At 35.4% G+C, this 72,089-nt stretch overlaps 4 protein-coding genes, 2 long non-coding RNA genes and 1 pseudogene across 9 annotated transcripts in view; 4 read left to right on the forward strand and 3 right to left on the reverse strand.

The window, feature by feature from the left end:
• Window positions 1–3,083: 3,083 nt before the first annotated feature.
• LOC147515403 (protein AUXIN SIGNALING F-BOX 2-like) lies at window positions 3,084–6,574 on the reverse strand. The gene is made up of 3 exons (XM_086587395.1): window positions 5,792–6,574; window positions 4,163–4,658; window positions 3,084–4,061 (listed from the first exon to the last, which is right to left on the reverse strand). Exons 1-3 carry the CDS (start codon window positions 6,241–6,243, stop codon window positions 3,294–3,296), a joined length of 1,716 nt encoding a protein of 571 aa, XP_086443521.1. The 5' UTR covers window positions 6,244–6,574; the 3' UTR covers window positions 3,084–3,293.
• A 2,093-nt stretch (window positions 6,575–8,667) lies between these two features.
• Window positions 8,668–9,804, forward strand: LOC147515404 (L-type lectin-domain containing receptor kinase SIT1 pseudogene; annotated as a pseudogene). The gene has a single exon (XR_015213428.1). The product of XR_015213428.1 is annotated as an L-type lectin-domain containing receptor kinase SIT1 pseudogene (transcript).
• A 2,797-nt stretch (window positions 9,805–12,601) lies between these two features.
• Window positions 12,602–13,456, forward strand: LOC147515405 (protein MAINTENANCE OF MERISTEMS-like). Its single transcript, XM_086592896.1, has 4 exons — window positions 12,602–12,903; window positions 12,989–13,103; window positions 13,188–13,355; window positions 13,439–13,456. Exons 1-4 carry the CDS (start codon window positions 12,602–12,604, stop codon window positions 13,454–13,456), a joined length of 603 nt encoding a protein of 200 aa, XP_086449022.1.
• Window positions 13,457–17,575: 4,119 nt separating this feature from the next.
• On the forward strand, window positions 17,576–21,338 carry LOC147515406 (uncharacterized). Its single transcript, XR_015213429.1, has 3 exons — window positions 17,576–17,839; window positions 19,595–19,665; window positions 21,267–21,338. It is a non-coding gene; the product is annotated as an uncharacterized LOC147515406 (long non-coding RNA).
• Window positions 21,339–22,492: 1,154 nt separating this feature from the next.
• LOC147515407 (uncharacterized) lies at window positions 22,493–23,826 on the forward strand. The gene is made up of 3 exons (XR_015213430.1): window positions 22,493–22,548; window positions 22,782–22,836; window positions 23,781–23,826. It is a non-coding gene; the product is annotated as an uncharacterized LOC147515407 (long non-coding RNA).
• A 28,465-nt stretch (window positions 23,827–52,291) lies between these two features.
• LOC147515408 (uncharacterized) lies at window positions 52,292–57,183 on the reverse strand. Of its 3 annotated transcripts, none has more exons than XM_086587405.1 (3): window positions 57,029–57,183; window positions 54,011–56,541; window positions 52,292–52,648 (listed from the first exon to the last, which is right to left on the reverse strand). In XM_086587405.1, exon 2 carries the CDS (start codon window positions 56,315–56,317, stop codon window positions 54,041–54,043), a length of 2,277 nt encoding a protein of 758 aa, XP_086443531.1. In that variant the 5' UTR covers window positions 56,318–56,541; window positions 57,029–57,183; the 3' UTR covers window positions 52,292–52,648; window positions 54,011–54,040. The 3 variants fall into 3 exon arrangements, with proteins under 3 accessions (XP_086443531.1, XP_086443548.1, XP_086443540.1); XM_086587422.1 differs by having other exon boundaries at window positions 54,011–56,421; window positions 57,029–57,178; XM_086587414.1 differs by having other exon boundaries at window positions 54,011–56,443; window positions 57,029–57,161.
• Window positions 57,184–66,254: 9,071 nt separating this feature from the next.
• LOC147515409 (uncharacterized) overlaps window positions 66,255–72,089 on the reverse strand; it is a 20,776-nt gene continuing 14,941 nt past the window's right edge. The window contains exons 2-4 of the mRNA XM_086592898.1: window positions 67,629–67,745; window positions 66,941–67,536; window positions 66,255–66,774 (exon numbers count right to left, since the gene is read on the reverse strand). Of these exons, the coding sequence (XP_086449024.1) occupies window positions 66,255–66,774; window positions 66,941–67,536; window positions 67,629–67,745 (1,233 nt within the window). The remainder of the gene's footprint in view (window positions 66,775–66,940; window positions 67,537–67,628; window positions 67,746–72,089) is intronic.

The raw sequence follows: 72,089 nt of genomic DNA on the forward strand, positions 1-72,089 counted from the left end.
TGGCCTCAATACGTTCTGAGGCCTGTGGAGATAGATATGGCACCCTGAAGTTGGGTTGACAGAAAAATAGTGCGTCAGAAATCAGTTTTTGCACACTGTGTTCGAGCAAAGTTTTCGCCTATTTAGAATGAGATCGAGTTTTTTTGTAAAACATAAAGAAGTAAGTTCTATGTGTTAGAAGTTTAACGCAAAAAGCCTCGATGCTTTTGGATATCTATGGAAAGAGTTGTGTTATCCCAATGATAGCCCGTCAGAATTTTCGATTGCTAAAAATTTGGATTGTTACCAAGTTCGCGCTATAATTACTTCTAGTTAGGCTGAGATTGGGACATCGGGTTGTACATGAAAAAGTAACTGTATATATCCTAGTTTTCAAATAATCAAGTGAGGTGTCATTTGGATGACTGTAGGAAAAGTTATTTTATTGGTAACTCAGCTAGAAAACCTACCGTGTTCTATTTTTATGTGCATGAACCTAATTTGAGAGATATTTTTAGAAATGAACTAAGAGCTTCTTTAATCATTCCTGAACATTTTGTACGTTGTTTGTAACCTACTTTTAGATAGTGGTTTTCATTTGGAACAACATGGTTCAAAAGATAGTTTTTGGTGACCCAAAAATAGAGTAGAATTCGTTTTTGAGCAATTTTTAACTAATAGGTTCATTGTGCATCATTAGGGTTGGAACTTCATTTATTTTATAGGGGCATTATTTGGAGCTTATCTTTATTCGTTTTGAGATGATCTAAGTTGTTGGTTTCTTTAAGTGTAAATGTTATTTAACTATTTTGGCATTCGTCGAGACAGTTATGTACTTGATCCATGTATTTTTAAATAGGAATTATCAAATTTAATTATTTTTTTGATGTATATATTAAATTATTCTCGTTTGTGTTAAACGAGAGTAGAAATGTCAAAGGGATTTGATATCGGGTAGGACCACGCTATTCGTATCTCTGGAAATAAAAATGGGACACAGTGCAAATACTGTGATAAGATTTTAGCTGGAGGTGGCATTACAAGGCTTAAAGTAAGAGCAAAAATGTTGAGAAATGCTCGAAATGTGAAAGGAAATTCGAGACATGTTTCGACAAATGGTTGAGTTTGGGATTGAGAAAAAAAAAAAAAAAAAAAAAAAAAAAAAAAAAAAAAAAAAAAAAAAAAAAAAAAAACAACAACAACAACAACAACAAATAAAACTCAAGAACATTATAGTGTTGCCATGTATGCACACCCTCCTAAAGAAGACTCAGACGAGGATGACTACGAGTTCGAGATGACTCGACAACTATCTAGAGATAAGTACCAAAGGTTCTACGAGAAGGGCTCGTGGGATATTTTATTGTATCTCATGTACTGTAATTTCATTTTGTGTAAAATCAAATATTTTATTTCATATATATAGTGTAACTTTATTTTATTTTATTTCATGTATTTTGTTGTGGAAGTAGATATATAATGTTATTTATGTGTTTGTTGAATATCTTAGAAGTGGATATGTAAGTTGTATATATGTAATATTTATTTTGTTGTTAAAGTGGAGTAGTGGAGTATATATATACATATCTTGGAAAGGTTGATCAATGAAAATTGTATTGTTTTGATTTTCGTGTTTTAAATATCGAAAATACAAAAGAGACTCTTCTGAATTTTATATAAAAAAATTATGATTTATCATTGATTTTATTTAATTAAAATTGAATGTAGTCCTATTAACATTATTCATATTTTACAATGACTGATCAAATTCAACCTTTACAATAACCACATTCAAATAAAATATAGTTGATTTGTAGATATTTATCGATATTTGTAAATATATATCGATATTTGTCGATATATCGCGATATATCTATGATATTTGCAGTCAGAAATATCCACACATAGTCTGTAGATATTTATCGATATATCTTGATATATTCACGATATTTGCAGATGCCCCAATGTAATATATCTCTACAGAGAGAGATATATCCACTATACATATCCATAAATATATTTTTTCATATCCTGATATTTTGTACTATGCTTGAACAATATTGATGATAATAACGATTTTCATTCCTCTGCCATTTCCCACGGCAGCGGCTGGTAAAAAGACAAACTCGGCACTATTATCCTGAACCTAAGATCGGGACATTGGGACTAATTGTGCGCAGAGAAATCGCAATTCAATTAGAAACCAGAAGAGCTAGATTTGTCCTCCATAAATAAATACTATGCTTCATCTTAAACCTATATAGTAAAAAGTAGATAATATACTTTCTCTGCAATCCAATCTCAAAAACTAGAATGCCCTCCCTCATTGCCCATCTCTCAACCAAACTAGACTACCCCAACACAACTCACTTTCTAGAAATTATTTTCCCCTCGTCTCTCTATTCCCTGTCACTTAATTTTCTCGAGAACATTCCCAAGGCCATTTCCATCAACAGTTTGGTGTCCTAGTTTGGTGTGGGAGTCATTTTCGCGACATTAACACACAAACCTAGAATGGGAAAATATCCTCCAACTTAGCTACTGAAAATAATTGGTAAACCTTGACTTGAAACAACATTGACGATAACGGCTTTCATACCTTCACCACTTCAAAGAACACGACCCCATTGCTCGCACTATTATCCTGAACCTATTTCAGTATTGGGACTCAACGTGCCCTCAGCATCTCACCAAACAAGAAAATCCCAAATCAATCAGGAACCAGAACATCTAGACTTATCCTCCATATATATTACTGTGTTTTTTATCTTATGTAATCAAAACATAATTTCAATAGTCTCAAAATTAAATCCACTGACAACAAAAAAGTAAAAGACATGACAGGAAACTGAGAAAATTTCCATTAGAAAGGAGTGGACTGCAACCCAACACCAAAAGATGAAAGAAATGGTGGTCCAAGAAGTTCTATTATCCACAGAGGGTCTGCAATCCAATCTCACTCCACTCATCTCTTAAAAAAAATTATATTTCCCTCTGTCCTATAACTCACTTTCTACCAGCTCTGTTTCTCTCACCTTTCTAACCCCTTTTGCTTATCTTCTCAAGACAAATGATTAATTAATCATATTAGGAAACAAAACATGTAATATCAAATGCAGATTTTCAAACATTTCCAGGTATAGAATTGCTACAATTAGAAAATACATGTGACAAATTGATTACACTCAACATTATGGTTCTCTGGAGCAAAACATAATAAATTATCTCTAGGGAAAGTATTCACAAGATACATCTGAATCTAATAAATAAAAACCTAAACGATTCAAATAACCCATACCTAAAGTCTAGTACATTCATAAATTCCATACAAAGTTCGGTGCATCTCCTCGTGGGCCATCAAGAGTTCGATACACATACATCTTCTCAGCTTTCTGACTTTCATCGAGATTTTCCACCATCTGATTTTTTTCGTTTATGATCTCCACATTAAGCCTTGGCATTCTTTCCGCAAGTTCTTTGCATCCTCCAAGAGTAACATTACAGGACGACATCCAAAGGGATCGCATTGTTTCATACTTCCCCACATCATCCAATAAAGCAAGATCACCAAAGGGACTATCCCTGATCTCCAGCTTCCGAAGGTTCTTGCACCCATTTAGCACATACAGCATTCCTTTATCACTATCTCCTGCAAACGCAACTGAAAGCATCTCCAGCAGCTCAGCATACATTCCAATGTATAGGAAAACTTGGTCAGTCAAAAGCCCAGAGAGAGACAATCGCCTGAGGCCTTTACATGACTGAACAATTGCCCCGAACCCTTCATCTAATGGTTGTAATGTAATAGGGTCAGGTTTCATAGGATCAAGGATGCACAACCTGAAACGAGTGAACTTAGGGCAGTTCTTTGCCACAGTTATGAGTGCAGCGTTAGTCATCTGGTGGCAAAAGTATAGCAACGAATGAAGCTTTGGGCAACCTATAGATACAGCCACAAGGCCTTCTTCAGTTACAGCTGTATGCTCACCCCCAGCTAGAGATGGAAACACCCTCAATTCCAGCAATTCTTTACATGTAGAAGCCACAACTCCGAGCCCTTTATCTCCAATACAATCCAAAACCTGCAAATAACAAGGCAACTTTAAATTATCGTTGTTAAGCAAAGATCGAAAATGGAGGGAATATAAGAAAATCTGATAGACGGCACATAACAGTAACATACCCATAGGCGTTGAAGTTTGGGGCAATTGCGAATAAGACCAATTAGAGCTGAACCCGGAATTCCTGGCGCATAACTTAAGTTTAAGGTAGCAAGGTTCAAGCATATTGGGTAGACAGCCTGCAGACAACGAAGAGTGATCCCCAAAAATCCTGACAAGCTCCTGATTGATTTACAATTTAGAATGGCATTCTTAAAATTACAGTACGACTCCGAATTTGGCACAAAGATGTATGAACCAATGCCTAAGTCCTCCAACTGCGGTGCTCGTGTAAGGATCTTTTGCAAAGTTCCAAGGGGCACTGTTCGGTTTAGCTTCAGACTCTTGAGGTTTTGACATCTACCCACAAGCTTTTCGAGAGAAGCCAAATTTACTTCACCCTTCAGGCACGCGAAATTTAGGGAAACAAGAGATGTGTAAGTCTCTGGAAAACAACTAATCCAATGGCCTCTTAGGTCATCAATATCATTTTCTTGCAAATCCAGCTCCCTCAGAACCCTAGAAGGTTTAGAAATAGAGAGACCAACAACTTTAGTACGTATTACCTATTTTTAATAATGTACCTTTTAAATACAAGGATCATATCTTTTTATGCTATTCACCAAACAATTCTAAGTTTAAAGTCCAAGCTTTGTTTTAAACAAGCATTATCTTTATAGCCAAAACAAATAATATCATGCAAAAAAAAAACACACAAAGTGATCCGAACAGAGAGTTTACATGATTATACTTCCATTAATTAAAAATGTATCTTACGAAAGCAAGGATCATCTCTATGTATCTTAACCTTCATAAATAGCAAGGAGAGTTTTTCTTCCAACAGGCATGTCATATACCGAGCAGGAAGCAACAGATAGAGAATCTTAAGTACAAATGGAGTGTTGACGTGATTAGGGTTTCACTATTTAACTACTTGAAGACCAATGTCAATTAGCTCAATATCACCTACTTATACAAACTAATATACTGACAACATTTCACTACTTTTAGCTTGGCAGTTGAAGTGCTGAACTATTTATATCTCAAACCTTTATTACAAAATGCAATGCAAGCCAGTAACTGATCCTTCACATAGAAATTACATCCAAATATATATATCGGAACGGGAATATGTCATATAATGAAAATTAAGTAACAAATAGAGAAATTAAGTACAAACCGAGAGTTTAGATGATTAATGTTTCAGTAGTTAAATTTTTAAAAACCAATGCTAATTAGTTTGATATCATCAACTCATCTAAAAGAATGACCTGTTAAAGTTCAATGAGATAAAGGGAATTTTTCTTTTATCAAATCAGAGAATGGACACGTCTCATATATAAACCCTAGCCTTTTTTTCCTCACAATGTAGTCCAACACATCATATAGTAAACACTAAGCATCAAATATAGAAAATTAAGTACGGACAGAGAGTTCACATGATTATGATTATATTCATTTACTGAATACTGATACAAACCAATAAACTGTAAAATTTCATCTACTTTAAGCATGGCAACTTACTATTCATATCCCCATCCATTATAACAAAATGCATTATAATCCACTAACTGATTCACATACTAATTACATATGGCAATACTTATCGAAAGGACAACTAAAAAACAGAAAAGATTTAATAAATCACTGACCTGCAATTAGCAGCAATAGCAGCTAAGCCATCAGTACTAAATCCCTCACAAGTAACTAAAACCAAAGACTGAAAATCAGGAAAAGAACAAGAAATCAACTCGAGACTCTCATCAGAAACAATCATTCTTTTCAATCGTAATTCTTCAAGTCCCGGATAACTTTTCGACATAGCTTGAATCCAAGGTAAAACAAAACCACCCCAATCATGAGGAACCAGATTAAAATCAGCAAAATGTGGTTTTCCTTTCAAAATAACAGATTTCACATTAGGAAACCTTGCTATTACTCTTTCTGGAGTTATAGCATAACAATTTCCTATGAAAATTTTCTTCCTACTCCATTTATCTACCATATACCATGTTTTGCTTACTAAAGATATAGCATTCCTATCTTGGTTTACTGTTACGAAATCAAATATATGTTCCAACACGTCATCTGGAAAATAAGTCATACTTAATGTTCAAGTCTCATGCGATCACTAACTAGCAAATGAAACAAGATCTTTTAGATCATAGAATCTATATAGAGACAGTGGACTCTAAAAAACAAGAAAAAAACATATATATCAAGAAAAAAAACTAGGATAAAACAGGTTAAGCCTCATGGAACTTAATATCCAAAAACAAATGTGACTAAAATTTTGTAGTAGTAAGAAAACAGAAAGGGAAAGGATCTGTGATAAATCCATTCCCTCTCTCTCTCTCTCTCTGTCTCTCTCTTTTTGGTTGGTTAAAGCTGCTGACTTTACTGAAAAGAAACAAGAGGTTGAGTTAACTAAGGTTAAGAGTGTTTAACTCTTGGGTTTAAGTTTGGTTAAAGTTTATTATTTCTTATGGAGTGAGTAATACTCGTCACACCCCCACCCCGTGCAGGTACTCTCTCTCCACACACCGTTTTCAAAGAGTTACACACCTCTAATAAATGTTCACAAAAGAGCATAAAACCACAAAAAGAAAAGAGCTACAAACATAGTGACAAAATTCTCCGAAGTTACGGCAAATTAGGAGTATGCCGAATTTACTCGGCGAATTAACTTCACTAACAATATAACCAACATTTACTAAGTTTATAACACATTCTGTGATGTTTAATACAAGGATTAAAATATCGAATTCGATCAATATATCGTGTATTCTAAAAATTGAAATATATTAGATATATCGATATATTGGTGGATATATATTATTTTGTTGATCGGTTAAAATTTTGTTTTGTATGTTGATATATCGAAACTATTGTCGATTATATTAATAAAAATTGGTCAAAAATTGGTCAAAGTCAACAATTTATATTAGATATATAGTAGATATCGATCGACATATATCAATATATCATAAATTGCAATATATATTGGCAAAAAAAATATTCAATATTTGGTGGAGATATATCAAATATTTTCATCTCGTATACCCAAAAAAACGATATATATCAGTGATATTTCGGAAATCTCGGTGATATTTTAGGCCTTGGTTTAATACACACTTTTTATAACTCATTTTTTATTTTAAACAAAATTCTCCGAATTTACTTATGTATTGGTCCAAATTGAGACCTTGCCGAATTAATACTAAATCTGAACTTTGTTATTATATATGACTCCAAAAAGAGTAGAAACTCTCGACTGAAAAATGGAGTAGAAATTCATCATCACTAATTTGGTGTTTTTTGTTTAAGATTTGGCGTTTAAGAAACTCCAAAGAGAGTTAATCGATTAATTTGGTATTTTTTGTTTAAGATTTGGTTGATTACTCTTAATTTGATATTGTTGGGGTAGAGACAAAGATATACAACTATAAATGACATTGTGGAAGTATGACATTCATTGTGACATATGCAATGAGATGTATGTCAACTCTGGAGTTTTTACTCTGTCAAAATATGTCACTTAAAATGACATATCGACTTGTGAGTTTTGTAAACTAATATAGAAGAAATTATCAAAAGAGAGAGAGAGAGAGAAACTTGTTTGCTTAGTTTTTGGAGAGATGGAGGGAGAAAATAAGTGGAAGTTGGTGAAATTACAAGTATGGTGCATTGAAGACGTAATCGTAAAGTATGAAGAGTACGTAAAAGTGTTCTAGAAGTTGAAATATAATAAGTGTGCGAAGAGACATTTTTAAAGATAGGATAGTTATATTAATAAATAATGGGGTGTGTAGAGAGTACTAACTTTGTTTAGAAAAAAATTGTCGTGTGGAGAGAGTAATGGTGTATGACAAGACTCTTCTTATGGATCAAGGGTTTGTGTGGCGTTTTGTGGTGTTGTCTTAGATTTAATAGCCTTGATATTTATGTGTGGAATATTTACTTTATAGAAAAATGTGGAGGTCGAGTAATAGTGATTTTGGTGTACGTCTCAAGGGCAAAATTGTAATTTCACTTTTTTAAATATTTTTTGTTTTTTAGAAGGGTAAAATGGTAATTTTAGTCTTTTAAATTTGTTTTTAAAGTAGATTTTCAAAACTGGTGGACCATTGTGTGTAGAAAGTTGGACAAACATAGCTATAATAGTAAATTCACTCTTAAATTAGTATTTTTAGTCAATTTGTAGGACCTTCCGTGTTGAGAAAATACAACACAACATGTGTTTTTACACATGCACGAGGAGTCCATTTTTGCTGCAATTTCGGTGAGGCTTAGTTTGCTTCCAGCCCAATGGAAACATAACACGTGTCCATCTAACTAAACAAAAAATACTTTAAAAATTGGAACCGTTCCTAGTTGTTTTTCTTCCTATTATGCCCTTGATCTCTCCGATAGAGTTCACGTAGAAACTTCGGTTTTTCTGGAAGATTCATAAATTACATATAATGGCTCCATCCTCTTCATTGGTGGTCATTGTCACCATAACAACGCACTGTAAAGTAACAGACTACATATTGGAATTTATTATCTTTTTCAATACAGAGGAAGGAAAGTAACAATTTTATTTGTGATTTTTCATTTTGCAGAAAGAAATAAAAATGGATGTGAGCGAAAAAAAAAACTGATTTGGAGAGAATGGAATAAATCTTGGAATTGATTAGATTTTTATTAACTATAGTTAATCAATAATTGAAGAGTACTCATAGGTGGAGATGTGATAGAGAGAGTACTCTGATGGAGATGTGCTGGAGACTTTTCGCTCATCGTCGTCGAGTGAAATTTTTCTCGTAAAAGGGGCTCACAATGCTGTAAGAGGACTTGACATTCAAACATGTTTCCTAGGTTCGTTTGGTTGTTTTTCTTAGCCGGTAGCGTTGCAACTGCCTTAGAAGAACATGGTTTTATTTACAACGGCTTCAAAAATGCTAATTTGAGCCTTGACGGCCAAGCGGGGATCACAGGGAGCGGCCTCTTGAGGTTAACCAACATCACCCAACTGACAGTGACAAGTCATGCCTTCCATCCGAAACCATTTCAGTTCAAGAACCTGTCATCAAATGGTAGCACTCTTTCCTTCTCTACTACTTTTGTGTTTGCAATTGTCCCCAAATATAGTGATTTAAGTGGTCCCGGTATTTGCTTTGTTATTGCACCATCAAGAAGCCTACCAGGAGCTCTACCAACCCAATATCTCGGCCTTTTCAATTACACCAGTAATGGGGATCCATCCAATCATGTTGTTGCTGTGGAGCTTGATACTATCGTTAACAAAGAGTTTGGTGACATAAATGATAACCATGTTGGTATTGATCTAAATAACTTAAGGTCAGCCATATCTGCTCCTGCAAAGTACTATCTCGATCGTACTGGTGGCAATTACAAGAATCTAAGCCTAATTAGTGGACAACAGATGCAAGTCTGGATTGAGTATGCCCTTTAATTCCACCCATTGATGCGCCCAAAGAAAGAGGTGGGTCTATGGACTATTGAATTGCAGAGGCAAAAGGGAAGGAGAGGGCATAATAGGAAGAAAAACAACTAGGAACGGTTCCAATTTTTAAAGTATTTTTTGTTTAGTTAGATGGACACGTGTTATGTTTCCATTGGGCTGGAAGCAAACTAAGCCTCACCGAAATTGCAGCAAAAATGGACTCCATGCACGAGGCTAGTCTAATGTAATGCATGTCATTTTCAATGTTGATGTCAGAGAAAAAGTGAACATGGGTAATTGACACTTTGGTTGGTACTAAATTACAGAGTATACCTTACTCAAAGATAAGAATTGTGCTGTCAGATTTTTTTATTTTTTCTTAGATAGCATAATGATTACATTTTAATTGGGCCACACAAATTGGATTGGGCAGCCTCCAGCCCAAGCCCAAGCAGCGAAGTCCAAAAGAAAGTCCAGTACACTCCATCTAGATCGCGAAACTGGAAAAACCTTTTCAATCGGTATCATCTCTCTCGCGGGCACTCACTCACAAAAAAAAATGGCAAAAAAACCAAACCAAATCACAAAAAAATAAAAAGCTACAGCTACATTTTCTTCCTACAAAAATCACAGCAACCCGTCATTACAGCATCAAACCCAACTGAAGCATTTTCTCACAACAACAACAATCATCCTTCAATCATGTCTCTTTTGGTAAACTTCACTAGACTACTACTCTTTTATGTTTTTCAGTCTTTTTAGAACTATATATGAAATGGGCTTTCGTTATTTTAGTGAAATATTTAGTAAAGTCTGTTTTTTAATGGTTTTATGGTATGTTTGAGCTGATGTATGATACTTTGGGTTGGAATTCAGAGAAGGGTATTGTTGATAAGTTGTTTTAAAATCTGCAAAAAGTTTTTATTTATTAAAGGAATTTATATTTGATTTATAGCAATTGTAAGAGAAAGCATTGTGTTGATCTGGAAACATTCATCCGTGTGATTTTAGTGTGTTTTGTTGTGGATATTCAATCGAGTATGCATTCTTAATATCTCGTGTATAATTACTTAGTATTAGGATTAGTGTTTAAGAAAACACATCAAAGCCTCAAGGCTCTCTGCCTATGTGAGGCTTGAGGTGAGCTCAGAGTCGCTTGAAAAGAGAATGAAGAAAAATTGGGTTTGATGACGGAAGTTTGTGAATTTTAACATAACCTACTATGGATATCGTGGGTGGTGATGACCGGACTAAAGAGAAATTGACAGCAAGGTTTAAATCTAAACTTTTACCACAGAGATTTAGACAAGTTCGTGCTTGGGAGGAATTGAATAAGATTTGGAGAATGAATAGAAAAGTGAAAGGATTTATTATTAAAAAAGTTAGAGCTGGTTATTTAGTAGCTATTGTTGGGTATATTACTTTTCTTCCGTTTCGTCGGGTTAATGCTCCAAGGCTAGCTAGTGATCGGTTCACTATTGAGAGTATTGGTTAGTATGGTGGTGTTCTAACAACATATTTCATCAAACTCTAGATAAGTACAAGTAGTTTGTGTCTCAGAATGAATCTTGTTCAGTATGAACTTTGTTTGCATTTGTTGGCACTCTGAAAGCACCCCCTAAATGCTATCCATTTGATTGGTGGCAGTTTTTGACATTCTGTGATTTGATTTACTATTTAATTGGGTTTATTTGGTTATGATTTTTCCCATTGTTGCATCCAACTCTTTCTGCTTTTTATGTAACTTATTAATCGTTGCAAATTGTCTCTAAAAGACTCGTTGAGCACTTGTTGGTTCTAAAGTACCTGGTTTCAGTTGGTAGTTGTATTTCATTGTTTTTGTTTGGATATTTGTTGGATGTTGATGGTAGAGGGGACTGAATTGGGGTGGTTGAAGTTATGTTATGTTATGTTTAGCATTTGGGTAACTTGGTTACTTGTGTGAGTGACCAAGTTTCTAGCATAGGTGTAAATTTTATTAAACTTATTATAGTTACTAATACTTGTTTTATTTTTCTTTGTGGCAATGGGTCCTCAATCAAAGAATGTCAAGAATGTAGTGAAAACTATATTCAAGGGTGTAAAGAAGTTGTTTGGTGACGACGGTTCCTCTTCGGGTTGCGGTGACGCGCCTAAGCCTGAGAAGAAGAGAGATAGGGGGTCGAAAACAACGACTTCAATCCGTAGAGGTGATAGAAAAGCAAATGATGATCCTACTAATGTAGGTGATGTAGAAGGAGAGAAGAAGAGAAAAAGGAGTGCGGGCACCTCAGCCTCAGTGCGTAGAGGGGACCACAATGAGGTTGTTCCGAGTAATGTAGATACTGAGAGTGAGAGTGATAGTAAAACTGAGAGTGACGGTGATATTAATGTAGATAAAGATTTAGATGTAGAAGTAAATATAGCAATAGATTATAGGAAAAGTATAGTTGATGATGATGGGGATGATGACGGTGAGGATGGAGATGATGGGGAAGAGTCTGATGATTAAGAGGATGACAATGATGAGTAGGATGATAATTTGGAAGAATTGATGGAAGTTGAAGCACCGGTTGAAGTCGAAGCACCTCCAGTGGTAGACTATGTGAGAAAATCCAAGGATGATTTGGAGTACACACGAAGTGTATATGGTGGTGGCCCTACTGAGTCAGAGCTTCTATATGACTATTCGGTGCATGTGGCTCGTGATGTTTGAGAAAATAAGGTATTATCATAGACTTAGTATCTTGATTTTCCTTTGTCTTTACAAAACCTTTTGCTTCTCCTCATTGAGTCTTTGTTGTCTTAGGCGGAGCGCGGAGTGTTGAACTGTGTTCTGCATCTATCCAAGTTAAGTCAATGGGATCTCAAGAATGAGTTCAAAAGATCTCCTAGATTTGAAAATGAGGTTAAGAGGACTGGGTTTTATGATCTGGTATTTGGGTGCTACAAACATCAAGATCCGGCGTTGGTCTCTGCGTTTGTGGAGAGGTGGCATCTAGAGACCAACACCTTCCATATGCCATTTGGGGAGATGACTGTGACTTTGGATGATGTCTCCCAAATCCTAGGTGTCGCAATTAGAGGCAGAGCAGTGAGAGGGAACACGGAGTTGACTCGTGAACAATCGAAGAGTCTCCTACACCTCGTTCTAGGTGTCTTGTTGCCTGTGATTAAAGCGGAGATGGACATGAGCCGGTTCATTTCAAGGGTAAGGCTAGAATTCTTGCGGAGCCAGTTTGCTGGGAAGGTCCACGATAAGGATAAAGATGGGAATGTAAAGGGGAAGGTGTTGACGTTGGTGGAGGTACATCGGGCTGTAAAAGCTTACCTACTGTGTTTTCTTTGGATGTACCATCTTCATCGACAAGTCTGGGACTGGAGTGCCTATTTATTATTTGAGACTGTTGCTGAAATTCAGTGAGATCAGCAAGTATGCGTGGGGTGCAACAATTTTGGCCTTTATGTATAAAGGACTTGGGACTGCCACGTGTGCGAAGGTGAAAGGTGTTTCGGGCTTCCTGACTCTTCTACAGGTAAAACTTAATTATTTTACAGATTCTTTTTACTGTTAATTATATTATTCTATTAGTATGTTAATTGTGTGTGTATATATCTAGGCGTGGATCTATGAGTACTTCCTGTTATTCAGGCCAATCCCAAACTTGGAGTATAAGTTGGCTGGGTCATGTGTTCTTAAACATGCAGTTAGCGTTGTACACTATAAGAACCCATGTCATGCATTGCAGTATTACCGAGCGATAATTGATGATATGACGGTGTTTAATGTAAGTATTTTAGTTTGTTTTAATTTTTTTTAGTAATTGATTATTTTAGTATGTGATTAATGACACATTTTATTTTGTTTAAGGTTGATTGGTGTCCATAAGATAATGTCAGAGCTATACGCCCAGTCGATGACATTGCCTTTTTTGAGGGAGTGGTCTACTTTTTTGACGTTGTGGAGATTTACTGCATTGCAAGGGTCATGCGTCAGTTGGGTCATGTGTAGTTTATACCTGCAGCTCCTCCAACACCAAATTACACGACCAGGACTGTAGCCAGACGTGAGTATGAAGTGAAATAGACATTGACAACTGTTGGGCCTGTATATTGGGAGTCATGGCAGAATCACGTGATCCAACCCAACAATTGAGGACCCATTTGTACTTATCCATGGGACTGTCATTCAAACTACATGGAGTGGTATGTGAAACATTCTCACATTCGATTGGTAAATCCCGAACGGCTTCCTATCCATTTCTCCCTGGAGACACTTCCATCTTATGCACCGATTGTGAGTATTGTGATTTTATAATTGTGTTTTGGTTACGGTCTTTTAAAATGGTAATTAATAATTGTTTTGCATTTTTATTTCGATAGAACAATGTCATCGATGAAACGACTAGAGAGAGATTTGCAATTGGGTGGGAATAATATTCCCGAAGAAGCAAGGTCCTCATTCGAGGAGGTGTACAACTTGACTAGGTGCAAGTATAGTGGTCGGCGGTACAGTTATCATAATTGATTTTTCAGTGCGGCTTCCGATTTTGATGTAATTTATGTATTTTTGAATTTGATATAGTTTGAAGTGGAAATTGGTGTATTCAATTTGAATTTGATGTGGAAATGAATTTGATGTGTTGGAATCCAATTTGATGGTTTGAAATGGAATTTGATGTATATGAATTTGATGGTTTGAAGTGGAATTTGATGTTTTGAAATGAATTTGAAAGTGTATATGAATTTGATGTTTGGTATATGAATTTGATGTTTTGAAAGTGGAATTTGTTTGTAAAAAAAAAATGAAATTCTAATTTTTTTTTTGTCCAAACGACCCAGCCATGTCGTTTGGTATAAAGGTCAAACGACCCAGCCACATCGTTTGGTATAAGGGCCAAACGACCAACTCAAACCGTTTCATGAAAAAACAGAGAGCTCTATCTCAAACGACCAGCTCAGACCGTTTGGCTTAAAGGTCAAATGACCAGTTCCGATCATTTGGTATAAAGCTCAAACGACCAGCTCAGACTGTTTCATGAAAAACCAGAGAGCTCTATCTCAATCGACCAGCTCAGACCATTTGGTTTAAAGGTCAAACGACCAGCCCACATCGTTTGGTTCAAAGGTAAAACGACTTGACCATGTCGTTTGGGGTAAAATCAAGTAAAATCAAATCAAATCAAATTACACTTATTCCAAATTACATCAAAATATCATATTGACAACATTATTTCCAAATCACTCGATTGTCGTCCGAATCAACTTAGTTGATCATTCGATTTCCAAATCAAATCAAATAAAAGCCCTAACATTATTTCCAAATAACATAAAAATAAATTCATATTACACTTGTTCCAAATTACACCAAAATAATATGTCAAAATGAATTTACAAATTACATCAAAATATCATATCGACAACATACGAACAACTTAGTCGATAACATGTACTGTTAGGTCTTCAACAGGCTCGTTTTCCAATATTAGATTAGGAATGTTCAATACCATAAATTGCAATTGCCTTGCTGTGAATGCCAAATTTCAACTTTCAACAATATCATATCGAGCTCTAAGCCATTGGCGCATTACTGGAGGAACCGGACAATCTTCAACAAGTTCAACATTGATAAAATGATTTTCCACTAACATGTTCGCTACCCAATACTTTTTTCACTCTCTCAGGATTTGCTTGGGTTATCAGCGGCATGATAAGGAAGCACTAACGCGCTCCTAAATGTTGGAGGACAACATTAAATCTTGAAGCAAATAGGTATCTAGCAAAGAGCATGCTCATCCACTTATTTAAGGGTGCGTAATCTTTTTCATGTAGGATTTTATTCATCGTATAAACAACCTCATTTTGAGTGTACAAAGTACAATAAAGGGGGAGGTTGTCAATAAGCTCTTGGTACAAGTCCTTTCTCATCTGCGACCAATCTTCTTGACTTCTTTCTAATGCAATGCATAAAGCTCTATAACCACAGTTGCCATCACAAACAGGGTCATCAACTCTAACAATGTATTTGTGCATTTCTTCAGGAATATCCAACCCGTAATCCTTAGGACCCCTTGTCTTTCTAAAGTCTAACCCATCTTTCACATTTCGTGGTGTGGCTATTTTTGGAGAAGCCTTATTTCTTGGTGTGGTTGTTTTTGGTGTTTTTGTAGAAGCCTTATTTCTTGGTGTGGTGTGGGTGTTTTGGGTTGGTATTTTTGGAGAAGGCTTCTTTCTTGGTATGGTGTGGGTGTTTTGGGTGGGCGTAGTGTTTGGTTGTGATGAGACCCACTCCTCATGGTTACTTTAAGAATGTTCAAAATGAGATGGATCTCGCTTTGAAGAGTTCTCATCTCCAGTTAGAAGCTTTCTCCTGCAGTTACCTTTAGGTCGACTTTTGGTTTTTGCTTCCTCACGAGGCAGTACTAGCCATGTACTTTATGGTACGACAATCTCCATAAGCTTCCTAATTATAACCCTCTGCTCTTCTTCAGAAACCATTGCAAACCTTTTCCTGAACAAGTCGATCGAAGGTGTAACATCGGGACCAACACCCACTTACACATTGGGAGAAGTAGACAATGTTTTCCAAAAGGGGTCGATAGCAGTCAAAGGGATGGAGTGCTCTTGCTCTTCAAACTCAATTAATTCATGAGCACATGGAAGTCCATGGCTCGTGCAAAAATAGCACCAACACCTTATCTCTCCATCTTTAACACGCTTTATGCAGGTATCTATTTCTTCAAATAGCAAGTCCAAACACTTGCGTGAGACAAGGCCTCTGAGTTCACGAAACAAAAGAATCTGGTGGTGGTGCTGAGTTACAATCATACTCCTCTCGAAGGTAGCTCTAATCTCGGACATCTGAATATCTAGAATCGGGTGGATTAAGCTAAACATACTAAAAAAATTATGACAGTTTGCATTTCCTAGTACAAGCTTCACCTGAGCATGAGACCCTTCAACTCTATTGGTCGTTGTACTCCCAAAGTGAATGTGTTGATCAGTCCAACAACATACGAATTGATCCCTGTGAGGAAACCAAGTCTCTCGCAAATAACTAACAAAATTGGAGTACTCAACTCCAATGCATCCCATCTACGCTGGAAAATAACCTCTGTCTTCGATTTGACTACAGTGTTCCACGAGAACTAGGCCTTCTCTACAAATTCTATAGTTGGAAAAATATTGTAACATTTTGAAAGGGCGCACGTAGTGATATGCCATCTACATAGATGCTTGTGTGCGTTAGGGAAAACTTTGTCAGCGGCACTCATCAGGGCCAATTCCCTGTCAGACACAATCACGGATGGGCTTATGTCACCAAGCAAGCCATTAAATTGACACAAGGCCCACTCATAGTCAACTGTTGATAAAACATAAAAAAAAATAATTTACCTACAAAATAAACGATAAAACTCAAAACGTAAGTAAACTAAAACTTAATTACGTGTCTAAATTTATCAAAGATTTCTACTCTCAATCCTATTGAGATATAGTGGAGTAGATGATTCGTTCCACTCCTAGTCCTTTCGCATGGTAATGTTCTCTACGTATAAGTAATCTTCTTAAAGTCTAATGAGAGAATTACGAAGTGATAACTAGACTACGATGCAACTACCCACAAGATGCAACTAGTCGACTATTTGAACAACTATGGGAATGCTACATCGATTCTATGATAAGGAGTTAGAGGGGGATTGATTCCACCTTAACTCGACTTAATCCTACTAACAAAGAATCGTCGTAATCTGAATTGAACTGCTTCGCAGAACAATCTGGTTACTCCTAATCCCTAATTACACATGACATTTCTACCAATTCATAACTAGCATGTGAACGATTACCACTACACCAAAATTTCAGAATTAGGACACACCCTTGGGACAATATATCCCGTCTCTCATTAGGAACGAGATTTACCGTCTTAAACAGTTTGAACCCCGTCGTAATTGTTTTTTAGGTTGACTACAGTTGACTATATGACATAAGTTTTTGTTCCAAATTAGAGACGAGACAGTTTGTGCTCTTCCAATTTCGGTGGCCGTCGTAGATGATTTTTCAGAGAGAAGGTGTTGCCCTTATTTTCTTCGCGCTCAATAATTCATTACCCCGCCCAATATTTCACTACCCCGCAACCTAAAATTTCTTTCTTTCACTAACCCTAGTATAAGAAGAAAGTGAGGCTTTCGTGGGAGGGCGGTAGTGGTTTGACATTAAGAGCTTGGAATCTCTCTCAAAATCAGCAAGAACTGCATCTCTCTCTTAAGTTTTGGTAACCCTCTCTCCCTCATCAAATTTTGTTTGTGTTTGTACCTCAATTTATGAACCCAATTTCCAGTCCAATTTCTTGTAATTGGCTCAATTCTTTAAATTTTTGGGTTTATTGTGTTTTTAAGTTTCTCAATTCCTTAAAAGCTTGTGTCTTTGTTGTTTATTTTGATGTGATTGTATTGTTAACATGGTTTTACTATCCTACCTAATTAAATTGTCTGGGTTTTGTAAGCATAATAATTTAATGTTAGCCAACCTTTTCTTTTCTTAGATATTGAAACTGATGATACAAGCTTGAGAGCTGATTGTTTTTTTCGGTTTCATAAATATAAAGTTTGAAACTTTGTTGAAGCCACTAGAATTAGTTCTGACTGCATTTGGGTTTGGAGTTCTCTGGTCTCAAAATATACAGCTTCTTGCTGGCATTTTGTTGATGTGATTGGCTAATTATTTCAATAGTGTTCTAGCGTTTAGAAGATGGTTTGAATCTGAGTGGTAGGATATGACATTTAGTTTAAAGGTCTTATCTTTAGTAGGATATGGGATGGTTTCATTCAGAGTCCTTTGTTTGTTTCATGATTATTATTTGGATAAATTGTTTAAACCTATAAATGTCATTTCTGGTCACCATAAGTTATATTTACTTGCGACAAATATTCCTACACCGTAGAGTAAAAAACCAAAAACATAAGTGCATTTGCTCTTGTTACTCCTCCGAGCCAAAATAGAGAGTGAGGGTCATTCATTGTTGTTTTCATCTCTTAGTTCAGGTAATTCTTCATATTTCAACACTTCTATTTATTTTTCCCATCAGTTATTCTATTAGTGAAAAATTAAATTTGTTGTTGTTATATTAACCAATTTTTTTTTTTTCTTCAAAAGGTTGAATTTTTCCTAAAAGATTACGAATTTAATGTTTAATTTGTTGCTCAAACAAAAATTTCAGCTGTAGTAACGCATACAACTAGTCACCTTTGTTCCTTCTAGGTATTAACCTTTCAACGTCCTCTTTAAGTTAATTTTTAGGGAGTTAGATACTTGGATGTAGAGACTTGAGCTATTTGGAGCGAGACTTGAGTTGTTCCTAATCATAATCAATAATCAATAATGGATGGTAATAATTGGAGACTTGCTCCTCAACTTGAACCAACTATGGTTGAAACTCCTGATTGGCGTACTACATTACAAATTCTCGTCATCATATTGTTAACAAGATGTATGCTTCTCTATTGTTTTTAACTGTTTGCTATTCCGATCGTTTTGTTTTGTGAAATGTGAATGGTAGAAATGAGAAACAATGAGTAAAGTTTTGAACTTGTAGAAGAATAAGTGTTGTATGAAGTTAGTTGAAGTATATAAGAAATGGGATTTAGTTAGAATTGAGTTTTATTGCTTGATCGTTATAGCTTAAATGATTGTGGGTGGTTTTTTTTTAGCTTATATATAATGATCATATTTAGTTTATAGGAAGGTTATTTACATTCCGAATTGCGATCGGAGTTTAATTAAGTAGTAATCGGAGTTAAGCTTATTCGTGTGAGTTTTGTAGCATATATGGTTTGTGAGAGTATTGTATGAATCCTTGAGGATAAACATATTGTTGAGGATAGTTTGTGCTTTAATACGTTTATGTACTTGGAGCTTGCACAAGCTCACTCGCACACAATATTGGGTCTTCTGGTAAGTTCATCATTATCATGTATTTTCTCTTTAGAATTTTAACTTCTCTGAAAATACGTGTAATAATTTGATGCAGGTGAACCTTTTAAAGTTTGAGGGATTCATCTCTTTTAAAGTTACTCGGTCGCAATCAACAACTTGGTTCAGGTATTTGTTTACTCTCTTGCGTCAATTCTTTTGGGTATCAATTCTACAGTTTTCAATTCTTCTTTTTATTCTTCATATCAGTTCTTTGGATTTCTACGTTTAGCTCGGTCATCCAATTAACATGTACTTTACATACGACGTATTTTGATATTAATTCTTTGATTAGTTAGCAAAGCTATTAGATGCACAAGGAATTCTGAGTGAAACCAATATATTGACTTAACCTCAAATGACTACAATGGTTTCTCTATATGCTAGAGAGTAGAGACTTGATGCGTTAATTACACTGTTACTAGACTTGATGCGTTAATTTCATTGTTACTTAGTTTGTTAGAATCATTAACTGAAAGCAGTTAGTATGTTAGAACATTTTAGCTGTAATAACTGATTTCTACTGATACAAAGTTAGAAATGAAGAAGTCCTCTTTGGAAGCCCATGTATACTTCAAAGTACGACTCTGTTTGTTGTTTGTGACTCGGGGAGTCGGTGATACATTTTGATTATGTACTTGTATAGTAACTGACTCATATTTATATCTTAAAATTGTATAGTTTAGGCTTTAGGACTTGGATATTTAGCTAGACTTGTGTGTCAGAAGTTAATACACGTGTCGCCATAAGTTAGTTTAGTGTTAAGCTTTTTATTTTTATTGTAATTTTACGCCTGCATGTGATTCCAGTTAATGTAGTTGTTGGTTTCTTGTTGATGATAATGCGTACTAATTTATTTAATAATTCATTTTTATGTATCAAGGCAAGTTTGCCTAGGATAACATATTACTTGTTGGTTCCTTAACTATAATACCTAGTAATTAGTATATAGATTAAAACCAATTAGAGGGTGTTACTGAAAAATCCTTATAGAGGAGGGATAATAGAACGATGATGACGATATCGTTTTTGAAGTATTGATTGGGTAGGAATTTCAGGAGCACACTTGGAGAATCTGCCATCAAATTCTTACTAGGTAATAGTTATCTTTACTTTAGTTCTTCTTTTGTAGAGTAACACCCACTCTATACTTGGTTTCTTATATTGTTTCAACCCAATTTTGGGTTTGATGACTTGAGACGTTGAAGTCTCCATTGAATAGTTGGAGGCTGGAACTATGGAGGCTGGAACTGGCCTGGGGAATGGCCTGCAGCAGCCCAGCAGATGGCATGTAGCAGCCTAGGACTTAGTTTATTGTTAAATATGAAGGTTGGGTATATTTTGTACCATTCTAGAATTATCAATTGGAACCATACAAACTTTTGTAGCATGTGCCATTATCAGTAGGACCTAGGACTTAGGTTATATTTATCCAGAAGTAGCTTAAGTTCAGGTGGAACCCTGTATTATCATATCTAAAGTTGCAAAGCTACACTTCCATTGGGTTCAGTTCTTGCATTGCTTGCTTGTTTCAGTTCATAAGGTGAATGCAACTCATTGCTTTTTCGATTGGAATTGGTATCTGTCGTGAGTGGTTAAAATTAGTAATTTCCAATTCATTTCAGTTGTTAAGTTCTTTGTTCGAATACACACGCACACTCCAATTCATCCTTCTTCTTGTAGTGGAAATTTGTAATTGTCTTATTCTAGATTGGACATCATTGATGTAGATTTTTTCAACTGGGGGCCAAGCTCCGTTACTGCGATGGTGCATCTTTTACAGGAGACAGTGAAGATAAGGTTTGATTGTTAATTCCAATCAACTGTGCAGTTCTTTGTTTGTTTCATGATTTTTATTTTGATCACAATAAGTTATATTTACTCGCGATAAATATTGTTACACCATCGAAAGTAAAAACCAAAACATAAGTGCATTTGCTCTTGGTGGTACTCCTCGAGCCAATTTTTTCTTGTAATGCATGCCCTTGCACTTCTCATGCATGCTTTTAGCATATTTTGGCGTGTCTTAGATGTGTTTGGTCAAGACTCAAGAATCTACCTATAACCATTTTTGAGCGTCAAATTTTATTATACATAGAAGTGCCTGGCGGTTAATGCGTGAGTGTGACCCTTGTGTGTAAAAGATTGTTTTGTAATTGATTTATTTCTTCATATTTGGTTATAAAATTGTTTCTTTTTTCGTATGATTAGGTATCCCGAAGTGGTGTTTGTTTAGTTTCGTGCTATGGATGGATTTGGTTTTGGATTTTCTTGGATTCATGGTAGGGGCAACTTTGTTTCTCTATGGGTAGCGAATAAGTCTCGAGTTCTTAAGTTTTTCAAATAATTTGTCGTAAAGATGAGATATTTTTGATTGATTCTGTTGAAATGTAGCTTTGTTCGTTAACTATCTTGTTTGTTTGTGTTGAAGTGAAACTACCTTTTGAAATTGGTTTTGGCGGATGGCCGGTGTCTTGATTTGTGTAAAAACAACATAGCACTTGTGTAAAAAAAATATGTTTTGGCATTGGAGTTGATAGTATTATTCATCGACTTAATAGTATTCATCCGACTTAATGGTATTCATCCGCGGTGTTCTTATCAAGGGGATGCGTCAAGTAGTTAGCGGTCAATGAGCTTAGATTACATGGAAAACTTTCTAAGTGACTACTATACTATTTACTTAAAGGTCATATACTTGTTATAATTATGAATTTATGATATATAATTTAGTTTATCTTGTATTTACTAAGCGCAGTTAAAAGCTATTGAATTGGTTTTCAAAAGTTATTTCACACATAATGGTTGTTAAGATCTGGAGGTTGTGCACTGAACGACATATGGTTGATAAGTTAGACTTCTAGCTTCTATGCGAACTGTTCACTCGAAAGAAACCAACATTTTTTTAGTTCTATGTGAAACTTTCAGGTTATTTTCACTTCTTGTCTAGAATCTTAAACAGTAAGGAAGAGTTGTGCAAGACACACACTGGTATATGACTTCTTTAAACAGGTATGCCTTCAAACCTTTCTGTTTGCTTCTAGTAGATCATTTATGTTGTGTGAAGCGGTTTGGAATTTGTTCTTGTGTTGCTATGCTGCTGATTACGAAAGGGAAAGATTTGACTGTCTTATTTGAGTTCTTTTGGATCCTACATACAAGACACAATAGTTTATTTTAGTATGATGGAGTAGTATGCTGATTTTCTAAAAGTTGGACCTCTTCTCTTATTGTCTGCAAAATAGGTTTGCCACTTCATTGACATGATGGAGATGCTGAATCATTATCCCATGCCTCCAAGTAAGACTTTTAACTTTTTTGTATGTATACTATTTGTCAAGCGTCAATTCCTTTGCATGTCGTACTTCTAAAACAATACAAAGTTGGGAGGTAAATATTGCTCTCCACCATTAACCTAGGTAATCGAGTTGTTCCAAGTTTCAAGTAGTTGACTGTATCTTTCTTTGCTCATAATGTGGTTTCTTGGAGCCGCTCTTTATTGATTTGTCTATTATTTAAGAATGTGGTTTTATAGTTTTCTCTGATGTAGTACTTTGGGACCCTTGGATTGGTTTGTGTTTGTTAACAACCGCTTGAAACCATTCTGTAATTTTGGATTCAGATTTCATATTCATCTCTTGGGCTATGGGTCTATAATGCTAGTTTCAATTTAAGTCAATTACTCCACACTTGTTTCAATTTATGTTCACTGGGTGATGAACGTCTTTTGCAGAGTAGAAAGCTAGTATATAAGTATATCATCTTAGTGTAATGATATATCTGTAATGGTGAACTGTGCAAGCTATATCACTACACCAGAATTTGAGAAAAAGGACGCACTCTTAGGACTATTTTCTCCGTCTCCAATAAAGTACGAGCAATACCGTCTTAAATCGTTTTGTGCCCGTCATATTGGTTCATTATGTTGGCAAAAGGACTTTGCTTTCTGTCCCATATTAAGGACGAGACAAGGTGACCTGAATCTTTTAGTCTGCTAGTATTAATGTGGAAATGAGATGAAAATAAGTCAGACTCTAAGCTATTAAACTTCTGGCGAGGTCGTTCATGGATCCGGATGAAAATCCTACTCAATTAAGGACATCTAGATATGTTGCGAGAGGTCCAACCTGCGAGAGATATCTTTGGGAATTAAGTTTTTCTTGTTTTCGCTTGATATGTTGTAGTTAGGATTTCATTAATGTTATCTTTTGCAAGAGAAACTTATTTGCTTGTATATTTCCCAGGTTGTTTGGCAAGACAACATTGACCTAGACAATATGACTTATGAGGTATACTCACTTTGTCTCCTTTTGTTGTGAGCCAATGTTTATCTACTCTTACATAATCTAATAAGCTAATGCTAGTTATTAATGAACTATTTCCGATTACTCTTGTAATGGAGAGTAGGTCTTCCTTATTTCTGTAATTTCGTTTGTGTTGGTGTCTTAGTCTATAGAGAGAAACTCTCTTCCAAAAGATTAGGATCTAGTTCATAACCTACAAAGTAGAATGTGGATAACTGATCTTGTTGCCATCATATTGCATTGGAGTTTAACATCCAAAAGTTATTGGGGTTAGAGTTGGTCCTTTTTTTCACAATCTGAATTAATGTCCTCACAGCTCTTGTTGAAATATCTTGTAACATTGTTTTCATCTACTGGGGAGTTACTTGATTTAGGTGAGGCAGGTTGGGTCTCATAGCGAGGCCTTTCTAAAGAACTTATTGAATTGCTTCCAGTGCCCAAGTACAAGAGTGGCTCCTTTTTCTCAAGAAAAAGTTTCTGAAATGAAAGGTAAGATTCAAATTAACATGTTACTCCTTATTTAAAAATACTAGTTTGTTTCTTTCAGTTCTGGTTGGAGCATGTTATTAATGTAATGAACATCTTGTTTTCTTTGAACTCGTTTGACTAGTATATGTGACAATTTTCAATTCACCTGACGTAGACAGAAAGAGTTGGGTTTTTCTTTGGGACTTGATGTTCTATGTTGATATGATGGTAAAAAAAATGTTAGACAAATAAAGTGGTTCACATACAAACCTGTAAGCTGAATGGAACAAGTTACCTTGTCCTTATTTCATGTGATGCATATATTTGTTTTGTCGTTAGGAGTAGATTATCAGTTGATGGTTCTTTTCTCTTTTTCATTGTTTGGATAAAGGAAGCCATGCATTTTTTTTTTAGTGTCAAGAATAAAGACAAGTTTTTGATAGAATATGCTAGCTGCAGTGAACCTGTGATGTAGAGCTGGTGCTTGGGTTATTCAAAGTTCATTGTATTGCATCATGTTTGTTGGTTAGATCTAAACATGTATAGACAAGATTAATTTTCAGAAGTAGATGAACGACAACTTGTGCTTGTAATTTCTATTACATACAATGAAGAACTTACAATGTGGAATTCATGAACTGAAACTAAAAAGACAAAGAGTATCTTTTCCCTATTTAATGTCGTGGTTTAATGAAAGATTTGGTGATCTATGAGGCAACTTGGACATTCCTAACACAGATATTTCCCTTCTGTTTTTTCTTTTTGTGATTCTTTAGAGTATGCGTGCTTACTGTATAGTTGTTGTTAACTGTTAAGTGTAGTTTTTATTTGCTGTTTATGTATGTTGCATTTCCCAGGAAACTGGAAATGTTATTTGCCTTGACCTAACGCTCTTCTGTTCCACTAAGAAAATAAATGTTTATGCAATTCACAACAAGACTTCTAATATTGTTGCTATCGGTGTGTGATTTGCCAAATGAAATATAAAAGGCGGGAGCCGCAGATTACTCTACCCCGCAAACATGTCTACCACACAGATTGTGGAACAAAATGGCTTAGTATCAACAAGGTTAGCTAATCGAGCCTTCTGTTTCTTTGAATATCTCATACTAAATTACCATGTTGCTTTTTGTTCACCACTAAACATGTATTGTCCTTCTCGGCCCTGCCCAATTTGCTATACTGAGGTGTTTGGCGATAGTTCTACAAAGTAAAACCCAGTGAACAACAAATGGAAGGTCATCTTCAAGTTATTTCAGATGCAGCGGTGATGCTTACTCTCCTTGAGGGTTTTTCTCTTCCTATAGAGAGCTAGATAGACTAAAGCTTTATTAGGAGAATCTTTTCTTTGTAGATGTGGAATAGTCATCATAGGCTAGTGATAAGCGAATGTAATGGATTACAAGGACAACAATGTAATGGATTGCTGGGACAAGATCTCTCTGCTCCACAGATGTGTAGAAAAGTTGCAGTTACATTTTTGTGATATTTCAATCTCATTGTTATACAGCTTTACTAGAATAGCTTTAAACAAATAGCTTCTACCAAAAAAATTAATTATTTAAAAAAAATTACTTTAAACAAATACGACGGGGAATACTATCGTTACTTGCCTTCCCTAAGACAATATGCCACGAAAATGCGTGTACTAAATGTAAGACGAAAATTTACGACGGTTCAGTACGTTCCAGATTTGAAAATAGGCAGTTCCAGCAAAAAGGAAATTTGCGACAGTTTTGAATGTCCTATAATTAACGACGGCCTTAAGTGTCGCATGCCCGTCGCATTTCTAATTCGCTTTACCACGCATTTTCCCGTCATTAATATTAACGACAGGGCTATTCGCGACGAACTTTAGAACACCATTTCCCGTCGTAAATCTCGATTTAGGACGGCAATTTCCGTCGTTTATGGCCTTTTCTGGTGTAGTGTACACCCATTCTCATGGTGAACTAATCATTTCTAGAATGGAAAGGAAATTACGACGACTCTACGATAATCGGAATCAAGCTTTCATCAAGGCGTCTCAACCACCTCTAATGGAGGTTTAGCCGAGAATCATCACGCTATCATTCCCAATCAAATTCGAACAAGACATGATATAAATATTTGAACTTTACTTGTTTAAACTCAATTCAAAACTACTCATGCAATAATTGAATTAAACTAATAATGACAAATAATTGAATCTAAGAATTGAACTAAATACGTAAATGGAAAATGAAACTAGATTACCAAGAACACTATTTTATTAATCTAATGAATAATAAAACAATGATTCAAATACTAAATTAATAATCTACTTTATTCTAAAGTAATTAATTAAACATGAAACTAGATCTAAAACAAGATATGAAAAACTAATTAATTAACTAATTGAAATTCTAAAACTAATTAATGGAGGCTAACTAATCTAGGTCTAACTATCTACCATTAACAAAGAGTCAAGCTCTTGTTTTTATACTTTCAGATCCAAAAATCGTGCATGAGCTTGGAGCCATGTTTTGGGCAAGAGAATCAGGCCCAAAACCGAATTCTTTCAGTCCAAAAAGGCCTCTTCAGCTGTAGTTGGCTTCAATAGACTTTTTGTCCACTTCTGCTCCTCTGATTAGGTCAAGGCTTAGACCATTGGAAATCTCATTCCGAGACGGTCGTTTTGACATAAGGTAGGCCCAATTCCGAGGTCTGAGTCCAAAGATACGGCTTTCGGAAGTTCTGCTGACTTTGAGTGCTGTTTCTGCCCGCGTCGACTTTTCAGCTTTTGACCGGGCTTTAGAAAGGCTTTGTCTTCTTGAATCCTTGCCTTTAATCACAGAACTCTTTAGCAACCGACCTTTGCTCCTTTATCTTGCTAAAGTGGCAAATTTCTGCACATAATGGACTTTGAAGCCTGAAATGCATAAAAACATGTAATCAGTATTAACTCTTAATTATTACTCACATAATTGGTCTAAAAGTATGACTGTTACAAGAATAAAACTATAGTTTTGGGCTCTTATCAAACCACCCCCAAACAACATTTTGCTTGTCCTCAAGCAAAGATGAGAAATTAGAATAAGTGACCAAAAATGGAGTTCTATCTACTCTCATTTCGCTGAGTGCGATTGTATTGACCATATGCAACAAGGCCTGAAACCACTAGGAATTCCCTAGTGGACGAGTTATAGCCTCGTGAGAGTTTTCCAGTGAAGGTACTCACAAACTTCATCTATACTACAACGACAAAGAAATAAAACTATTGTTTCCTTATTCATGCTCTAAATTAACTATACCTCTCACTAGCAATGCATATAGAGTAATCAAGTCAAAACCTAAGCTAATATATGCATAATAATCAATCATCTACAATAAACATATATACAATGAGTAATACTATGAAATGCCTAGCGCAGGTTCATTTTTGAAACTTCGAATAAGCGTCCTTAAGTAGGTTCTCATAATAATAGTCAAGATCAACACTCGATTTTTCCACTCAAGTTTCATTTACTCCAATTAATGCGGTGGGCACACTTTACCTTACAATCTCAATGACAACAAGGAAGCCGAGTCGATCAAACACATCTGCCACTTACTATCACACTAACCTATTCCTAATTGAGCTAGAGGTCTTTATTAGGTGTTGTGGGGATTAGGAGATGGTTTAAGAAGGAAGGAAATGGATATTCAAAAAGGACAAGTCTGAGATAATAGAGTCTTCAAATTATGTAACTAGAGAAAACCTTGTTATTTACTTTTGCTTCTACACTTTGTTTCCATCTTTAGCCATATATTTTTTTTCTTTTTCTTTGGCTTTTGACTCCTTTTATTCTATTTTTTTGGAGTTTTTATTTTATTTCTATTTTTATTTTTCTTTTCTTTGGATAGAAAGTTATTTTCTTTATTTTCTGAAGCAATTAACGAACTTTTGTTTACACAGGTTTTTCTCTTCTTCTTTATTCCTCATTCTATTCTCAGACTTATCTAAATTTGGTAGGTTGAATTTTTTTTATTTTGTTTTGTTTTATAACAGGGTAAAGGATTTGTGGTTTATGAAAGGCTAAAGAAAGGCTCAGAGGGGCGACTAGCGAAAAATAATTCATAGATTTGAATTTCTGGCTATATCGATCCAAAGAGGGCCTAAATTCTCGCTTAGGATATGGCATAGTGATCAAATAAGTGGACGTGTGATTTCTCTATCCGGATTTTACTTCTCCCTTGTGTCATTTCTCAAATGTTTGCTTTTCGAGATAAGGCTTTAGGCTATATTCTCACAGATTTGTAGAATAAGTACTCTAGCCTAGATTTGAGAACTTATCGCTAACAATCATAGATACTCATGTAATATATTTATAGATAGATGCAAAGATTATTACCTACATATTAACCTAAGTTTCTAAAAATTATTCTAATGCAAAAGCTACGTGAGACTTCTAGATTATTAAAAGCATAGAGAAAAAAAAACAATACCAATATTCCTAAGTGTATAGCATAACTTATTTATTTATATTTTTGAATTTTTGAAATATTAACTAGAAAACAAATGCATATTATACATATTTATATCCTAACAGATGCCTTAATTACACGTGTTTCTATGCCCCCCCCCCCCCCTAAACAAGAAGCATGCTCTGTCCTCAAAGCATTTAAAAGATACTAGGGTAAAAATAAAAAACATTCCCCGTGTAAAAATTTAAACTAAAACAATCTTAAATTTTAGTTTACCTACGAAATAAATGATAAAACTCAAAACGTAAGTAAACTAAAACTTAATTATGTGTCTAAATTTATCAAAGATTTCTACTCTCAATCCTATTGAGATATAGTGGAGTAGATGATTCGTTCCACTCCTAGTCCTTCCGCATGGTAATGTTCTCTACGTATAAGTAATCTTCTTAAAGTCTAATGAGAGAATTACGAAGTGATAACTAGACTACGATGCAACTACCCACAAGATGCAACTAGTCGACTATTTGAACAATTATGGGAATGCTACGTCGATTCTATGATAAGGAGTTAGAGGGGGATTGATTCCACATTAACTCGACTTAATCCTACTAACAAAGAATCGTCGTAATCCGAATTGAACTGCTTCGCAGAACAATCTGGTTACTCCTAATCCTTAATTACACATGGTATTTCTACCAATTCATAACTAGCATTTGAACGATTACACCCATTCTCATGGTGAACTAATCATTTTTAGAGTGGAAAGGAAATTATGACGACTCTACGATAATCGGAATCAAGCTTTCATCAAGGCGTCTCAACCCCCTCTAATGGAGGTTTAGCCGAGAATCATCACGCTACCATTCCCAATCAAATTCGAACAAGACATGATATAAAGATTTAAACTTTACTTGTTTAAACTCAATTCAAAACTACTCATGCAATAATTGAATTAAACTAATAATGACAAATAATTAAATCTAAGAATTGAACTAAATGCGTAAATGGAAAATGAAACTAGATTACCAAGAACACTATTTTATTAATCTAATGAATAATAAAACAATGATTCAAATACTAAATTAATAATCTACTTTGTTCTAAAGTAATTAATTAAACATGAAACTAGATCTAAAACAAGATATGAAAAACTAATTAATTAACTAATTGAAATTCTAAAACTAATTAATGGAGGCTAACTAATCTAGGTCTAACTATCTACCATTAACAAAGAGTCAAGCTCTTGTTTTTATACTTTCAGATCCAAAAATCGTGCATGGGCTTGGAGCCATGTTTTGGGCCAGAGAATCAGGCCCAAAACCCAATTCTTTCAGTCCAAAAAGGCCTCTTCAGCTGCAGTTGGGTTCAATAGACTTTTCGTCCACTTCTGCTCCTCCGATTGGGTCAAGGCTTAGACCATTGGAAAGCTCTTTCCGATCTGGTCGTTTTGACATAAGGTAGGCCCAATTCCGAGGTTTGAGTCCAAAGATACGGCCTTTGGAAGTTCTGCTGACTTTGAGTGCTGTTTCTGCCCGCGTCGACTTTTCAGCTTTTGACCGGGCTTTAGAAAGGCTTTGTCTTCTTGAATCTTGGCCTTTAATCACAGAACTCCTTAGCAACCGACCTTTGCTCCTTTATCTCGCTAAAGTGGCACATTTCTGCACATAATGGACTTTGAAGCCTGAAATGCATAAAACACGAATCGATTATTAACTCTTAATTATTACTCACATAATTGGTCTAAAAAAGTATGGATCATTCTGAGGGTTAAAACTACATTTTGGGCTCTTATCAACTGTTGTTTCAGTTTCAAGCAAAGACACGACACCAAGAAACGACTTCCACGTTGAACTCACCCCAACAAGCTGTACGAAAGGCCACCGATACCTGTTAGTTTTGTAGGTAGAGTCTAACATGAAAACTGTTAGAAAAGTTCAAGCCAACTTAACACTTTCTGGATGAGCCCATAACAACACCGTTATCTCCTCAGTATTCTCATCCTGTCTCAACTCCTCAAAATAATGTTCTTTTGCTAACAACTCACGCAATCTTTGCAATTGTGTAAGACCGTTCATATCCAATTTCCTCACCTTCTGCCTTACAGTGTAGACTTGGGATATACTCGATATGTTTTTATGATACCTATTCTTGATGGAATTCAAAATTTGTTTAGGCTTTATTCCACACTAACTCATCTCTGACAAGTACTCGAACTCTGGAACGATCAGACGAGTAGCAAATGCATGTCCTTCAAGGGTCTTCGCCAATACATGGTTGTGAATACCATTTCTAACTTCTATTTTCCAACTATCAACAGTGCTGTGTTGGAAAACACCTTTTAACTTAAATGGACATCCTGATGTTTTGGTTCCTGACCTTCTCTTATTAGCCCTCCCTTCGCCTTCCTTCTTGTGTGACCGATGCACACCTGAGCACTTGCAAGCCAAATTCAATCTTGCTACTTGGTTTCCCTTGGCACACTCCGACTTTTCAATGACCACAACAACATTAACTTGTTTTCCTCTAGCAGTTGCCCAACTGATTGTCTCGCTACGTATATGAAAGACCTAAACACATAAAAACAACAACTATTATTAATACACTAATAAAATTACATTTAGACAATTTTACAAAAAAATGAAATCAATGCCTACTCCATCATACCTCTTTCGTAGTAAAACTTTATGTTGTATCACTTAAAATCAGTTGACAATCCACGTCATTCAAGTTTGTAGATGATCGGTTCTCGATAGCGGCAAAGAATCTTACATATAGAATAAAACAAGAGACTCAAACAATTTGCATTTAAGTAATGAGGGATTTCAAAGTCACAAAAAAAATGAACTTTTCACTAAATTTAGTCCAAACAACCCAGTCATGTAGTTCCATAGAGGGTCCAAACGACCCAGCCATGTAGTTCCATAGAGGGTTCAAACAGCCCAACCATGTAGCTCCATAGTGTCCCAAAAAAACCCAGCCATGTAGTTCCATAGTGTCCCCAAACGACCCAGCCATGTCATTTGGGCTCGGGTTTTGCATTCATTCAAGTGTTTTGCATTCATTCATTCATTCAATCAATCAAGTGATTTGCATTCATTCTAATTAATGCTCTCTTGTAGATTCATTCATTCATTAATTCAATCAATCATGTATTTTGTATTCATTCTAATCAAGTGTTACCTCATTATTTAGGTTTGCTTATCTTTGTCGTAGACGATTTCTCAGCATCTCATTTGCTCGACTAGTCTCATCTTCTATTTCTTCAACTTCTTCACCTTCACCTTCAACATTTTGTGCCACTTCTTCACTTTCAACATTTTTTCTATTTTCTCATTCTCTAATTTATTGTTGCAACTCAAGCATTACCTCAAATGCTTCTTCTTCATCTTCATGTTCCATTTAGGATTTTGATTGAGTATTCTATGTAAGGAGTAAGGATTTTGATGAAAAAAGGAGTAAGGAGGAGTAAATGAGAAACTTGAGTATTCTATGTAGAGATATTTGAAATTTTGATATATTTCGAATAATTGAGTGAAATATGTTTGTAAACCCTAAACCCCAAACTAGTTTATTATTCACAATTGAAAAAAAAAATGGAAAATAACAAGTTTGGATATAAAGCAAATTATTATTTTAGATTTGGATAATTGAGTGAAATATGTTTGAAATTAAAATTTTTTTATGTCGGTACGAAATTTGTAAACCCTAAACCCTAAACCCCTAATCCCAAACCCCCAAACTAGTTTATGATTCACAATTTGAAAAATAAAATAAAAAACAACAAGTTTAGATATAACACAAATTATTATTTTGAATAATTAAGTGAAATATGTTGGTACGAAATTTGTAAACCCTGAACCCTAAACCCCAAACCCCCCAAACTAGTTTATGATTCATAATTTGAAAAATAAAATAAAAAATAACAAGTTTAGATATAAAATAAATTATTATTTCGAATAATTAAGTGAAATATGTTGGTATGAAATTTGTAAACCCTAAACCCCAAACCCCCCAAACTAGTTTATGATTTACAATTTGAAAAATAAAATAAAAAAATAACAAGTGTAGATATAAAATAAATTATTATTTTGAATAATTAAGTGAAATATGTTGGTACGAAATTTGTAAACCCTGAACCCCAAACCCCAAACTCCAAACTAGTTTATGATTCACAATTGAAAAAAAAAAAATGAAAAATAACAAGTTTAGATATAAAACAAATTATTATTTTAGATTTTGGCATGTTTGATTACATGTTTTAACTTAGTTATATAGATACTATGTCATAACAGATAAAGAGTGCAGAGTGCATGTAATTGTGTTGGTATAACTAATTCTGTTGTTTCTAACCCAATTTTTTAAATTGGATTTCAATTTTCCTAATTTAATTGGGATGTGTTGATAATTGATCATTACTAATTCAATTTTGCAGATAATTGTTTAAATAAATTATTGTACAATTATGATCGATTAATGATTCGTATTATAAGAAAAGTGTTCGGTGTTTATGTATAAGAAAAGTGTAATTGGTGTTTATGTAATCAATTTTTATTGGTTAATCGGGCTAATCATTGGTTAATCAGAAATTTCCTTGGTTTAGAATTTCTCAATTAGTTTAGTCCAAACGACTTCACCATATCGCCCCATAGAAGCCCCAAATGACCCAGCCATACCGCTTGCATGTGATACCAAACGACATTGCTTAGTCGTTTAAATGCACACTCAAACGATATGGTTATACCATTTGAGTGTACACTCAAACGCCATACTCAGACCGTTCCATGGAGATTCCAGAGGGCCAATTCTCAAACGACATGCTCAGACCGAGTGCATGCATACTCAAACAACATGGCGGTATCGTTTGAGTGTATACTCAAATGACATGGTGGGACCGTTTGAGTGTACACTCAAACGGCCCGGGGGGTTCATTATGGCGAGACCGGTTGAATTGGTTGTTGGGCCTGGGCTTTGATAGCAAACTTGTAATATGGCAAACTTGTAATATTTCTTTTTTGGGGGGGTTGCCCAATCCAATTTGATGAGTGCCCGATTGAATCACCTTTTAATGATGGGTGGTGCAGGGTGCATCCCCATCTCTCTAGAATGAAGTAATATGAACATGATCGAATCTTCTATGATTTAAATTTCAACAGAAATTTTATTTGAGTTGATTCATATTTTTGTGTAAGAATGAATCAAACAATGAAGGATTGCTAATGGGCCTTTTAACAGACCAATCAGTCAAGTTCACTAATGGGTTTGAAGTGGCATCTCCCATATAGTGAAGGTCCCCGACTGCACTTGGAATGGGTAACTTTTAATGTAATGGTAAACGTATCGATGTCACATTGTGCTTCAATTATTTTGGAACCTACGAGCTACCCTAGTGTAGAATCTAGGTCTATACTGTTTGAATTTACAAGAAATTGAACCAAAGGCCCTAATTCCAATTTTAAACACTAATAAATAAAACCCGCTGGATTTATAAAACATGGATTAGGACACGTTATACGTTTTAATAATTAATAAAACTTGTTTTTCATTTTCAATTATTAAAAAGGACAGAAACACAAGATCGATCGTTTTCGATTAAAGATTAAAGCTTAATCTAGAGATTCTTCAAAACATTTCATTTGATTCAATTTGAAGGGTTGTCTCAACTTTATTATTCATTTTATTTGTTTGTTGAATTGGATAGTTGTTTTTTACTTTTTTTTTGTTTGTTAACTATCTTATTAATTTAGCTTAGATTCCTTAGAATATTGAGTTTTTTTAATACATTCGAAGTTCAATATGTCTGAGATCGAGAATCGTGAAGGTATGCACTGGCGACTGTGCATACTTTGTTGAAGTAGGTTGAAGACGATTAGAAACTTATTTTAGTGTCTTTTTTTTTGTTTGATCTAAACATATGTGGCTCATTTGCGCCAAGTTGCTTCCTATATTTAAATCTCTTCATGGATCTAACTTTTTGAGTATGACTACTGTGTGTATATATTTTAACAAATAAATATGTGACATGTGGCAATATCTTCTTAACGCTTGGGTATGGTCTTAGTGTGGGTAAGAAGTGCTAGAACACACTTTAAGTCCAGGTCCTGACTAACTCACCTCCTAGTTTCGGGAGTGAAATAAGAATAGGAGGTTCGGAATTGGTTGGAGTTGTAGGTTCAGAGAACTGGAGTAGTAGGTTCGGAGAACTGGAGTTGTAGGTTCAAAGAACCACTTCCTAACTAGGAACTCCAAATCTGGAACTACTTAGTTTGGAACTCCAACTCCCAATCCGAACCTGAACATGTTTCTTTGTTGTTTAAGTCAATAAAAGAAACTTATTGACTTGGGAAACATGAGCTTCTAGAAGAGTCTGGATAAGACTTAACAAGAGATTGTTTCCTAGTTAAACACTAATTACTTATCTCACGAGTAGTTATGGGAAACTTAATCTATTCTTATAAATAGAATAGTTGAACTACACTTTGAGTTTGATTCCTCTTCACATGATACGTAGGCAGCCATTAAAAAACGTGGGTCAACTCATCATCTTCTAGATCTCTTCTTCTTATTGATCCAATACTTCTACTCGTTCTTTGATCATCAACAAAATACTTGTATTTCTTGGGATGGGAGTGAAAGATCTCAAGTGTTATTCCCCGTGTGATGGAGAAAGTTTAACTTAGCTTGGATTTTATCCTCCTAAAAGCAGTTCTAATGTCTTATGTTTATAAGTGTCGGTTTATGCATTAGATACCAAATCATTTAAGGATTTTACAGGAAATAATACAGGGGCACACCCTACATTCCTACAAATCCTTATTTCTTAACAAACCTAAAGGTATTTACAGGAATTGACACATGGGTAAACCCTATTTTCCTACAAAACCTTGTTTTTCTAAGATTCGCAATACGAATTTGTATAAAATATAATTCGATACTTTTGTCATTTTCCCTCGACGATCGAATGTGCGACCATCGGAGAGAAAATAGGGGCATATGTGTATACGTATTTATGCAAATAGGAAGTAGACACGTGACAAAACTATTTATACAAATATGGAGGAGACACATGACAACACTTTTTATTAGTAATTGGATAACGTGTAAGTATGGGTAAGAAGTACCAGAACATACTTTGAGCTCACTTCTAGATCAACACACTTCCTATGGAGTGGAAGTGGAATTACAAGAGGAGTTGTTAGATCTTCGGAACTAACTAGTATTGTAGGACAAAAACTCCACTTCCTAGTTCGGAACTCTAAGTTCGGAAATACACGTTCAGAACTTGTCCAAGTTCAGAACTCCACTATTTCCTAGCTAGTCAGGAACTCCACGTTTAGAACTTGTCCAAGTTCGGAACTCCACTTTCTAGCTAGTCATGAACTCCACGTTCAAAACTTGTCTAAGTTTCCTCGCTAGTTTGGAACTTGTCCAAGCTCGGAACTCTACTTCCTAACTAGTTTGGAATTCCACGTTCGAAACTTGTCCAAGTTTGAAACGCCACTTCCTCACTAGTATGGAACTTGTCCAAGCTCATAACTCCACTTCTCGCTTGTTCGGAACTTTTTCAAATTCATAATTCCACTTCCTAGCTAGTCAGGAACTCCAAGTTCGAAACTCCACTTCTTAGCTAGTCAGGAACTCCAAGTTTGAAACTCCACTTCCTAGCCAGTAAGGAACTCAACTTCCTCTATAGAAAGTCCAAGTTCAGAATTGTTGTGTCAAGTAACAAATCCGGAACTGCTTTATCGAGTGATGAACATGAAATTGCCTTGTCAATTGAAAGACCTAGTACTGCTCTGTCGAGTAACAAACCCGGAATTGCTTTGTTGATCTGCAAAGAATCCGAAACTGCTTTGTCGAGTGACGAACGTGAAATTGCCTTGTCAATACAAGAAGGTAGTGCTTGGACAATTGCTATAACTGCTAGGGCCTAAACTGGTTGACCATGTGATTGGCCATGAAGTGACGACTCGGTTGCCAACGTCGGACATAAGTGTTCGGTTCTTGAAGATGACGAAGTGACCATTGATGGCGATCTTGTTTTTCTTACACTAAATTGAAAAAAAAAATGAATCGTTGGATGAAGCTAAAATCAAGTTCTAACAATATTGCAAATGAAGACAAAATGGATGTATGCACAAGAACACAACTTTGTTTTCTATATTCTTGGTTAATAGAATTGAGAAAAATATAAGTTTGGAGAATTGGGGGTGAAAAGCTTTAACTAGCAGCAGCAAGGATTAGTAGGTGGGTGCTGAAGTTTGGAGATATTAACAAAGTATAGTTTACTTTTTGATATAAGGAGAACAAGCTTCCAGGGTATGCTGAAAAGTTGTTTCAAGCAAATAAAAGTAACGAAGTATTCCCAATTCCATATGGGTTAGTTAGCTGTGGTTTGGCTTCCACCTCCTGACCGAAGTATTATATATTCCCAATTTCGGATGAGGTTTCCGCTTGACCTCTTATCTCTTGACCAAGAATACTCAATTCCGGATGTGTGAGTGTGGGGCTTGACATCCAATCCCATGACCAAGTTTAGTCAGTTCCAGATGGATGAGTATGGGCTATCTTGACATGCCCGGATCCAACACAATGTCGTCGAAATTTCAGCACCATAATCTCGTTTTCATATATATATACGAAATATTCAAGGATATGGACTAAAATCTTGCCCACAAATCTTGACGAAGTTCCGCACGCATAGTTTGATTACAGTTTACAAGCAGTACTGGGTTCTTCAAATGACAACGCAATTCTGGAAGCATCAGTTGAGAAGGCATGACAGGTCCAGGTTATGATAAGGCTCGGTCCGAATCTTCTCAAGTCTAGGTCATATAATAAGACATTCCTAGACTAGGAGTAGTTCCTACACCTTGACACTCGTGATCTATTTATCAAGTTCGAGTCACGGTGATTTGGAAAAGTCTTGATATGCCCACATCCGGGTTATTATAAGACAACTTCGGGTTATGGTTGTGGCATGTCCAGAACTCCGGATAACACAAATTCTTGAGTTGAAATAATGTGAGATTTTGGGCATAAATTTCAAGGAGAAAATCATGGTATATTGCTCAGTGTTTTTTATGTGGTTCTACGCAACGTGCGCAAACACTTTTTACCCTTTTTCCTTAAGGATTTGAATTACAACCCATGAATAAAAAAAGGGGGGCATCTGTGTGTACATATTTTAGCAAATAAATATGTGACATGTGGCAATATCTTTTTAATGCTCAGGTATGGTCTTAGTGTGGGTATGAAGTACAAAAACACACTTTAAGTCCAGGTCCTGACTAACTCACCTCCTAGGTTCGGGAGTGAAATAAGAAGAGAAGGTTCGGAATTGGTTGGAGTAGTAGGTTCGGAGAACTGGATGGAGTTGTAGGTTCAAAGAACCACTTCGATCCTAACTAGGAACTCCAAATCCGGAACTACTTAGTTCGGAACTCCAACTCTCAATCCAAACCTGAACATGTTTCTTTGTTGTTTAAGTCAATAAAAGAGACTTATTGACTTAGGAAACATGAGCTTCTATATCAGTCTGGATAAGACTTAACAAGAGATTGTTTCCTAGTTAAACACTAATTACTTATCTCACAAGTAGTTATGGGAAAATTAATTTATTCTTATAAATAGAATAGTTGAACTACGCTTTGAGTTTGATTCCTCTTCACAGGATACATAGGCAGCCATTAAAGAATGTGGTTCAACTCATCATCTTCTAGATCTCTTCTTCTTATTGATCCAATACTTCTACTCGTTCTTTGATCATCAACAAAATACTTGTATTTCTAGATTATGAAAAATCATCACACAACCACATTTATTGATTTTATGGTTTTGCTGTATGAATCTGTTGCTTTTTATTGTTTGAGTTGAATTATATTTTATATTTTGAATATGTTTTTTATGATTGTAGGTTACGTAATTTTGAATGCAATCAACGATTTTCTTGGATTTTTCTAGTTTGTGATGTTTTCAATGGTGCATGTGTGGTTGTTTGATTTTGCAGTGCTATTATGGTGGGTGTTTTTTGTTATAAAGGCGGTTCATTACCCATTCATATAGGGTTGGAAACTTGTTTGGATGATCTTAAACGTCAATTGAGTGACAAGTGGTATGATTTGGGTTCGAATTCCTTTAATTTGTCTTTTTTCCGCAATGGGAAAGACAACATGATTGAGACCGATGAAGAGATACATTCTTTGGCATGTATTGCTTTGCAAAGAAACACTACACCAAAAAGGGTGTTTACCAATAGCCATATCCGTTACTTATATTTTTATTAACGCTTATATTCGTTAGCTCTGGGGCATCACAGTCACTTAGGCCAAATTTAGTAACGGATACAACTGTTACTAAAATTAATTTTAATAACGGGTATATCCATTACTATAATTCTTTATAACAGAACGGATAGTCAACTGCTGATATCCCATTTAAATTGGTCATTTCTAAATTTGGAGGTTAAATTTGTTTGTAGCATGCTTGCTCTTGGTTGTAGTGTCCCTGCTCTTGCTTGTAGTATCTATGCTCCGGGTGAATCTAGTAGCCCAAACTCATTGGTGTTTGGTGCTTGTGGGAATGGCAAGTATAAGACAAGTGCTTGGGTGTATAATTTCAGTGGGGGTGTTGGGCTGAGGTTTGAATTAGGTGCGGCTGAATTTCGTTTGAAAATTCTCGAGTTTTCTATTGATACTGGGTATAAGTCTAAGTTCACTAAGAATGATGAGTTTAGAGTTACAACTATTTGTGGGAAATGATTGGAGACAAATTGTTTATGGTTAATCCATGCCTCGGATAAGTTTGGTGCATTTGCAATTAAAAAAAATATACCCTATTCATACTTGCGGGTTTGCATGTAAAGACTATTTATATTTATTTAGGTTTATATCCTCTGGCCATAGATGTAGTTGATGGTGAAGATGAGGCTAACTAGTATTGGTTTCTTGATAAGTTTAAAGGGGATTTTGGATATGAGAGGAGGTATACATTTTTAAGTGATAGGCACCATGGGCTACTTGTTAACATTCTGCTAGTTTTCCCGAGTTTGTATCATAGCTTCTGTCTTTGGCACTTGATCGAAGACCAACTTAAGAGCATCTTTGTCAAAGACTGATTCAATTAGTGGACACTTGGTCAAGTTATTCTTCGATTGCGCATATGCTCCTACCCATGACAAGTTTCAAAAGAAAATGGTTGAGCTTAGGACAATTGGTGGTGATCGATCAAGTGGATAGATTTTTAGCTAGAACTCCTTTGGAGAACTGGGCAAATTCATGTTTTCGTGGTTCAAGATATGGGGAGATGTGCTCTTCGCTCGTAGAGTGTTTCAATAGTTGGTTAAAAGTCGAGTGTTTTCTCCCCAACACCTCCATGTTATATCAAATTAGAAAGAAAATGATAAGTATGGTGTCTGAGCGGAGGAAGGATGATTCTAAGGGTTGGACTACTATTCTCTGTCCTCAAATTGAACTGAAGTTAGCCGAGAGGATTGAGAAAGCACGGTCTTTGGATGTGATAAGGTCTGATGATTATGTGTTCCAAGTGATTTCAAAGAGTAGTGAGTGTTATGTTGACTTGATGTCTAGAGACTGCACTTGTAATAATTAGAAGATAGACGGTTTCCCTTGTATTCATGCAATTGCATCCATTTTGTGCAATAGGAATTCTATTTATGGCTATATTGATATTGCTTTTGCACGCCTCGTCATTTTATAGTTGCTACTCTCACGATATTATTGATATAGATTACCATGAAATGCTAAAGGAGATCCTCTACTTCCTTCAAGTTCTGCCACCAAATGTCAAGAAGGTCTTGGGCATACCATGTTTTAAGAGAATTGAAAATATGGGTGCGACGCGCAACAAGAGTCATAAGTGTCGAAAATGTCATTCGACGGACCACCACAATTGCAAGACTTGCACTGGGGAAAAGAATGTAAACCAAAGGAATGCGGATCAAAGTAATGAGGGGGCAGTGGAATATTGAGGGGCACTGGAGAGGGGGAAAGGAGTGAGGCATTCTGATGTTGTAATTATTATTTTTTTCTTTCTTCTAATGTCAGTAAACACACAGGATGTTGCACACAGATTCAAGTAAACGTACAAGATTCTCCATTGGATATTCTGTCAGAATTCAATAAAAGTTTATTTTAGTTTGTTGGTTCCATTTATTTTTTTATGTATCTCTTAGGAATTTCATCTCTCATGTCAGTCCACATTATTTGTGTATGTGAGTGGGTATGCATAGTTGTCAATGCACACTTGAAGGGGTATGCACGGACTTTTGTGCATACCCTCTTTAGGGTGGCACTGTCAGTTTTTGCCTTTTGGTGGTGGTAGTTCATCAACAAAAACTAATGATGGAGGTATGTGGCCAACTATGCGTCAAACTAACCCAGGGGGATGATATTATCGGGAAAAAAAATGCAACAAACTAACCCTTTTGTATTCACTACAAACAATAGTCAGTCATATGCCCTACAATTAAATCATGTTGTTCAAACTTTAAACGACCAAGTGAGATGCATGACATGACATGGCATTTTATTTTATTTTTCTTTCAATGTTTGGTTATGACGTTTTTTTGTTAGCATACATGTTGACATGATCTGTGAATATTTCCCAAACCTGTAAATCAATTGCTAAAAATGTACAATTGTCATTGACCACATGCACAACCATCTCAAGTTGCATCGAAGCAAATCCATGAGGAGAGACAGGTAGTGTGATTGCAACATTACCAGTTAATTCAGAAACAATAATGTATCATGCACTAACATATGGTATGCACTGACATCCGTGCATACCAAATATATATATATAAATATATATATATATATATATATATATATATATATATATATATATATATATTTGTACAAAACCACAACCTATAGACTTGCTTAGCGCACAATCAATACTTATACTATTCAATGGCATGAATCATAGAAATAAAAAGAAAAACATATATTGTAAACTAAAGATTGTAATCGTATCATTAAAAAAAAGTACTTGTTTTCAACTACAATTCAATATCCGAAAATGGCATTTTCTCCATTGCCATCACGTATTTTTCTGTAATTCGTGGCATATTTCCTTCAATCAGTTTATACATCCATTTGAAACTGCTTCTACAGTGTGGCGGCTTTACCTTAGACTTTTCCTTATCGAGCACCGGAATTTCTTCATCTTCTTCCTTTTGTTGCCAACCAGTTTTGTCTTCTTCCTATTGTTGCCAATAGATTCTATCTTCTTCATTTTGTTCTTTGACTTCTCCATTATGTTTCTCTTTTTGAATTCATGTATACGTATTGAAGAAGCATTTAAAAAATTGTAAGCAAAATAACAATACAAATCTTTAGTAAGCACTAATAATTGTGCATACCATGATTTTTTCAACTCAGCAAAATAGCAATACAGATCTGTAGTATGCATTGATAACTGTGCATGCCATGATTTTCTTTCAACTCAGCAAAAGAGAAATACAAATATGTAGTATACACTGATAACTGTGCATACCATGATTTTCTTTCAACTCAACAAAATAGCAATACAAATCTATAGTATGCACTAAAACTGTGCATACCATGATTTTTTCAACTTGACAAAATAGCAATACAAATATATAGTATGCATTGATATATAACTGTGCATACCATGATTTTCTTTCAACTCTACCAAAATACTTTGCACAGTTTATATATTATACAATGATGCATTTTTCTTTTCTTTTATAATAATCGAACACAACAACATGTTACAATTTTTATGTAGGTTATGCGCACTCGTATACATCTGATTTCCAGAAACAAAAAACAAGTATAAAATTTCTTTCCTCGCAAGGTAAGGAGCTCAAAGTTGTTATTGCCTAGGCCATGTTTCAGCAGTTAATAGGACTCGCTAGGTGATAAATTGAAAATCATTTGTTAGATAAGTGTCATTTGTTTTTTGTTGTCTCTATGTACCACACTTTTGTTTCTTCTATATTATGATAGTTTTGGTATGTTTCATTGGTGGTTCACAGAATGTTAATAGACTAAAACTTGTGAGATCAAAGAAAAAAACTTTGTTACGAATAGGTAAAAGAAATGTTCAAAAAGTGAAATAGTCACACCAACAAAATAAGTATAGAACACATGCAGATTTGGTGTGCACAATTGTCGGTGCATACTTAAATTTGGGTATCCACGAATTTGGTATACACAGTAGTGAGTGCATACCCAAAATTATCACAAGAACACATGAAACAATTTAATTTTGATGCATATTAAAATGAAATTAAAAAAATTGAAATGCAAATTTGTTACCGCAAGTGTTTCTTCACTCTCAATTTCTCCATCATCATCCTCAAAACTTTTTTCACTTTATCAAATTCACTTTCTTCATCAACATTCTCAAAACCTTCTTCTAGTTCTTCATCAAATTCAATTTTTGTGTCATCGGCATCTTTTTCGCCTTCTAAGTTTTCTACAAATCGCATGAAATAAGCAACACAATAAGCTCTTTCATGATTCTATTCTACAAAGCTTCTCATTAATTATTTTCAGTTTCTCTTTCATTAATTTCTTGTTGTTGTTCTCGTTCACCATGAATTGACCAAAATTTCCTTCAGATTCCATATTGTAAGCAAGTTCTTCAATTTTATCTTCATTATCACATTCAGTTCAGTTGACATATTCAATTTTAATGGGTTCAGACTTGGGAAAAGTTGTTTTGGGTATTTCAGCACCACCCAAAATAAGGAATTTTGATTTTGTTTTTAAACAAAAAGTGGGAGTTACGTAGTTTCTATTTAGTTTTAGGAGTACTATTGTCTTTTATGACGAGAGTGAACCATTGTCCTTAATTGGGTTTAATAAACCGTAATAAAGTTCTAAACAGTTTTTCCCCCTTGAATTTAATTAGTTGGCCTGGCCTTGTCGTGGAATAAGTTGGTACTTGGTAGGGGGAATCCATGACAAAATACCATGGTGAGCATAGTACAAAATATCAGGATATAGGTATTTATCGATATTCAATTTCTGGATATGTATCGTAAATATATCCTCCTCTTTAAGGATATTTGATATTGTTTCACATGCAAATATCGTAGATATATCCAAAATATCAATAAATATCGTGGATATTGTGGATATTTATTGATATATCATGATACATTATTTATATTTATTTGAAATATAATGGTAAATATTAAATAAAATTGTTATATACACAAAATATCGTCAGATATCCCCAAATATCCTCAAATATCACAAATATCTTAAATATCGTCAAAATATCACCGATATTTACAGTCGTATATATCTCTAAACATGTTGTGATATTTATATATCTTTCTCTAAAATCTGGATAAATATCCCCAAATATCACTATATATCGGAATATTTTGTTCCTTGGTAGTATGGCCTGATCTAGAAGTAGATTCTCACATGTTTGATTTTTCAAATCCTAGTACTACAGGAGATGTCAAATGCCTACCCTAAAAGGGATAACAAATTTCGATTGTGGGTCTCCTAAATTATGACGTTTACTGCTCGGTCAATCCTCATGAATCGAATGAGGAATGCTTGCAGGCAACACACCTTGCAAGTTGCGTAAGTGCTTCAGAGGGTGTACGCAATGTTTGTTATGTCTAGAAAAGTCCGTCATTGACTAATTGAAGACCAATGCAACGGCTTTTGGATGAAGGATAGGATTTATCGATTGAGAACATGTGCAGTGCAGAAGTACAGAACAATATTGTCCAAGGCTGAGTAAGGAATGTAATATTGTCCAGTGCAGACAGCGACACAGAAGTACAGACCAATACTTATTTTTTTTGGCTTATCGTAAGGAATGTAATACTGAGTTATCTTATTAAGTTGAAGTTCATGCATAAACTAGTATTTCCTTTCTGGCTCTTTTTGTCTCACCCTGGTGGTTGGCCACATCAGTCGGAGTAATATTAGGTCGAGACATGTTAATATGTTATAGCGTACGAGCTTAAGGTGACAATTTAAAGGCTGATAAGAATAAGCCAAAGTTTGATTAAAGACATTACTTGCAGATCATACTACGGGAAGAAAAGACAGACCAAAGCACCAACATGTTCTCCATTTCACTTGTTCCATGGATATACTGATTCACACTTATTATGATCCTCTTGGCACCAGCCTTCGCCATTACTCCATCCACACACACTAGCTACTATTATCACCTTTTGCAATAGAAAAAAAAAAGGATTGCTATAAATCTTTCATTCATTGCCAAAGCTCAACTGTCAATGAAATGGGGTTTTCGTTCAACCTATTAACAAAACCTTCCAAAAAAAAATAGCAAATGATAGTGTTACCCTCACCTACGGTGAAAATCAAAATCAAATCCCATTCTTGCTAATGTTAAACATTCAAAAGACAAGTAGAAATCAATGGAAATGAGAAATCCAAAGGGAACTTCAGTTTCCCAACAGATTAAGTTGGAATCAAAGGTGAGAATTTTAAATGTTTGCAGCACAATATCATCTTAAATGAGCCAAGTTCAGGAATCACCAGTAGATGAGCATGGGCACGCAAGGAATCACCAGTAGATGAGCACTGGGCTTGGAGCAATGTTTACAGGGAGGGGTGGTGTGTGTGTGTGTGTGTGTGTGTGTGTGTGTGGGGGGGGTGGGGAAGTCGAAACCTTCCACCTCATTAAGGAAAAAATGGGTGAACACCCCAATCCCAAGCGGATCAAGCGGATTGGGCCATTCGATTAACTACACTTACTGCAGCAACACATACTTCTGATTGGGCTTTTCAATTTTGATTAGCAGCAAGTCAAAGAACAAATTACTGCTATAACCATAAGCTGGGGCCAACTTTTAGCACAGCGTGTAAGAAAATAGAAGGCATGAAACCATAGTACATGCTCAATATATATATTTATAACCATAAGCTGGGACTGCTTAAGTAAAAAAGAATTCAAGAAGAAAACATAATGACCACTTCTTTCGCATTTACTAGAGATTAGCGATATCAATACGCTTCAAAGAAATCAACCAGGCAGCCAAAACTACCAATCTTCAACCAGTCTGATTGGTTCCGGAGGATAACATAAAATGGTTTATTGCAGGTTGATTTCCCGATAGAAAGTGAGGTTATGATATTTTCTTTTCTAAAACATGTCAGTGTGATATTTCTGTTCTAAAACATGTCAGTGTCAGGATGCAAATTCCAATGACTTATTTGTCAGTGATCTTTCAGCCACAGCCTGGTTAATTTCAGTTATATCACTAAGAACTGAAAATCTGCATCTACTACTTCTGAGGGAACATGATTTTTATAAAAATAAATAACATAAACTGCTAGTTTCATATTGTGCATGTAAAAGGAGGGATCATATGGTGCATATTTGCATATGTTGAGTTACCCGAAGGCAACCCCCTCTCCATCCAAATCCCGGTAAGAAAAGTTATCATGCGGAAGGATAGAGCCATTCCCCGCCAATCATGCAAACAAACAGACCAAAAATACATGGAAACCCAAATATAGCAAAGCAGAGCACCACCATAAAAGAAACTCTATAACAGAATAAATAACATTTATTTTATAGTATATCAACTTAATTACTAGACAACTGCATGATACTAGATGAAGGAACAGCAAGAACCATAAAGGAGACAAAATCAAATTGCATAGCACTCTCTAGATGTTGAAGTAAATTACAAGTTATTCCTTAAGAGTAACAAACGCTGGAGTGATTAGCCGGTTACTAATACTATTCTTAACTCAGGTGAACAAACACAAATAAATTCCAAGCACATACATAAACAGTCCCACACAAAAGGCATCTTCGTGGCATAGAAACCACCACCTCATTGCAGCAAATGAACCAAAAGTACAAGGAAACCCAAAATTACCAAAGCAGGACACTACCGGAACAAAACAAACTGGATACTGATAATCAATTCATTTTACAGTGGTGGGTCTTGTTGGCAGCATATATATACACCCTTTGGACTGGGAACTATGTAGCATTGACACTCCATACTTCAAAACATTATGTGAGATGTATCTGACACACGGATCTATTCATTTTTCGCATGCTGCCAAACAGACCAAGATAACGAGATCACATATAAATATAACTTTAAATGAATTGGAATTCATTCGCCTCTAAAGTTTTTCCTTCTTTTTCTATCTCCATAAATATTTTTTCCTTGTGTTTTCTATTCTTGTGCTCTCTCCTCTTTTTCCTATTTTCCGTTTTTTCCTTTTCTCACGCTCACTCTCTCCTGTTTTTTTCTCTTTCCCATCGGGCATAATCAACGACTTGGTTTCCTTTGAATCTTGATCCTCCAAATTAGTTTAGCACGAGTTGCCTTTAAGTTCCATGGTGTGGAGTCTAATAGTTCTACTGATTCGAGACAACTATAACAATAAGAATGTGGCTTTACCTCATTTTCAATATCTGTCACCTCAAATCAGAGCATTATTTTGAAACTTTTGGTTAGGAAATTGCTTAGTTATTTACTTATTTTCAAGTTCTATTTCAAAGTTTTTCAATTCTGTGTCCGTATGTTGAGAATGTGATTTCTGGTAAATTGCATCATACGAGCACAGATTATATGAGAACATTCAGAATAGAACTTGAATAACGCAGCAATTTCCCATAAAAACTTCAAAAAGATGCCTAAAATTTGGGTGACAGATTAAATATGAGGCAAAACCACACTCGTAATTTCAAAGTTGTCTTGAATCAGTAATACTATTAGACGACATACCATAAGGCATAAGCCAAAAGTTCTGGGATGAAATTTATAGGCGATTCATGCTAACTAAATTGTGGGGTTCAGCCTCTTGGAAAAGAGAAAAAACACGAGAGAGCGCAAGAATAGAAAACACGAGAATAAAATAAAGGAAAAACCTTCAAAGAGGCCAAGGAAGAAAAAATAAGCTGAATAGCATACAATTAGTTATTGAAATTTGAAAGTTTCCCCAACTGCTGAAATTACGACTGAATACATCAAAAAGACACAAACTTTCTTTAAGGCAAAACTTGTTAACCTCACTACGTAAGTACATAGTACATACTCATGCTAAAGACCAGAAAAGGTTTGACCTTTGTCAGAGGAGTCCCTCTCTAAACTTCCACTTATTCATGCCTTAATTTAAAAAACAAGACGAACAAAACAAAACAGTTACAATGAAGATTGCAAAAACTAATATTAGGATTTAGAAAGTCAAAAAGAAAAGGGCCATAACTTTAATCCGAGATCTCCTTATGACTTTTCTATCAACTGTTTTTTGAATGCACGTATGCACAATATGTTTGGGCAGAACTGTTAAGGCGATCGGGATATTCAAGACTCAGAGCACGAACTTGGAATGAAGAGATTAGGTGGGTGGCTCAAGCGAGTAAGGGGAAAGGAGAGAAACAAGACGCAATGAGATTGATGTTTGCTGGTTATCATTATTGGGTGTGGAAGGAGAGAAACAGTAGAATATTTGATAACAAATGGTTAATTGCGGCTGAAGTGGTTAAACTGGTTGTAAGAGACGTTAGGACAAAGCTTGTTTCGCTGAACATAAAGATGGAGAGTGGACCTGATAGAGAGAGATTTATGAGCATTTGGAATATCGAAGTGATAGAAAGGAGGTACAGCAAGACCAAATGCAAATGGGAAAGAGCCCAAGAGGGCACTTATAATTTAAACTCGGATGGCACCTTGCAGAACAATGAGGGAGGATGGGCAGCTGTAATAAGAAATGAGAATGGCGAAGTGACGTCAGCGGCACATGGGAGGTCAGATTATAACAGCATTGCAATGATAGAACTTCAAGGGGTAGAGCAAGGAATCAAAATGGCAGTGGAGCATGGAATTACAAGACTCAAAGCGCAAACAGACTCACAAAACGTGGTTGCATTCATTAACAAAAATGCATACCCATGGGAAGCAATACACCTGATGGCGAGTTTAAGAAGAATGGCAGCAACTTTAGAATCTTTTTCTATTGTACATGTATTTAGAGAATGTAATAAACTAGCAGATGCATTAGCTTCTAATATCCCAGCTGCTAGGTACATCTCATTAATTCCTAGTTCCTTTGCAGAGGATGTGAAGAAAATAGCATATGAGGATGCAATAGGGAAAGAGTATGTGAGAGAATGTAATGGAAACTAAGTTATTTTATTTACTTTAATAATATAGGGGTAAGGGACCTCTCAAAAACCCTGCTTTCTGATAAAAAAAAAAAATTACCTCCTCCCCATACCTAATTCATGGAAATAAATTCAGGATGTCCTTCTGATCAAACAGTTGTACAACCAGAACGCGGCTTGCTGACCAAAAATCACAAAATAACCTTTATCAAGACCGGAGGATTCTTCTGTGGTCTATACCCTGGGATTCTCTAATAAAGTTGATACCCATCCAAATAAACAGAATTGTTACACTACACCTCTAGATTCTTGACACTTGGTAACTTTCTTCCTAATCTTCCTAATTTTTTGTTTCACATATTAAAGACCAAAATATTTGGTAAAATTAGCAAGGTCATCCACTCATCCATATCGTCCCAGAAAAGAACAATAATCAACACTCTACGCTAAGAGATCAAGAAAGAGATGAAATGCACGCAAGTAAGAAAGCAATGCTCGATTTCTTGTGATTATTACCGCTTTCCTACAGCATATAATTTTTCCGACCTGAGAAACCTTTAGCAATTTACATTAAAAGCACGAGCTTGTAGAGCAGGCCGAGTTTCATGCATATCAAGAGGCAGGCTGGGCATTAGGCACTAGTTGGACCACATAAACGTGGAGTGGACTAATCTTAATACTACCTCATAAGAAACATGTAGCAATGTAGCTTCAATAAACATGTAGTTTGTGATTTCATTAAAACAGAGGTAAATATGGATGGGACACACACAGAACTCAAACAAATTCAAGTATAAGCGAAAACCCCAAGACCAAAAGTCTCCACGAAAAAAAATATAAAAAAAATAATTATGATAATAATAACAATTTAAGTTGCTGTCTGAAATGTTTAGTGATACTACATTGTAAGATAAACAAAATCGAAGACCTAAACTTTAAATTCTCAAAACTTTAAAACGCGTTAAAATTATCAACCTTGTTCAAATAAGCATCACTACCATCATCCAAATCATTACCTTCACAACCCGTCTTCTAATCCATAAAGGAAGAAGATTATCTAAATCAACTTCAGCCAGTGGATCATTAGAGAAATCACTATCATCATCACTCAAAGCACTTAAACACTAAAACGACTTACGATTCACTTCTTCAATTTCCCTTTTACTTATTCAAGCCTAAATGCTTAATACTGTTAATAGCATATGACCAATTACAGGAATTAAGAAACTGTGCCTCAACTGCGGAGATTAAAACAAACCCAACAAATCAGTATGACACAAACTATAGTGAAGGTAAAGAAATTCAACGCCCCTAACCATTTCCATCTAGGAAAACCAAACGAATCCAATAAACAGATTAAGATACTTCCATAAATTGGACAACCAAGGCAGAGAAAAAGAAGTACAAGACTTTTCTAAAGAATGGACAACCATAAGAACACGGTTAACCGCCTTCCACTAGCACATGAGTATATGATAAAGACAAATAATCAGGAACTATATTTCAACACATACAGACAGAAGGAAAACTTAATATAAGATTTTTACTTTCCACATAAATGAAATACAAGGCAATCTAGGAGGGGACAAGAAAAAGCATAAAGGTTACACACTTACACTTATGCAGACAGGGTTGTACAAGTCCACTGCTCCGCTATAGTACATAATCAATCTAAAGACCTAAAACCTTCTCCTTACCTCATTCATGGAAGTGAAATCAGGATACCCCTCTGATCAAACAACCGTACAGCCGCAAGCCGGCGTGCCCACCCAAATAGAAGATTAACCTTTATTAAGATACAAGGACTCTTCTGTGGTATCTAGACCGGGGGATCTACTAACCTTTATTAATGAAGTGGATCCCTTGCCAAATAAACATAATCGTTACTTACGCCTCTAGATTCAAAACAGTTACGTCTCTTCTAACTAGGCCTCCTTTCTACTTGCCTCACATATTAAAGACTAAAGTACAAGGTAAAAGTTTGCAAGGTCATCTATATCATCCCAGAGGAACTTCTAATACATATTCTCCAAGAGACAAACCAAGGGGGATGAAATACAAACATGTTAGAAGGTGATGCCAAAAAAAATCTTGAGGTTATACCCACTCAAACGCTTTCCAAAAGCATAAGTTCTTCCATCCTAGAAGCCTTTAACAACTCACTTTAAGTTTAAAATTTCTCAAGATCTGTAACTACCTCATATGAGACTATAGCTCCAAAGTTTGTGAGCGCATTAAAACAAAGGTCTTATGTGTGGAACGAACACAGTTCATAAAACAACTCAACTTCACAAAATATGTAAAATCTATTTTCTATAATCATAAAAATGAAAGACTGACAAAATTGATTGTGATCCAAAATGTTTAAGCTATGCTACATAGTATCATAAACAAGAAATATGTGCAAAAAATCTAAGACCTTATTATCCCACTTCTAATGTATAAGATGCAGTTTACTTATACAACGTAATATAACTACCACGAAACAAAACAAGCAAAGACTAAAATTTCTAAACTAAAAGAAAACTAAATAAAGTTGTCATCTATAAAGTTTACTCATACTACATTGTTATCATAAACTTTTAAAAAAGAACATTCTCAAACCTCCAAAAAAAAAACATTTAAAATTTACCAACCTCATTCAAATTTTCCTTCAAGCATCACTATCATCGCTATCATCACCATCTAAATCATTAACTTCATAAGCTCCAGGTGGCGGCCGAACCCGTCTTCTAGTCCTTGAAGGTAAAATATTATCTAAATCAACTTCAGTCAATGGGTCATTACTCAAATCACTCACATCACTTATATCACTCAAATCACTATCACTCTCTTCTTCTTCTTCTTCCACTAATACTTGTTTCCCCTTCCCCTTATTATCTCCTCCTTCCTTCATTATCCCCTTTCCCTTCCTATCCACCACTACTTCCTCCTCCTCCTCCTCACCATCTTCCACGTCATCATCATCTTCATCTTCTTCTTCTTCTTCTTCTTCTTCTTCTTCTTTTTCGTTTGAGGGTGGGGGTGGGGCTGGTTTTTGCTTCTTTAAGTCTTCTTCTTCTAAGCACTTTTCGAGATTGGGTTTTCGTTTTGAGGGTAAAGAAGAAGAATGGTTTTGGTTTTCTTCTGAAGGGGTTTTCACTTCCGCCATGTTTTTTTTTGGAGTTCTGAGACAACGGCTAGAAACTAGGAAGAGAGAAAAAGGTTGGAAGGGTTTTCGAGAAAGTCACGAACGAGTGTGTTTTATTTAGGGCTTTTGTAAGAGAACCCCGTTTACCCGTCCGTTTACATGCTCCATTTATATATAATATATAATATACCGTGTGTGAGCACTGCTCTCATGTTAGATGGATCGAAGTGAATATTATTTTGATCACGCTCGAAAACACCTCGATTGTGGAACAAAGACTTCCCGATCAAGTGCTGCTAATCACTAATTTTTATCAGAAGGCTAAAATCCTAATTCATTTAAATATTGTTCCACGTAGATACAAAAAAACGCATTGGCCTGGATGTTAACCCTATAATAGGAGCCCAGATTTTAAAAGTACATCAAGCTAGCATGCTTAATTTCTTCTTTCAATCCAAAAATACGTTATCAGTCAAAATAATTCACTCCCATCCCCACTTAAATGATTTGGAGGTCTTCAAAAAGATGCAACTCGATCACTGCCGCCATATGGTGGTGTCAAGCCACTCTAGCTGCTACCTCTAATGCCAAATGATCTGCTTCGGCTTTAGTCTTTGCCTTCTCCATCATGCTTGCTGCTCCCAGTCGTATACCTTCTGCACTCCTGAAGATCACAAACAAAAGAGCAATGAGTTTTGTTTTGTCAAAAAATACTGCGAAATTTACTTTAAACCACACAGGTGGTAATTTAATCTACCTAGTCTGTTGCACAATATTACTAGGTGTGGTTCCTCTATAAGCCAAAGCCAGCACAGGGTTGCAGCAACGTTTAGCATTCTTAAACCTCACCCTATTCCTATGCCACCACATATGATAAAGCGCAATGGCATGTTTTCCTCCAAAGGGTCAAACTCTTGACTGTCAGTAGTCAAACCTAACTCAGATGTGAACCATATTCCTCTATTCCAAGAGCAGAGATAGAAAAGGTGAGCAGTAGATTACACCCTCCCATTGCAGACAATGCAGCCTTGGAGATGCAGATAGCTAAAAGGCAAAGCTTAGACCAGAATTAAACTGCTCAAATATCTCATTTCCTTTGGAAATCATTACCCTTTTGACCAAGATCACCACCAATTACATCCAATAGCGATACAAACCCGACACCTATGACATAAACTTCAATAATAGACCATACTCGCAAAAACTTAACATGCATCTTATACAGGCTATTACCTCAACTCAAGCACCCACATACACATCTATTAAACTCGATGGACCAAAAATAGGTGGGGGCGGCTTCTTCTTTGTTACCTTCATACTACTTTGTGTTCTGTTTTGGGGGACTACTACACATCAGACACACTTCACCACAAGCTTCTTCCAAACATAACCCAACACGTAAGAACTGCTAATACAATAACTCATCTACTATTCAGTGCCATCATTCACATGTGATCACACAAGAAAGGTCAAGCTGACTGAGCACAATTCCATTGCTAAACAATGACCTAGAGCTAGAAGAGGAAGGACAACGCAACCAACAGATTGTAGCCTAAAACAATGTAACACTGGACATCTTCCAAGGGAGGAAGAAATGAAATGGCAAGAAAAACAGAAATAGATTGGATAAATAAACTGAAAAAATAACAACATTATTGTAATAAAAATAATAAAGGACAAAAAAAATAATCATTTTTTCACAAATGCAACCAAAGATGGAATTGTTATAATGCACTCAGATACAAGAAATTATATTATGGGTATCTGCTACACTACAACAGCTCTTTCCAAACTTTTTTACAGACAGAAGTTGCAGTTTATACTCATGGAAGGTAAGATGAGACAAATTAGTAAATAATGGCCAAAAGAACAACAGAATATATATAAGATGAGCATGGGGCTAACTCTGAGTTTGCCATGGCTGAAGCAACCCATGGATAAACAAACTGTGATAGTAACCAATAGGCAAAGAGACAAAAAGAACAGTGAAACCAAGCATAGTTTCAATAAGGACTGCAAAACATACCGTTTTCAAAAAATCCACGCCTTTATCCAATTACACTTTTTTGGGATCCAGTAAATTAGCAGGCAATGAAGCAGGATCAAGTTCAAATGATCTTTCGGGAACGCCATCTCTTTCTTCACCCGTCATTCTATATGAAGGGACCATGTGCGAAAATCTAAAGAGTTCCTTTGGTGGAATTTGAAATGGTGCCTTTCCATTCTTTGGCTGAAAAAGGCATACAAAACCATTCACCTTTTCCAAGTATGCAACATCAATGCCAGATTGTTCATCATAATCGGACAAAACCTCAACAAAATCAAATTCGAAGTTACTACAGCTGTCTGGATCAAGGCTCCATTTAAGATCCCAGTTCTTGAAAACGGCCCATGTTTCACCCTTTCTAGGGTATAACTCGAACGAACCTCTACCACTGCCTTTTTCATATCCAACTGTATGAGAAAACATATTAACTCCTTCGACGATTTCAGTCTTCCCAAGTTTAAACTTACCACAAGAAACAGGCAACTGTGCATCAGCCCATACGATCTCATCCTGACCATCTGGCTTGGCCTCCAACCATGTAAACCTCACCCTGAATGCAGGGGAGAAAACTTTCCTAATCAAAGCATAAAATCTAGGCATGCCATCCGCATCATCATAAACAGCCCACATTTGATCATTTTTAAAACAATCTTCCTTCCTAACATTGTCAAAAACATAAAATTCTGGATCAGGCACTTTAATGCCATCGATTTCGGATTCGTCTTCATCGTTTTCCACACGCACAGCATCTTCTGCATTGCTCTTACATAGCTCAACTTTGACATTGCCATTATGCGAGATTGGTTCCATAGGAGCACTTTCTTTTGGCTTCACAGTTTTGGACTCGTCTTCTTTTGAAGTTGCTTCACTCTGATTTTCTGAAACAGTTGATGGTTTACTGTGCCACTGTGACCCCACAATGTCATCATTAATATCTTCACTATATACAACCTGGCGCTTTTGACGAGCAGACCTCCGGGTGTTGAGACTTTCAGGGATTCCAGAACTTTGGTCCACAGGCACACTGCCCTTTATATAATCGGGAATTTCAATTTCATCACTGCTGCTGCTGCTAGTTTCAGTACCAAGACTTTCACTTGATTCTGAATAAGGCTTCCTCCTCTTCCTGCCCGCATTCTGTAATTCTACTTCAAACTTACGCCTGTTTTGGCCTTCCATTCTGTCTTCCTTATTCACTCCCCTATGTTCTTCGCCTTTGGTTTTAGATATGCCATTAACATTGGAAGTGCCAGCTTTATGCCCTTGAAATCCCATGCTGGGTGGAAAATCTTGAACAGTGCTTTGCGATCCCACTTCCGGAACATCCTGACCAGCCACATTCTGTTGGCGAACTGCAGGCTGTTGTTGCCTGTTTTGGCCTTCCATTCTGTCTTCCTTGTTCACACCCCTATCTTCTTTGCCATTGGTTTTCAATATGCCATTAACATTGGAAGTGCCAGCTTTAGGCCCTTGAAATCCAAATTTGGGTGGTAAATCCGGAACAGTACTTTGTGATCCCACTTTATGACCATCCTGACCAACCACATTCCGTTGGGGAACTACAGGGCGTTGCCAGGGAGCTCCTAATGGTACTCCTGCAGGTACACCTTGGACATTCAAATTATAAGCAGTAAAAGGCTTCGTGCAACACTGACAACGAAGAGATTTGTTCAGTACATCAATGTAATACTGATATCTCATAGTACAGGAAGGGCACGCAGTCCAAAAAGTTGGTCGGTCCTTTGCTGGTTGGGCCGGTTGCGAGGGAATGTTAACACTAGTATGGTGTGTTCTACTGATATTCCCATAGCTTTTACCAACCCCAGGCTGCTTTCGAACATTTGCCCGCTGCTGCCCATGCTGGGGCAATTGAGATCTTTCTTTAAGGGCCTTATATTTCATGTCAAAGAGTGATCGTTTTGCTCGATCTGTGAGCACCCTGTGCGCTTCTCCGACTAGCTTAAAAGCAGCTTCTGCACCTTGCAAATTGTTTTTATCAGGATGAAGCAGGAGGGCGAGCTTCCTGTACTGCGTCTTAATGGCTGCCTCATCAGATGTTACTTCAACCTGAAGGATACCATACCAATCCATATCATTACCCGGGAACTTCTGTTCAGCAGAACAGTGTACATTACAGACCGTCAATATCTTGGGTAGGCCAGCCAGATTGGGATACAGATTTAGAGCCTTAGTTGCAAACTTCTTCGCTCCAACAAAATCTTTGTCTTGCATTTTCTTCTCGGCAATTTCCTTGGCTTTAATGGCCTCATCTTTGTTGCAATCCATTTCTAGAAAGAAAGTCTAAGAATAACCAACTTATACTTGTTTAAATGAGCTAGAAGAGGAAACCATTCCCCTCCAAGTTGATTCAGATGAGCACAACGCATGACCTGGCCATCCCTTACCAAACACCTTTGTAAGAAACAAATACCCAACACTCAAATAATCCAGACACAGAACCAGATAGTGTAAGCAAAATATGCCGTATGGGCCAGAAATCTATAAACAGCCTGAAAGGAGGAAAACATATCCTTCTCAATCTAGTTACATTCAAAAGTTCTAACTTGCCAGATATTAAACAATTTGATGACTCAAGATGGCAATATAGGATTCATGATGCTGACTACGACAGCAGAAATATGAAAATGATAATTACTATCTAATACATTATAATTAGAAGTTGACAACAGTTAAAAAGAAGCCCAAAAAAAAATGGAACTTTACACATTCCCTCAAAACTTCAAATTTTACCCAACTAGAACAAAAACCAAACAACCCATCACACAAAAAGACCTAGTTTTTATCAAAAACAAGTGAAACCCAAGATTCTGTACAGCCCATCAACCAAAACCAAACACCCATTTACACAAAAACGAAATCTAACGCAACCCCAACACATAAAAAACAACGAAACATGCCATAGAACATGAAAAAAAAATAGTCAATTATATAATTAATGTACATGAAACAAATAAATGTAACAAAAAGAAGACTTACTAGTTGTTGGGTCGAAGATAAAGAAAAGTTCTTGTTGGGTTTTGAGGAAGAAGCAGAGAAACAAGAAACGAAAGTAGGGGGGAATAGGAGAGGGAAAGAGAGTTTGAGAGTTTTGAGATGAGCCCTTTTTTTTCAATGTACTTTACTGTTTACTCATTTACATATTGACCCTTGCACATTCTACTAAAGTACTGAGAAAATGGAAACAAATAACTCTCTGACTCTATGACTCTAGTAGGATCTAAGGGTAGGAATGTAATTTCACAAAATGGAAAAAGACATGTAAGGGCAGTTTTGTACTTCCACTAGGGAAAAAAAAGTAAACCTAGATTTCTATAGTCATTTATGGATATAGGGCAGTTTTGTACTTTCACCAGGAAAAAAAAGAGAGTAAACCTAGATATCTTAAAATTCTATAATCATTCATAGATCTAGGGTTGGGAGTTTTGGATGGGGCCCACAACGCTAGCGGGTTTGGATTGGACATAAATGGGTTTGGGTTGTAAACAAATTGACATGTTTGACCCTGTGAAATATACGGGTTGGGAATTATGTATAGGAGATTAAACCCGGTTGATATGTAGTAAACATGTTATGCATCATCTTAACTATAAATTGATTTGCAATTGGGGCATGATGAATAAATTAGAGTCTCGATATTCTTGTCCATTGTGTGAAGTACATTTGTTGTTTGATGGCGATGGAGACAAAGTGCTCAGAACAAGTAATGAGAAATTTGTCAGAGCAGTGGAAACAATATTGAACAGGTGGAAATGGAAATACACAGGGAGGAATGGAAACCAATAGACGGTTGAGGTGGAAAAGATGGTCTAAAAGGGGTATTCTTATAGTAATACTAGTTTTCGAACCCATCCTACAAACGGGTGCAGTTATATAAAATTATTCTGAAAACTATTAGCAACTATACATAGCTATGAGATATGAATATTATATTGATCACTCGTCCAAATTTTTTGCAACGTGAAAACCCCACTTCCCATAAAATAAATAACCTATACCATTGATAAAGGGAAGGACTATATACAGACCCCATATCTCTCAAGGCAGACCCCATCTCAAGGCAGACCCTATTTTTTCTCAAGGCAGACCCCAAACTTAAAATTTTCTCAAGGCAGACCCCAAACAGAAAACATTGTTTTCTTTTTTCACTTTTCACTCTCTTCCGCCGCTGTTCTCTTTCTTCCGACTCCTCTAAAATAAAAAAAACCAAGTGTTTAAGGTAATAAGAACTTGTTTATCCTTTAATTCTTCTTCTCTGGTTAATATCATCGTTTCAACGCTCATTTTGTCGGTAAAAAAATGATTTTTTTATGAACTACTTTTTTCCCATTATTATTTTCATGTGTTTTATTCTGTTTTTGGTGTTGAATTGTTCCTTTTAGTGTTATTTATTGTTGTGTATTTTACACCACTCTTAATCTACACACGGTGGATTCCTCTTTTGGCAGTGTTCATCAATGATTTATGTTAATCCTATATCAGTATGAAATCCTCATCTCCTGGGTCAAGAGTTAGGAAAATGTATATATCATGAGTAAACTAAGGCGAGCAGGAATGTACACAAGTGGGAGATTTACACTTTTTGTGTGACAAAATCACGAATAGTTTCTAATTTCGTATTAAGAGAATTTTCCAAATATATGCAGGTAAATAATTGAAGCGTATACTTTTCAAATTTTGTGTAGTTATGTTTGATTAAGTTATGTTTTTAGGTACTAAGTTATTGTTCTCCGAGCATAAGACAATTCAACAAAATTATAGTTTTGTTTATATTCAGTAAGCTATATAAACAAGCTATAAACAAGTTATAATCATTGATTCAGTAAGCTATATATTCAGTAAGCTTAGTTTTTCTATTCAGTAAGGATTATAGCTTAGTTTTTCTATTCAGTAAGGATTATAGCTTAGTAAGGAATCTAGGAGACAAAATTATAGCTTAGTTTTTCCATTGTTTTCCAGTAAGTTATGTTTCTCGAAAGCAATATTAGGAGATTGGAGATATTATTTTTGGCTACTTCCAAAGTTTTTATCCCTTTACGTGCATTCCATTGAACTTTGATTCGTTTGAAAATGGTATTGGATTGCTGCGTTCTGTGTTTGGTCACTACATATTCATAAATTCCAAACAGCTTTGTTTGATCACTTTTCTTGGTAAAACCTGAGAGAAAACCCAATTGGTGATAATATCATCTGAGCCAGAGATAGTTCATGGAAATTTTGTGTGAGATGTTTTCTGACATCCGTTTGACAAATAGAATATTATTTTGGATAAGATTATGAGGATGTTGGGATTGTTGTATCACTTGCCATTTAATAACAGTCTTTGATTGAGAGACTTCAAGTGCTTATAATTAATATATAGTTTACAAAAAAATCATCGGTTTTTCATGGCATAGTTAAAAGCTTGCATTTTCTGTCTTGCATCATAAAGTTTGGGTTGTAATTGAAATTTGACTATTGTTAGCTATTGACGTATTACAGGGATAGTCATGCACCGAAAAAAGAAAGGAAAGTTGTCTCTAATCGCCCCTTCTTAGTTAGGGTGCCCCAAAGCGGCATCTCATCGAATCTGAAAAACCAAAAAAACAATAGTTGTAGAAGACCATATTGAAGAAGACGAGAATGTTGAGTTGGAAGAAGAACATGATGAGGAGATAGAGGTTTCCAAAAGAAGCTAGTAGTTGTTAAACTTAGCCTTGTATTCGTGGAAAAACTTCAATGCAGTAGTGATTTCAGCATTTTGTGAGAGATGGCATCAAGAAACAACTACTTTCCATCTCCCATTTGGCGAGATGACCATTACTCTCGATGATGTCAGCCAAATTTTGGGGATTCCAATCAAAGGTCTTCCAGTGGAGGGAATCTATTTGTTAGATAAAGGAAAAGCAGAAGAATTGCTTATACAAGGGCTTGGTTTGACGGCTGAAAATGTACCCAAAGTGAAAAAAGGGCATGTGACTCTAGAGTGGTTAAGGAAGACATTCTCTAACATGCCCGAAGATGCTACGGCTGAAATTGTTGACTGTCATGTTCGAGCTTATTTGTTGTTTTTTTTGGGGTGTACAATCTTCAATGACAAGTCGGGAGTTAGTGTACACGTTGCCTACTTGCAGGTGTTGCTGGAGGTTGACAATGTTTCAAAGTATGCTTGGAACGGCTGCTGCGTTGGCTTTATTTATATAGGGGAGTGGCAAAAGCATCTCAACGAAATGGGAGACAAGTTGCGGGTGTATGACATTGTTGGAAGTAAGTAGTATTTTATTATTGTAGGGAGTTATCTCATTTTTAAAATTTGATTTGTTCACAAAATACTTTTGTAGGCTTGGGTGTATGAACACTTTTGTCTTGAGAATTCTCCCATGATCAATATGGACTTTAAAAGGGATATGCCTCGTATGAGAGGCGGTGGATGGTATATCCCTCACTTTCAATGGCCCGATTAAGTGTCTTCTTTGATCTACCCGGGGAGGAGATAGACTTATTATCAGCTAGAGAAGTAAGGATATAAGTTTAATACTTTCTTATTATAATTTGTTAGTTTGTAAAATGATGGAAGAGAATAACAATTATGAATTTTTGTGTGTTAGGTTTATTGGGGACCCTTACAAAGATGTTCGTGACATCCGACCATTAGACGATGTTACTTTTTTAATGGTATTATTATTGTGTGTGCTTGATATAGCTGAAGGCTACAATATTAACCGAGTTCTACGTCAAGTTGGATATGTTCAAAGGATTCCTGGTAGGCCGATTCAACCTAAATATGGTAGTAAAAAAGCAAATGTGCGATACAATGTGAGTCATTACACTTTTTCCCGATTGTGGACGTCGGGGGATAATCATGTTTTGTCTAAGTTTGAACGTGGTGAACGTGTTGTGGCTTCCTCGGATTGCGTTAATAGATACATAGATTGGTTCAACAATATTAGCCATCCTCGTATGCAGAATCCGAAGTACTTTTCACAAGTTCATAGACTTCCACCTGTAAATTGGGTAAGATGTATATATATTTTTTTATTCCTACTCGTATTCGATTTCATTGTGTTCAAAAATTATAATATATCTAATGTTAGTCATATTTGTGATATATATACATTTGACTGTCAAATTACTTTATATATAGGAACTTATTGTAACAGAAGCGACAAGGTTGCTTAAAGAATCGTTGGATATAGGAGGAACCCAAGATGTTCATGGGATGTTAGCACGTGAGAAGATGATATACAACATTCTCCAATTCAAACAAATCATTCAAGAAAGTTCACAAAGTGGAGGTGGGGGTGAAAATAGTGGAGATGTTGGTGAAAATAGTGGGGGTGGTCAAGATAATGGTGGAGATGGTGGTGAAAATAGTGGAGATAACATGGACATTGACACAACAAAGTTGACCAATCGACAACTTGCAATGAGGCAGAAGAGAAAGAAATGATGGTGTTTCTATCTAATTGGTTTTTTTTTTTTTTTTTTTTTTTTTTTTTTTTTTATCATGGAACATCTAATAGATGCTCTCATTTTGTCTCATGTCTAAAACTTTTGTCTTTGATGACTTTATACTAGGGGTTTTGTAGTGGGTTGGGATGATTCTTCGGGCTGTGGGATTTTATCTCTTATTATATTATCTAGCTAACTTAACTGTTATTTAAGTGTTTTATCTCTTATTATCTGGATAACTGAACTGCTATCGGCCGGGGATTTTATCTCCTAATCCCTCTCTTCTTGCCGACATGTTCATTGGACTCAACCACCGCTAAGTTGGGGAAGTTGTCGGCTTATGTTTATTGTAGGATTGCTTGGAGAACTACTGACGGTTTTGTATTTGTATATGTTCTTGATCAAAGCGCCCTTACAAAGATTCGATAGAAACAGTTTTTAAGCATACTTCCGATTTGTTAGGTAAATCTCAAGAGGTATTATTATAAGGTAAGATATGATTAATTTCTAGTTTTGTTGCTTCATTTGTGTAATTTACTTAATTTACTTAATTTACAGTTAATTAGACCCAGGATTGGATATCACATACCAAAAAAATAGTGAAAGAAGAAAAAAACTGAAATAATTGTAGAAAACCCATCAACCAAAACAAGACCACCCCAGAAGTGACTAATTCAACAAGAAATGAACTAGAAAACCCTTTAAAAACAACCAGTTAAAAAAAAATTGGAAACGAAAAGAAAAGAGGCATACCCATTATAAAATCAAATTCCTTGCTTCTCACGAAACAAAACAAAAAAAGAATAAGAGTTGTGTTGCTAAGAGTATCAGTTTTAAGTCATCCCTTTCGGTGTAAAGCAGTCCGGTCCAACTAACTAAAAAGCGAAACGCTTAGTGGGTTGAGAACGTCTTTTCGCTTTAAGTTAGTTTATTTAAACTGATCTTAATCTGGGACTAGCAAAATCTAATCTAAGTGTAAGGCAGTCCATTCCGACCAACTAAAGCAGAAAAGCTAGCTTGGTGCGAACGCGTCTTTTAAGCTTTCAGTTAGTTTATTTAAACCGATCTTAATGTAGGACTAGCAAAATCTAATCTAAGTATAAGACAGTCCAGTCCAACCAACTAGCCAGCAAAATATAATCTAAGTGTAAGACAGTCCAGTCCAACCAACAGAGGCATAAAGGGATAGTCTAACTGGAACATCTTTGTTTATATAAGTTAGTTCAATTAAACCATTCCTAATGCAGGACCTACACATTTTTTCTATGTATAAGACGATCCATTCCAACTAACAAAAGGGGGCATAGAGTAGCCCAATGTGAACATCTACTCTTTTTAAGTTAGTTAAATTGAACCATTCTGACCAACACGTCTCTCTTCATTTGAAATTTGAAATTTTGACAAAATATTTTGGTACAACTTACTGTAAGGTCGGATTTCAAAATTCAAATTCAAATTTTGGGCGGGTTTCGAGATTTCACCGAAATTTAAAATCCAATTTGAAATTTTGGGCAAAAAATTTAAATTTAAATTTTGTGTTTTGAATTTCAAGTTGGTTTTGTGTTATCACTAACTCCAATTTCAATTCAATTCATGTTTTCATATTGTATTGAACATGAAATGAAGAATACAAACCAAATTACCAAAATATTGTGTTCGAAATTTTACTAAAATTTAAAATTCAAATTCAAATTCAAATTTTAAAATTTGGGCGGGAAATTTCAATTTCAATTTCATCTTCAAGACTTCAAGACTTCATATGAAAAAAAAAAAAAAAAAAAAAAAAACCTACAAATCAATTGACCAAAAAAATTGAATCAAAGTTTTCCTTCACTATATATATGCTATGAACCCAAAACCCTAAACCCTAAGCTGAGTCGTGTATTTAAATTTCAAAAATAATTTTGTGAGCCAAAATTTAATAATAAATTTTGAATTAAAGAAAAAAAAAATTGTTCAAATTTAATTTCATTCACATTTCTGTAAAGTACAAAACCTTACCCATAAACCTTAAACCCTGAACTCAGCTCATATAGTGTAGTGGGGAAGACCATAAAATGAATATGTAACATTTAGGTGTATAAACAATGGTTAGTAATGTTTATTTAATTATTGTCTTAAAATAAAGATTTTGTCAGCCATTGTGAACCAAATTTGAGTGAATTACTAAAAATTGACCAATTAAACGGTTTATAAACCCAAAACCTTAAACTGAGTCCTGTATTTAAGGGAAATTTTAAAAATAATTTTGTGAGCCAAAATTCAATAATAAATTTTGAATTAAAGAAAAAAATATATTGTTCAAATTTAATTTCATTCAAATCTCTGTAAAGTACAAAACCTTACCCATAAACCTTAAACCCTGAACTCAGCTCATATAGTGTAGTGGGGAAGACCATAAAATGAATATGTAATATTTAGGTGTATAAACAATGGTTAGTAATGTTTTTTTAATTATTGTCTTAAAATAAAGATTTTGTCAGCCATTGTGAACCAAATTTGAGTGAATTACTAAAAATTGACCAATTTTGACCAATTAAACAGTTTAGATCAGCTATCCAAAACGAGATAGGTTCGTCCAGTCCAACCATCCAATGCAGACGGAGTTAGCCTAATCTGAACGTCTTTTATTTTAAAGTCGGTTCTAATGAACCGTTCTTAAGACAGGTCCAACACAATTTCCTATCTTTCTAAGACGGTCCAGTCCAACCATCCAATGCAGATGGAGTTAGCCTAATCTGAACGTCTTTTATTTTAAAGTCGGTTCTAATGAACCGTTCTTAAGACAGGTCCAACACAATTTCCAATCTTTCTAAGACGGTCCAGTCCAACCATCTAATGCAGATGGAGTTAGCCTGATCTGAACGTCTTTTATTTTAAAGTTGGTTTCAACGAACCGTTCTTAATATAGGTCCAACACAATCTCCTATCTTTATAAGACGGTCCAGTCCAACCATCCAATGCACACAGAGTTAGCCTAATTTGAACGTCTTTTATTTTTAGGTTAGTTTTGATCAAAATTAAAACTCTAACTAATTTGAAATTTTGGCAAAATGTTTCAGACCAATACATGTAAACAATGAAAGTCGAAACATCAAAATTAAAATATGTAAAATGTTTGGTTCCAAAATATATAAGAAACTCAATTCCATTCTATCAAAGTCTTTACAAAAACTTTTCATCGCAAAAAATGTTTCTTCATGTATCCTCTGTAAAAGTATAAAATATTTCAAACATCTATTTGCCCAACTACACTAATCGACAAAAATTGGAACTCCTTCGAAAGCCTCCGCTTGCGCAATCCCTTGAACATTCAACCCTTGGAATGCCTCCACATGGGTTTTCACTAGAATTTCCCAGTCTTTTGCTATTTCTAGACTATTCCTGCTCCAAAACAACACTACTTTTGGAATTGGGCAACCATCTTCCAAATCTAATTTAATGTAATGATTACTATTAACATAACCGATCCCAAGCACATTAACATTATTTAGATCCACTGGGGATCTCATAGGAAGAAAGGTATAACAATATGATGTGGAGAACTGTACAAGGACAATGTCAAATCTCGACGCAAACAAATACCCAGTAATAGGCATATCCATCCATTTGTTCCTCTTGGCACGAGTTCTCTTCTTTTTCCTTATCCTTTTATTTAATCCATCAACAGCTTCCTAGGAAAATATCCTCACATAATATTCCTCATTTGACATTAACTCACTCAATAACTCTTGTCTCATCCAAAACCAGTCGGTTTCTTTTCTTCCCAAAGCCAAGCAGAGAGCCCTGAAACCATAATTTCCATCGCCGACAAGGTCTTCAAAACCAACAATAAACTGTAGCAATTCACGCGGAAAACACATTTTATATCCAAATTGAGCAATGGAGCAACTGACATCAAAACTCAGTTTCTTCTTCCCCTTTGAAACATATGGGTTGGCCTTTGGCTTCGTTATAGATTGTGGAGTCACAGGTGGAGCATCTGGAAGATGCTCAATTTCATTAATGGAGCAACCAACATCAACATTTTGTTTCTTCCTCTTTGAAATATATGGTTTAGCCTTGGGCTTCGTTATAGATTGTGGAGTCACGGGTGGAGCATCTGGAGGATGTTCAATTTCATTAATGGAGCAACCAACATCAAAATTTGGTTTCTTCCTCTTTGGAACAAATGGTTTGGCCTTGGGCTTCGTTATGGATTGTGGAGTCACGGGTGGAGCATCCGGAGGGTACTCAAACCATGACGGATCTCGGGTAGTTGACCACTCTTCTTTTGCTGGCCTCTTCTTAGTACTGCCCTTAGGACGACCTTTTGGTGTAGCACCCTCCTTTGGTGGCTCCAATGATGAACTTTCAGGCGTTGCAAGTTCCATGAGCATCTTTATCATAGATCTCTGCTGGTCTTCAGAAGTCGATCCTAGTCGTTGAATAAATAAATTCATAGCTGGTTTGTAATTAACACGAATGGGATCACTAGCTCTCGGTTCAATAGACAACTTTTTCCAAAATTCATCAATTTGAAAGAGGTATTCGCACCACCCTTTTGTTTGAGTATCACTAGCTCATGCACACGGCAACCCGTGTGAAGTACGCATAAAGTGTGGTCGCAAACACTATCATCTACCCCAATGACATTTATCGTCTCATCTCTTCCAAAATCAAATCTAAAGCTCTCTTTGAAATAAATCCTCGAGCTCACTAAAAGCTCGTCATTGTGCTCGTCTTTGAAATCTAGTTAAACTCCTCTCAAAAGAGGCTCTAATTTAAGCTCATCTCAATATTGATAACTGGATGGATCAATTTCCACATTCCAAAGAAAATCATGCAGATATCCCTTCAAGCTCGACTTTAGTCGAGCATGCAATCCTTCCACCCTATTCGTCGTAGTGTTTCCATAGTGCTTTTGTTGGTCTATCCAGTAAGCAACAAATGCTTCTTTGTAAGGCAACCATGTTCTACACAAATATTGGATGAGCACAGGATAGTCTTTAAAAGCTAATTCTATAGAAGCAAACTTTCTCAAAAAACCCTCCTGTGTCTTTGACTTTACCACATTAGTCCACATGGCACAAAGTTTATTTATGTTTTGCTCGTCACTGAGAATATTTTTTCCCATTTTCAAGACACATTGGGAAATGTGCCATCGACACAAGTGCTTCTTTGCATTTAGAAAGACTACATCAGCTGCATTCTTCAAAGCTAGCTCCCTATCAGTCACAATCAACACTAGAACTTCAGGCATGAGTATCTCTCGAAACCTTTCCAATGCCCAAGTGTAGTCATACTCTTTTTTCCTTTTCCATCAACACATGACATGCAGTGAAAGTCATATTGGTCGATGTCACTCCTACAATCTCTAACAACTTGAAATGATACTTGTTTGTCCTATACGTACAATCCATGAGAAAATTTTGGTTAAAAGTCTTAGCCATTTGGATCGAACCCGGATGGGCCCAAAACAATTCGCAAACCTCATTGCTACCTTCTCGACGTTTACTGTACTCCACATATCCATTTTCCCTTAACAATCTACCCAACTCTTGCAACTGTGTTCTATTTTCCATTTCATCAAGTCTAATTCTGTGTCTTGCGTTATACATTTGTCTCATGGAGGACGAGTTTAATATATCTCTTGCTTTGATAGCATTCATGACCTCTTTTGGTTTGACTCCAACTCTACTCATCTCAGATACAAGAATCATTTCCATCTTATTAAACCTTCCCATATAAGAGTGACCTTCCATAGTTTTTGTCATCCCATGATTATGACGACCACAATCAACTCTTAGTGTCCATCTATCTAAACTACCACGTTCAAAACACGCTTTTAATTTAAAAGGACAATTCATCTTTTTTGTTCCAGTCTTTCTCACTGCCTTCTCGTTTGCTTCTACCTTTTTATGAGATTGAAATTTACCACCACGCTCACATATCAAAATAATTCTAGGAGCCTTCCCACCAATTGCATTTTGAGATTTCCCAGTGACGATAATAGCTCCCACTTCGCTTCCTTTATGTTGTGTCCAATCAATCAAATCTTGACGACTATCAAATACCTATAAATCAATTTAAGTATTCATTAATCCATGGGTAAGAAGGTATTAAATAAAAAAAGTAAGTTTCAAAACATATATTCATCCATGCATACCATGTTGGTGTTAAAATGTTCGGTTTGATCTATGTAGTGCTCCTCTGAATATGCATTTGAATTTTGTGAAGTCCGAAGTGCATCAATTGGTACCTCATTATGACTGTATAGAGGATCCTATAACATTTACAGTGAATTATAATGTTAGCTAAAAATTTGTCACAAGAAAAATATGGGATGTCTATCAAAGTAACTAAGAGACGGCCAAATTAGACTGTCTAATGCTTCATAAGTCGCTCCAGTTGGAGCGCCAGAGTCTTAGAAAGTTAGTTGGCCTGGGACGTCTCGAACGTAAGACTATTCCCATTTCCCAACACTCACTATTCAAATCAACCATTAAACGGAAGAGATCGTCCTTATAGATTGAGTTTGCATAAATACTTTGTAATCACATTTTGTACAAGTCGTCCTCATAATGATTTCATAATAAATTGATATTGTAATCATTATGAACAATAGTTGTATATAGAGTTAGCTCGTCTTGGTCGCTTGATTGAAATTTCTCTTCATTAAATAGTTCATTTTTCACATTAAAAACATCATATGCCAATTCTATTTCACTCAATGTCATCAAAAAAAAAAATGAAAAACAAAAAGATGGGTTGTAAATAGAAATAGAACAAAAGAATTTGAAAAAGAAGATGAATATGTGTAGAGAAAGAAGAGATGTGTGGATTAAGTTTATTTGGATTGGAAAATGAGAAGAGTGGAAAAAAAAAGTGTGGGTTTAAAGAAGGTTTCTTAAGAGAGAGTAAAAAGACAAAACTTGAGTAAAAAGACAAAAGTTGAAGGGACCAAAGTTGAAATTTATGTGTTTTCACTTTTTAAATGGAGTCTGCCCTAAGAGATTATTTTGGGACATATTTGGTATTAAATTTTTTTAAAATGGGGTCTGCCTTAAGATATATGGGGTCTGTATATAGCAATTCCCTTGATAAAACCCTTCGACTTCTTTTTGTTGTTTAATAATAGAAGTTTGATTGAAGTTTTGTGATAATACCTAATGAATGGAAGATCATATTGAAGATACTTGAATAGTAAGACATTCCCAATCATACGAAATGAGATATGATAAACACTATTTTAAATGCAAAACTATACTTGTGAAGACATTCTCACTACATATAATACAACTATGTTTTGATGTTAGTTCAATGCATTTATATCCAGTTTTTTATTTCCCGTTACTTATTTTTTTTAGATTAGTTCAATGCATTTGCATCCAATTTTTTATTTCTCGTTAATTATTCTTTGATGTTAGTTCAATGTATTTGTACCCAATTTCCGATTTTTTGTTAATTATTTTTTGAGGTTCAATTCATTTGTATGCAGTTTTCGATTTATCGTTAATTATTCTTTGAGATTAGTTCAATACAGCTATATCCAGTTTTCGATTTTCTATTAAATATTTTTTGAGGTTAGTTCGATACATTTGCATCTAGTTTTCGATTTTTCGTTCATTATTTTTTTAGGTTAGTTCAATGCAGTTGCATCCAGTTTTCTATTTTCCGTTAATTATTCTTTGAGGGTAATTCAATTTGCATCTAGTTTCCGATTTCCCATTATTTATTTTTTGAGGTTAGTTTAATGCAGTACGTTGCATCCAGTTTTCAATTTCACGTTAATTATTCTTTGAGATTAGTTCAATTCAATGCATTTTTATCCAGTAAACAATTTCTTGTTAATTATTTTTTGAGATTAACTCAATGCATTTTCATCCAGTTTCCGATGTCCCATTAATTATCTAAGGTGGTGTGTAATACAAGCTTCTATTGATCCTTCTGCAGTGCTCTTGCAAACATGACATTAAAAAAAAAAAAACAATAATAATAATTATACATGATTCACTATATGGGACATCAAAGATTATCCATTTTTCTAATTTCATGTTAATTATGATTTCCCGTTAATTATTTTTTGAGGTTAGTTTGATGCAGTTGCATCTAGTTTTTGATTTTCTATTAATTATTTTTCGCAGTTAGCTCAATACATTTGCATCATGTTAATTATTCTTTGAGGTTAGTTCGATGCATTTTTATCAAGTTTTCAATTTCCATTAATTATTCTTTGGTTAAGGTTAGTTCAACGCAGTTTCGTCCAATTTTCGATTTCTTGTTAATTAGTCTTTAACGTTAGGTCAATGATTTGCATTCGGTTTTCGATTTCCAGCTAATAATTCTTTGAGGTTAGTTTGATGCAGTTGCATCCAGTTTTCGATTTCCTGTTAATTATTTTTTGCAGTTAACTCAATGCATTTGCATCATGTTAATTATTCTTTGAGGTTAGTTCAATGCATTTTCATCAAATTTTCAATTTTTCATTAATTATTCGTTGGTTAAGGTTAGTTCAACGCAGTTTCGTCCAATTTTTTTATTTCTTGTTAATTAGTCTTTAACGTTAGTTCAATGTATTTGCATCCAATTTCCGATTTCCCGTTAATTATCTTAGGGTGTGTAATACCAACTCCTATTGATCCTTCTGTAGTGTCCTTGCAAATATATATATATATATATATATATATATATATATATATATATATATATATATATATATATATATATATATATATATATATTAAATTAATATATATATCCATACCATATATTAAATTAATAAGATAAAGACCGATTTTGATAAATGAACTATAACAATATTTTCTTTTTAAATCAATACCTAAAAAATAAAACAAAAATGTGACCAGACCCCAAATGTGTGTTTTTGTCCTCTTACATTGCTGCATTACATCCATTCTTACGCATAATAAATAGACAACGTATAACTTTTACTATCATTTGCAGGTTATAGGCCATTTTAGACTACTTATCGTAAAAGATGCATTTTAGCGCCAAAATGAGTTCTATTAACGCTTCTTAGGAAGACTCGAGCTTATATGAGAAAGTACTAAAAAGTCAAAGGTCAAGAACTCAAATCCAAAAGTCTAAAGATTATGTCCTTAACTCCAAAGACTGAAGATGATGTCCTTATCTCAAAAGTGGTCTTAGCTTGCTCTTGTTTGCCCTAGCTTGCTCAAGAAGAAAAGATAAAGCATAAAGGAAAAAGGAAAAGTAAAAGCAAATATCATGAGGTGTCCTACATCTAGAGGAGAAGGCCAAATCAGTAATTTGTAAAAGGAGAACTATATAACCAAAAAGTGTAGAGAGAGAGAGAGAGAGGACACCTAGAGCTAGTCTAGTGTCATCAGGAGTAGAGTAATTTTCATTTAAGTCCTTTTATTTAAAGTCTTTTTATTTGCTTTATTTTATTTTTCATTGTTGTTCTTCAAGTTCTTCTTCAATTAAGTCTTTTCAATCAAGTTAATTTATCTTACAAGTCTTCATCAAGTTACTCTTATCTACATATTATTTTAATCAAGTGCATCCTACTTTTCAAGTTATTTCAAACAAGTCCCTTGTTCATTTACAACTTAGGAAATTAGAAAATGAACTCAAAACTCAAGAACTACATACCTTCTCTTCTTCCTCTAAACTCCTCCATTCAACTTTCTTATCACTCCAAGGCAAACTTCAACTTTACTCACTCTAACACAAATTCAAAATGCAAGCAATTATTAAGATTTAAATTGCCTATTTGCTACCAAGGAGGAGTGGTGAAGGTGGATTAGGTTATTTCAACCTAACTTAAATGTCTTAAAGATGTTGTAGAAATATAAGTAAGATATATGCTAGAATTATAAAGTAGTCATGGAGAATTATTTTTTATTTTTTTGACGTGAAATGCATTATTCTCTAAGGTGAGCCCGGTACTATTTTTGTAATTAGTAATTAGCTAGAAGAAAAATGATATAATCATAGTTATAGTCGCAGTTGCCATTGAAATTGTTTACTAAGCAGGTGATTGGATGGATAAGCTCAAACAATTGTAAGGATCATTCTTAAACTTTAGTTGTTCAAAGTGCCACTGACCAATAACATTTTAAAAAACACACCAATTTGTAATCAAGCATAATGATGAATAGTTAGAACCCCTACCAAAATGCATGTCCAGATACTATATACTAATGTATTTTGGTCGGATGAAAAGAGACAAACACCATTTAAAATAGCTAATATTCTCAACCTCATGTGTACTTTAATTCAATTCTTTGGTTTCCAGCTTCTGATCGATCTCCCATTAATTATTCGAGGTGGTCTGTAATAGCCACTTCTGTATACTCAATGTATTTATGGCAAGTTGACATCCTTGTAGCTCTATTCCAAGCTACATGAAGTGTAAAATTAGTGAAGATGATTGACACAATTGTGTTTCTTTTTCCAATTTTGTAAGCAAATTGTAACGCTGAAACCATAACAACATAGTACACGTGTTGAAAATAAACTCATAGATTAGCTTATAATTGAGAACAAAGCAATAGATCAGACAAATAGATTGGACCTTGGTGTATTTGAACCACCATCTCTTGAGATGTACTTACACACTCAAGCACTCTTCCACTAAGCTAAA

The sequence above is a fragment of the Coptis chinensis genome, chromosome 2 (assembly GCF_015680905.1).
Source record: "Coptis chinensis isolate HL-2020 chromosome 2, ASM1568090v1, whole genome shotgun sequence".
Classification (NCBI taxonomy): Eukaryota; Viridiplantae; Streptophyta; class Magnoliopsida; order Ranunculales; family Ranunculaceae; genus Coptis; species Coptis chinensis.

Coding starts and splice junctions, on each gene's coding strand:
- LOC147515405 (XM_086592896.1), top strand. CDS start 12,602: ATGACTGTGACTTTGGATGATGTCTCCCAAATCCTAGGTGTCGCAATT. Junction 12,904..12,988: donor GCTGTAAAAGCTTACCTACT/GTGTTTTCTTTG, acceptor GCTGAAATTCAG/TGAGATCAGCAAGTATGCGT. Junction 13,104..13,187: donor GCTTCCTGACTCTTCTACAG/GTAAAACTTAAT, acceptor GTATATATCTAG/GCGTGGATCTATGAGTACTT.
- LOC147515408 (XM_086587405.1), bottom strand. CDS start 56,317: ATGGATTGCAACAAAGATGAGGCCATTAAAGCCAAGGAAATTGCCGAG.
- LOC147515403 (XM_086587395.1), bottom strand. CDS start 6,243: ATGACTTATTTTCCAGATGACGTGTTGGAACATATATTTGATTTCGTA. Junction 4,659..5,791: donor GCTATTGCTGCTAATTGCAG/GTCAGTGATTTA, acceptor TAAACCTTCTAG/GGTTCTGAGGGAGCTGGATT. Junction 4,062..4,162: donor CCAAACTTCAACGCCTATGG/GTATGTTACTGT, acceptor TGTTATTTGCAG/GTTTTGGATTGTATTGGAGA.